Raw genomic sequence first — 72,089 nt, 5'->3', positions numbered from 1 at the left:
CCAAAAGCTTCTTAAGCTGGTAAGCAACTTCAGCAAAGTCTTGGAATACAAAATAAATGTGCAAAAAGTGCTAGCATGCCTGCACACCAAAAGCAGTCAAGCTGAGAGCCACATCACAAATAAACTCTCATTCACAATTGCCACAAAAATAATAAAATACCTAGGAATACAGCTAAAAAGGGAAGTGAAGAAATTCTACAAGGACAACTACAAAACACTGCTCAAATAAATAAAAGATGACACAAACCAATGGAAAAACATGCCATGCTCACGAATGGTAAGAATCAATATTGTGAAATGGCCATACTGCCCAAAGCAATTCATAGATTTAATGCTATTCCTGTTAAACTACCATTGACATTCTTCACAGAACTAGACAAAACTATTTTAAAATTTATATGGAACCAAAAAAGAGCCCAATAGCCAAGGAAATCCTAAGCAAAAAGAACAAAGCTAGAGGCATCATGCTACCTGACTTCAAACTATACTACAAGGCTGCCGTAAACAAAATAACATGGCACTGGTATAAGAACAGAAACATCGACCAATGGAACAGAATAGAGAACCCGACATAAGGCCACACATCTACAACTATCAGATCTTTCACAAACCTGACAAAAACAAGCAATAGGGAAAGGATTCTCTATTTAATAAATGGTACTGGGTTAACTGGCTAGCCATACGCAGAAAATTGAAACTGGACCCCTTCCTTACCTCACATACAAAAATCAACTCAAAATGGATTCAAGATCTAAATGTAAAACTCAAAACTATAAAAAATCCTGGAAGGCATCCTAGGCAATACTATTCAGGACATAGGCATAGGCAAAGATTTCATAATGAAGACACCAAAAAGCAATTGCAACAAAAGCAAAAATTGACAAATGGGATCTAATTAAATTAAAAGGCTTCTGCACAACAAAAGAAACTATGAACACAGTAATCAGACAACCTACAGATTAGGAGAAATTTTTTGCAAACTATGCATCTGACAAAGGTCTTATATCCAGCGTCTTTAAGAATCAAACATATGAAAACAAAAAAGTTCAACATCACTGATCATTAGAGAAATGCAAATAAAAATCATAGTGACATACCATATCACACCAGTCAGAATGGCAATTATTAAAGTAAAAAAATAACCTGCTGGTGATGCTGTGGAGAAAAAGGAACACATTTATACTGTTGGTGGGAGTGCAAATTATTTCAACCACTGTGGAAGACAGTGTGGTGGTTTCTCAGAGACCTGAAGACAAAAATACCATTCAACCCAGCAATCCTATTACTTGGTATATACCCAAAGGAATATAAATCATTCTATTATAAAGACACATGCACGTTTACATGCATTGAAGCACTATCCACAATAGCAAAGACATGGAATCAACCTAAATGCCCATCAATGATAGATTGGATAAAGAAAATGTGGTACATAAACCGAACGAAATACTATGCAGTTACAAAAAAGAATGAGATCGTGTCCTTTGCAGGTACACGGATGGAGCTTGAGGCCATTATCCTTAGCAGACTAACACAGGAACAGAAAACTAAATACTGCATGTTCTCACTTATAAGTGGGACCTGAATGATGATAACGTGTGGACAGTTTCGGGGCAACAACACATACTGGCCCTACCAGAGGGCCAAGAGTGGGAGGAGGGAGAGAATCAAGAATGGTAACTAATGGATACTAGGCTTAATACCTGGGTGATGAAATAATCTGTACAGCAAATTCCCATGACACATGTTTATCTATGTAACAAACCTGCACATCCTGCTCACTTACCCTTGAACTTAGAATAAATGTTAAAAAAAGGATTTGAAGAATATGGTAGTGTAGGTCATTGTAAACTCCCAAAAGGTGGATGAAATCACACAGTGAGGATATTTATGAGAAAAAGGGCCAATGGCAAAATCTTGTGATTAACAGGTAGTGAGAGGAAGGGACTCTAGCAAAAATGGTGCCCACAGCACAGAGTATGGGGTGTTCAGAAAACCTGGAATATGGAGTTTAAGGTCAGTTTCATTTTAAAAGCTCCTCTAGAGAGTCTAATATGCAGTTACATTTGAGAACCACTGGACTAAAATGGTAGAGCTCAAACTTTGGTGTTTGTGAGGATGATCCAGGGATCTGCATAAAATGCAGGTTGTGTTTCATTAGGTCTAGGAAACGCTCAAGATTCTTCACTTGGACCAAGTTCTGTAAAGCTCCTCGTTCAAGGGCCACATTTTGAAACACAAGAGTTTACTAGACAATCATGTAATGTCTTCTCCACCATACCCTTAGGTTGTGATATTTTATCTACCTTAAAGAATGTCTTCCTTGGTACCTGTCCCAGTAGATGGGTGTGACTTGTCACCAGGACCTGGCATCTCCTGATGTGGCCTCAAGACAAGGTTATGCCTTGTCCCTACATGCTGCCCTCATTTGGTCTCTAACTTAGGCATCAGGCTTCTCTGGTTCTCAGAAACACTGCCCATGAAGATGAACTTATTCTTGAGAAGCCAATGGGAGAAAAAGTTCTGGAATATCGTTTTATTTTTTCTATGATTGAGTTTCTTCCCCATTACCAGTCCTTTTGCCCTAAGTACTACAGGCATGAAGGTCATGATACAATTTTCTTCTGCAGGTAAAGCTACTTTGGTCTTCTTTCCTCTGGTTCTAGACAATAACCAAAAATGAGTTTTATCTCTGCCTTGGACAAAATGCAGAATTGAGCCCTGCTGCCAGGGGGCATCCTTGTACAGCACATCTAACTGGATCCAAGACCTCTCTTCATCTGACTCTCACCCACCTCTATCTATGGTACTATCAAAAACAAAAGAAAACAAAACAAAACAACAAAAAAATAAAAACAGAAGAAAAACCAAAACCACCTTTCCCATTAACTGTCCATGGCTTAAGTCAGGGTATAGGCACACACTGGCGAAGCCTGCCTCAAGGAGCTAAAAGCAGCAAACTTTATGCTTTCCACTTCGTTGCAGAGAGTCTGCGCTTGAACTTTGATGTACATGATATTCAGGGTAGGGAAGCTGCTGTCCTGCACTTCTGGAGTCCAAAGCAAAGACTCTGGAGGCATGCAAGTTTTAATTTTCCTGTTTTTGTTCCTAGAAAACATGTAGCATCCAGCTCACTGAGACCTTTTAGTCACACAATGCATATATACCACATGTGCCCCTTGAGGACTGGGATTCCTGAGGGTTGGCTCTGCATGGGCTGGAATTGAAGCTGTTTGGCACCTCCAGGCAGGATGGTGAAGATCCATGTAACCTGCCTTATAGACCCCCAGGGCCCCAGTTCATACTATCAATTGTTAACCAAGAGTAGGGGAGAGAAACTGTATTATTGATTACCTGTGTACTGGTTGAGATGGGTTTTAGCCAAGTTGGAACGTATCAGGATGGTGAGATTTTTGACTCACAGAATTTTCTATAGGCACTGCCTATATGCTAGTAAGGTAGTGAGTAGGCACTTAAAATTTCAGAAAGGACTCTAACTAATGCCGCCAGGAACTCAGCAATGTGGCTGTGGACCTTCTTGGAGTCACAGCCATGGGTGAGAACAGTCAGAGGTAGTCCTGGTCTGTGTGCTAAGGAGAAAAAGGGATCCGAAGTCTGTCTGAGACTTGCCCAGCTGCAGCTCTAAAGGGCCCAAGTATGAAACCTCAGGGAGTTTATCCAAGTGCCAGGGTGGACCCAAGAAAAATGAGATGGGGCATGAGCCTGCAGAAGAATGGGGGGATTTCTTGGGGTCATGGAAAGAGGTGGGGATGTACCTCCTGAGAGGTCATAGTTTGGAAACTACAGGAATCTCATGGGCTGCTGCCCATGGCCCACTTGTACAGCGACCTCACCATGCACTGGGTGCCTACTCCTGAGGCTCCATCCTGGTGCCCTCATTTCTCAGCTGTGTGGCCTCGGGAAATTCCTTTAAGCTCACTGCCCTCCAGTGTCTCATCTGGACCATGGGCTACAGGGGAGTGTTTAAGAAGTTAGGGATATGTGAAGGATGGAGCAGTGTCCAGCATAGTGATTGCTTAATAGATACTTGTTTTTATTATTGTGGGTTGTTATTCCTTACACAAGATAATAGCTATGATTGGCTAAAATAGTGAATTATTATCTCGCTTCATAAAATAAACTCCCATACCCCTCAGTGTACCAGTGGAAGTGGTACACTTCCTCCTGGCAGGAAGGGGCAGTTGGATGATAGAACTGTCCCCAACATCTCTTCCCCCTGAGCTTACCTCTTCTATCACTTAGGTCTCAGGCAGATGTAGACTGTACCATCTACCTCTGAGACAAGAGTGGATCCAAAAGTTCTCCGATCTTTCAGCAGAAACAGTAGACTCTATGAAACTTCGCCTATAGGATAACAAAGGGGAGATAGATTATGAATGTAAAAAAACCCAAATATCTTAAAAGTATATAGTTTTCTTTCTGGAACTTACGTGTCTCCATTTTGAGTGAAGTCTCCACCATGTTCAGTGAGATCTCAGAACAGAAATCTTTGCGCCTACTCCTTATGGCTGCCCTGCTTCCAATGCCTTTTTGACTGCTCATCTTTCAAAAATCCCTTTGAAGGTAACTCTAGGAAGTGCTCTACGTACAGCCTTCTCTCCTGATTTCCCCCTTTTTATTCTGAGCTATTTTTCGTGCAAGTGACCGCTACTACAATATAATGAGGGCGTTCTACGGTGCACTCCAAAATAACTGTCAGAATGCGTCTGGAATTGGTGAGTTCTTGGTCTGACTTCAAGAATGAAGCCACAGACCCTCAGACTGAGCGTTACAGCTCTTAAAGATGGTGTATCTGGAGTTTGTTCCTTCTGATTTTCGAATGTGTTCAGAGTTTCCTCCTCCTGGTGGGTTTGTGGTCTCACTGACTTCAGGAGTGAAGCTGCAGACCTTCATGGTGAGTGTTACAGCTCTTAATGAGGCACACCTGGAGTTGTCCATTCCTCTCAGTAGGTTTGTGGTCTCGCTGGCCTTAGGAGTGAAACTACAGACCTTTGTGGTGAATATTACAGCTCATAAAGGCAGCACACACCCAAAGAGTGTTCAGCAGCCAGACTTATTGCAAACAGCAAAACAACAAAGCTTCCACATTGTGGAAAGGAACTCCAGCAGATTGCCACTGCTGGCTGGGCAGCCTGCTTTTATTCCCTTATCTGACCCCACCCACATCCTGCTGATTGGCCCATTTTACAGAGAGCTGATTGGTCCATTTTACAGAGAACTGATTGGTCCGTTTTACAGAGAGCTGATTGGTCCATCTTGACAGGGTGCTGATTGTTGCATTTACAATCCCTTAGCTAGACACAGAGTGCTGATTGGTGTATTTACAATCCTCTAGCTAGACATAAAAGTTCTCCAAGTCCCCACCGGAGTCAGGAGCCCAGCTGGCTTAGCCTACTGGATCTTGCACCAAGGCCACGGGCGGAGCTGCCCACCAGTCCCGCGCCATGCAGCTGCACTCCTCAACCCTTGGGCAGTGGATGGGACTAGTTGCCCGTTGGGGAGGCTTGGGCCATGTGGGAGCCCACCACGGGGTGGGGGCTCGGGCATGGCGGGTTGCAGGTCCCAAGCCCAGCCCCAGGAGGAGGCGGCTGAGGCCCAGTGAGAATTCTAGTGTGGCGCAGCGCGGATGGGCTGGCAGTGCTGGGGGACCCGATGCCCCCACTCCACAGCTGCTGGTCTGGCTGCTAAGCCTCTCACTGCCTGGGGCCAGAGGTGCCAGCCAGCCGCTCCGAGTGCAGGGTCTGCCTAGCCTGTGCCCACCTGGAACTCATGCTGGCCCGCAAGCGCCCGTGCGCAGCCCCGGTTCCCACCCGTGCCTCTCCCTCCACACCTCCCTGCAAGCAGAGGAAGCCGGCTCTGGCCTCGGCCAGCCCAGGGAGGGGCTCCCACAGTGCAGCGGTGGGCTGAAGGGCTCCTCAAGCATGGCAAGAGTGGACGCAGAGGCAGAGGAGGTGCCGAGAGTGAGCCAGGACTGCCAGCATGTTGTCACTTCTCAAGAGCACCACAGCAAAGGCATAGTGGCTCCACAATCAGAATTGTGTATACATTATAACCAAGTTTTGTCACAGGAGCCAAATGACTTTCTTTAATTTGCTTAAATATTCACTGAGAAAATATGGTTGTAATGTATATTTTCATTGACATTTACAAGTTCAGAGTCTAGTGATGAGAATTAAATTCAGTATTCCAAAAATATGTACCATTTTAATCTAGATTTAGGCTATTGTCCAGATTCACTTTCTTCCTGGACCGTTGGCTGTGACACACAGGTGTGTGGGTGGTAGCTCATGTTCCCTGGGTGGCAGACATTGGCATGAAGGGGTTTCTTGTTGAAGTTGTGCATGTTAATACTCAATTCAGTAGTTAGAGATCATTTACTTTTTACCAGGCATTGTGTGAGAAAGTGGGTAATGGAGAGGACATCAGTCAGACCTTTGTGGCTGCCCCACATCTTTTGGAAATTGCCTGTCCATTTGATAGTCTCTCCACCTCACCCTATGGAAATCCAACCCATAATACAGAAAGTATATTATGTTCTCTTGCCTTCTTGTTAGCACACACCCCCTTTTAGACTTTCCTGGGAGAATCAGGGGCCTGCCTTCTTTACACACATGGAGTATTTCCCATTTCCTTCTTCCAGGGGTGCCGACACAAAGCCTGACAGGCCTCTTGGAACTGGGATCAGGGGACCTTTGAGCCCCTTAGGCTTCTCATACCTAAAATATCATTCTCCTGGGGTTTTGTGCTTCCACCACCAAATTCGTTCTTCTATTCTATGCAGTTTAAGTATATTTCATTTATCTTGTAATCTGTTGTAATCCTTTACATTTTCAGAAAATTAACCCTGGTTGTTCTTTAAAGACCCTATATTCTTTTTGGTTTTCTAGATTGGAAGCTCCCTGTTCACCCACACCTCATGTTGTAAGGCCTAGAGAATCCATTAGGATTATCCCACTCTGCATCTCCACTTTAAAACATTATTCTTCCTCTTCAAAGCATTCTTTTTCTTTGAAGATCAAAACCTTCCTCTTATCGTCTTTCTTGTTACAAAAACTTCCTCTGACTCGCTCTCATTCATTAAGGACTTTGGCAATAGTCTTTCAATCTTTCTCCAATGAACCAATGTGTAACTTCATTTTAACTTTACTCAATTTTAGCTTCCTGCTTTCATGGCTACATTCGGGATTTATAATGGCCCAGAACTTCGGCACAACTTTTTAGCCTAGACATTTACACTGATATGTTGCATGACCGTATTTTTTTTTCTAAATGTCAACATTTTTGGCCATCTGTCTGGGAACTATTAGTCTACAATCATTGTGCAAACTTACATGAACTAAGATAACATCTCCAAAATATAATTAGCCTCAATGTTTTATTTAAAAATAAAAGTAATATGTTTTTCATAAACAAAGTGGGCTTATTTTTACAGCTAGTTTCCAAAGAAAGTCATACTTTAAGGCTTACTGCCAATATTTATGTATCATAATTTTGCTTTCTATTCTATATACTGATATTATAGCCTGTAGTGTAGAAAATAAAACAATAACACATCTGTTTTTTTCTTTCTTTCTGCCTCTTACCTTTGGGATTAATATACATACTGAAAGATAACAGCACCTGCAGAGCATGAGAGCAATTTGAATGTGTTTGCACACGCCTACATCTTCATGCCTAACAAAAGATTCTCCCTGGAGTGCGTGTGTGTGTGTGTGTGTGTGTGCGCATGTATGCATGTGTGTAGACAGTCTTATAAAAAATATATTCTGCAGTAGAAATTACATTTTGAAGAGAACCATTCTTTTCATTACCCTGGAGGATCAGGGTTCAAAATGTATCCAGATAAAGAAGGGTGACTTCTTCCCTTGAGCCATTTGCCATCTCTATGCTAAGCTCCCTTAGTATTTGATGCTGTTTTGGGCAAATGCAGCCTTAGCCTCACTCAGCTCTGCTCTGTTGCCCCTACCTCCTGGGTAGCAGTCACCCATGATTTTGGCCTTCATCCTGGGAAGTTATACAAGAAAAGAAATGTGTCCATGTGACAGTTCTGCCATTTATTTGTCTGTCCCTAGGCCGGTGTTCAGCCTCTGTAAGAGATGAGCCTATTAAGAATATACTCTTTCAATGTCCCCCAGGAAACATGTTTCTATCTCTTTGCCATTCTCTGTTAAGTATATAAGGGTTAAACAATTCATATTTAGCCAAGCTTCTAGTTGTGTGTTCAGTGGTGTCCTTTTATTTTTCTTTAAGCCTACACACCAGCTCACGTTGGTGAAGGTGCCCTTTAGTAAGTACAGTTATTAGTGCATTACTGGAGCCTGTTGGTTTAGTGAGTGATTCACACAGGCACTTGGGTCCTTGGGCTGACTTACTTCAGGGTAAACCGAGAAAAAAAATAAATTCAAGAAACTGCAAAGCTCCCTAGTTCAGAAAATACTTGGAGGTGGAAGACATCGACTCCAGAGCCTCAAGTTAGGGCCTGGGGCTATTTATGGATTTTAATTTGCTGTTAATATTTCCTGCCTCCTTGCTGTTTTGGTGTTTAATGCCGTGGCAGAGTTCCAGGAGTTATAGGAGGTACACTGCTGTTGGAACCCCAGAAAGCCATATGCTATGAGTTTTAGCAACAGTATTACTTCAGATTTTCTGAAATGTATCGAGTGTCAAAAAATACATACCATATTAACATAATGCAAAATTGGCCACAGAAGCAGGTAGATCCTTAACATTTTCTCCTTTAGGCTAAAGTTTCAGTTTCTCAATAAATTACCCTTGTGGAAGAAAATATATTGCCAGTGTCTCCATTTTGATTCATTGTCAATAAGCTAACAGCCCGAGATAGACAAATAATTACAGGTGTACCTCTGTATCTTTATCTTTTTGCATTACTGAGAAAATATGAAACTATAACAGTTTTCTATACACATATATTGAAATAACCACAATTTTATATTTATATAAATTATATTTCTGTGGTTTTAGGCTGCAATTATACTAGCAGAAGCGTATGTGTGCAATTTTTGTAACAAGTATTACATAACAAGAGAGGGAGATTTTAATACAGTAGAAAATTAATAGAGGACTAAAAATTAAGATTATTCAGGACCAAAGTGGCTGATAGAATTAAAAAGAAACTTGCAACTTCTATTTGTGAAATGATAATTGGCCTTACAATCTCATCCTTTCTGTAAATGGAACAAAAATGTTCCAGCAAGAAATAACATCTGAATTAAAGCGTGTTTGTAAGCCCAAAGCGCTGGTATCTACTTCAGGGTTCTATTTTAGTAGAGTAGATTATTAAATTTGAAGAACTAGCCAGCAGGAAGCTACAGTATTTTCTGAAGATTTAACTGAAGAGTCAATTTTTTTTTTTTAATTTTGCACAAAATTATGAGCTATACGTCTATCTAGCATTAACTGGAGGTGAGCAAGCCTGATTGATAGGCTCGTTTAAAAGGGAGTTTCATAACCTGTTGGTGAATGGAACCAGCAGCAGGAGGCTGGGGGAAGGACTTAGGGCAGGTTTGTCTTCCAGGACTCAAAAATAATTTCCTTCCTGAATCATTTAAAAATATATTTAACTGTTAACTGAATTAAATTACCTAGATAGAGCCGGCCCTCTGTATCTTTAGTACTGGAACCTCCTGTTTCATATCTGTGGATTCCACATACTAATGAAAACAATAAAAAATAATAATACGAGAAAAAACAATACAGATTAAAAACAATACAGTATTACAACTATTTACATAGTATTTATGTTGTATTAGATATTGTGGGCTATTTAGAGATGATTACATAGGTTATATGCAGATACTACATCATTTTAGATCAGGGACTTGGATTTTACTATCATGGGGGTCCTAGAAGCTGATCCCACATGGATACCAAGGGACAGCTGTATTTAATCTTAAGGTTACTTCTCCAGTGGTATTTAGTTAAGTCCATTTACTTTCGATAGTGAATTTAGGGAGCTTTATACTAAAAAGGGCTGACTACCCAGGAGGTGTTTCAAAGCACCACCTTCCCTGGAGGATGCAACAGCTGTGAGCCATCCCCAGCACCTCTGCAAAACCATGATATATCTACAGACTTGCCTGTCATCACAATATAATTTTAGAACATTTTTATCACCTCAAAAAGACAACTGTGCTCAGCTACAGTAGGCCCTCACTGCCGTTCCCAGTCTCAGACAGTCACCAGTCTACTTTCCAATGTACATTTGACTTTCTGCTTACAATTCATATAAATCGAAGTACACAGTGCTTTATTTTTTAATATGGATGATAGATTATAATTATCGTGGATGTATATTACATGTTTTTATATGTGATACAGCTCTTAGTAAATAAATAAAAAAACCATAAAAATAAAACAGTCATGTGTTTATGAGTTGAAATTTTTAATTGTTAATTATTTTTAATAATTTTTTTCAAATTTGCTTCAATAATTCCTATTGGTAATGAATGCACTATGCACAAAGCAACTCAAAACCTCTTAGTTTTGTCTGTAAAATGGGATGCTGTGAAGATTAATAAAAATAGTGCTATGTACAAAGGACATTGCAAACAGTAAAGAATCATTATGACAAGGCCGTTGTATTGCTTCTATATTTTTTCATCAACAAGGCCAATTTTCAAACTAGAAAGTTGGAATAACATGATTAAGAGAGATGTGGAAACCAGGAACTAATCATAGAAGAGTATCCATCTCTTTTAAAAGAATTATAACTCAGGAGACTAAAAAACAAACAGGTGATCAAAGACTCCGGTCAGGCTCTACCCTACAAAACACTGTTACTCTACATTTGAATGAAGAGACACAGGAGGTATTTTACCTAATTAAATTGAGCCCTGAAACTGACATTACATTTCGGGGTCATGTTTTTATCTTTCCTTTCATGAATCTAATTAACAGAAAATAATCACTCATTTGCTGACTGTTCAAGCCTTGCTCATGGAGACCTGGGAATAAGGGTATGTAACAAATATACTTGGGACATGATGCCTAAGTCGTATTTGTAAGGTGAATTTGCTGACTGGGAAAAAAACACAAAACAGCACTCTATGAATCATTCCAAGAGTCAAAGCATTATATTGCAGTAAAAAGGAAACACAGGTATTTGTAAACTATCTCAAAGAAAATGCTGAGTCTGCTGCTTAAAACTTTTGTGTGGTTGGGAATGGTGCCTTCACTCCCTCAGCTATTTAACAAAGGTGGATACTATTGACTCTCTCTGCCAGCCTCCTCAAAGTTATGAAGGTAGATACTTGGCAAAGACACAGTGAGATCTGCATTTATTTGATTATTAAAATGACAGTTTGCTTGTGGTATAGACGTAATTGGATTGTATGTACAGCAGAAAGGTCACAGACCAGAGAATGTAACTATGTTAGATTGAGCCAGATTTGGTAGTGCCTTTGGAGTTGACAATTATTACTTGTCAGAAGAACAGAAATATAAGCTTGTTTCTGTTGCAAATGTTCTGCGGTTTTTGAGGCATCTCCAATCCTTTCCTCATTGATGGGGCCCAAGGCTGCTGCTCAGTTGAGTGAGGAGACAGGCTCCACTTGGGAGTCACTGCATAGTCTGAGGCCTGGGTATCTTGCAAAGGACTGATCATGGTTTTGCAGAGGTGCTGGGGATGGCTCACAGCTGTTGCATCCTCCAGGGAAGGTGGTGCTTTGAGAGCACCTCCTGGATAGTCAGCCCTTTTTAGTATAAAACTCCCTAAATTCACTATGGAAAGTAAATGGACTTAACTAAATACCACTGGAGAAGTAACCCTAATATTCAATACAGCTGTCCCTTGGTATCCATGGGGGATCAGATAGTAAAATCCAAGTCCCTGATCTAAAATGATGTAGTATCTGCATATAACCTATGTAATCATCTCTAAATAGCCAAAAATATATAATTAAAATAAAAATCATTGAATTGTACAATTCAATGTACAATTCAAAACAACACTCTCAGGAAGCAGAGTGGAAAGACTGGGAAAATTAGTAGTCCAACACCATGTCAGCACTGGAGAGGCTGATGATGGAAATCAGCCTCAATTAACAATTGAATGAAGGAAAATTTTGAAATTATTATAGCAAAGAAAATAATTTGAAAATGGTAACAATAAATTCTCTGAATGAGTAGCAGATTAACAAAAAGTTTTCAAGAAAGGACATTTTTAAAACTTCTAACTCACATCTCCTTGAATGGTATAATATGCTCTATTTATAAACACAATAATTGCTTATAATCCTCTTACTTAGCAATAGGTGAGATTTTTTTGTTTTTTTGAGATGGAGTCTTGCTCTGTCACCAGGCTGTAGTGCAATGGTGTGATCTTGGCTCACTGCAACCTCCGCCTCTTGGGTTCTAGGACTCTCCTGCCTCAGCCTCCTGAGTAGCTGGGATTACAGGCATGTGCCACCACGCCCGGCTAATTTTTTTTGTATTTTCAGTAGAGATGGGGTTTCACCGTGTTAGCCAGGATGGTCTCAATCTCCTGACCTCGTCATCAGCCCGCCTCGGCCTCCCAAAATGCTGGGATTACAGGCTTGAGCCACTGCGCCCAGCCTAGGTCAGAAATTTTAGCAGTCACTGTAATGAACATCCAAGTCACAATAGTTTCTCAACAGCTTTAGCCTTTGTATGCATCACAAAACTATTTAAAGAAAAAAGCTCCCCAGAAGTGTGGCTCACACTTATAATTCCAGCACTTTGGGAGGCCAAGGCCTGTGGATCGCCTGAACACAGGAGTCAAGACCAGCCTTGGCAACATAGTGGGATCATGTCTCTAATTTAAAAAAAAAAAAAAGAGAGAGAGAGCGAGAGAAAAGCTAAATTACATAGTCTTATTTTAAAACTATATTTTAATAAAATTATTTTCCTCAATTAAGCAGCTCTTTTTTTTTTCTAATGATGTAAACTAATCTGTTGGTGAAATTGTACCTGTCATTGTTTCCGAATGAATAATATTTAAACAAGCATAAATGTATATATATTAAAAGTCACTGAAGAAGGAAATACATTATAAAACCTTAATTGATAAAGTGCTTGAGGCAATGCAGGGAGTAAATGGTAAAATTAGTCATTTTGTTTGGAATGTTTTTTGTAATATGTTTTATTAAATAAAATCAGAATGTTTCCCAAAAAATAAGAACTCTTTCACAACAAATGCGGTTGGAAGTATTACTATTGCTTGATCTTTGATTTCCACCAGTACCTAATAAAGTTGTTTTTCAGATTCATAAAACTTAATAAATGATTCTCTTACAATCCCAGAAATACTCCTGCCAGCCTTAGGGGCTTTTTTGCTTGGTTAACCAAGTATGGCGTGTGTTTGTTGGAAAGTACCTGGACGTATGCTGCCAGCCTATGAACTTACTAATATCTCATTGAGGAAAGCTATCTGAGGTCCTTGAATCTCTACACATCTCAACGTTTTCTAATGACTGCGTTAATACGAGCAAAGGTACAGGGGCTGACTTCTGTTCACATTTGTCTCTGTATGATCAAGAACCAGTGGAGAAAACATGTTCAGTTTCATTTCTTCTTACTTCTAATTGGCTGAAACATCTCTAGTAAGCAACTATATTCATTTCTTCTTAGTTCCAATTGGCTGAAACATCTCTGGTAAACAACTATAAAGACAAAGGCAGGGAATCCTATGCATTGCCTCCATCTTCTTATTACATTTTTGATGCGTTTATAAGGATCACAAATTAGGACACTTCCCCTGAATTATTTGAAGGTTTCTGTACAATCTGTCTGAAATCAACAGCCTTTTACTAAGAGCGAGGGGCCAGACAAGATAAGTAACCTCCAAATAAATGATGGATGATTTCATGTGCTTATTGAGGCTGTTCCCTTGGCGAGGACGGAGGATTCATGTACAGAATATGGAATTCTATAACTGTATGGGTGAGGACAGTAGTCAGTCTTGGATAAGCAATGCCTTTTACCTGGAAAGTTAAAAGCATTCCTCTCATTTGTTTTCATCATTCTAATTTATTTTGTTAATTGTTTGGATTTTGTAACCATTTCTAAAATATTGTTTTAGAAAATGTGAGAAAGTTGTACTCTAGAACATTAGCAGAATTGACATGCCCAAGTATTGGGAAAGTAGGTTTTGACACAAATGGAAGTGGGCTTTTTTGTAGGTTTGCCACTTTCATCCTACTGATCCAGGGTACTGGATAAAGATACAGAGTTGAGGCAGACTTGAGATTACGGAATCCTTTCAACCTAAGGGAAAATAGGCAAGACAGGTTTGCAGAGAAATCCTGGTCAGATAATTTGAAAGGAATATGTGGACTGGAATATAATTGTCTCTTTGGGTAAATAGTAAAAATGCAATTGCCGGAACTTCCATTATTTTTTTTAACCAGAATTATGGAAAAGGAAGGTATAATTTGCACTCTGTATGTAAATAAAATTTTTATTTAAAGTTTATGGGAAATGCAGATTTTATTCAATAAAGTCAATATGCAGGAACTATGTTGAATAGTAGGAACTGTTTAATATTTGAGTAAGCTGACTCAAGGTGGTGTGTATCCTCGACTGGTATGCTCCAATGTGAACTGGAGGACACTTGGAAAGAGAGACTAGGCAAGAATTACTTAGGAGTCTAAACGGTCATAGCTTTAAGTGACCTCCTTCAGAGTCCCAGTGGACCTCTTCCTGGGGGTAGACTTAGAAGAGGAAAGTCCCCATCACTGAACCCAGTATTGGGGTCAAAACTAATACTCATTGTTTTCCTTCTCTGCTGTCCATTATAAATTCCCTTCATCCTCAGCTAGCAACTCTGCTGGCTTTGGTGGAAAACTTTGTGAGGTACCCAGACTCTCATCCCTGAGGGGGTCTAAGGATGGGCTGCCACGTCCTTTTCAGGCTGGTGTGTTGCATCTGCCTATGTGTTTTCACAAGTAAGCAAGCAAGTATCAAAGACATTAAAGAAATCACTTTGGTTCCAAATGTATTTATCTCTGTTCCCACTGAGTAACAGCAAACCCACCTCCTTCTGATGACCAGGGTCAGAAACCCCAGTTAGGATGGTGACTCCTCTTCCTGCCTGGGATGACTTGGATAATGGGAGCTCAAAGTGTCCAAGTGGCAGTGTGGCTATTCGTCTGATGAAACTCTTGGGAAGTAGAGTGGAAAATTTTGGAAAATTAGTAGCCCCACACCATGTCAGCACTGAAGAGGCTGATGATGGAAGTGGCTGGGATCTTGTCCACTCCATCCTTATGGTGCAGTGTGGCAGCAGCCTCTCCAGTGATGGAGGCACTCTCCTGGGATACAAGGTGTTACACCTTGGCAAAGACTCCTGAAGATGATGTACACTCACTGCTAGGACAGCTCCTAGAAACATGAAAATGTTTTGGCCCAGCTCAGTGAAGTTGAAGACACCAGAATTGTCATGTCAGACAATGAAGGAAGGGGCCAAAACACTCAGAGAAGCAGGCTTGATGGAGTGGACATGCCAAATCGTGCTGGAAGAGCACTATATGGTGTTTCATGGAAGGTTCAGAGGATCACAACTATAAAGAGTGTGCTGGTGAGAGAGTTACCAGCACCATTAAGAAATTCAGTGATGATTTCCTTTGTTTGACAAGGAGGGTGGTTGCAAGAGCCCACTAGTAAGCAGTAAGGATGATAGGACACCAAAACAGTAGAGTCCAGGTGGAGATACTCAACTATCAGAAGCCACGAGACACAATTATTGCAATAAGCAGCTGTATCAGTGGCAGTCAATGGCTGTTTCACTTGAAGAAAGGCATGGAGGTGGTTTCTGGAACACAGTGTTCCTGTGTGCTGGATGCTCCATGGATGATGGATGAGAAAAAAAAATGATCTTGCTTTGTTTATAGAGGAGAAGGAGGAAGCTGCGCTCCTCACCTCTTGAGTCTCCTTGGAAACGTAATGGGTATAGGTCCTAATTTCAACCCTTTAGTATTTAAATAAAATCTCTCTAAAATTCAGATATACTGGTGTGCCTTGGCTTTTATGACCTAGAGGTGCCTCAGATTTCTGGAACTTTATATCTCCCAAAATATAAGTGTGTAGGAAGGTAACACTCCAGTCTCCCTGATGCGCTCGAGTGTACGTTAGAGCCCTTGCTGGGCTGTGGTCATTTGACATTCTCAGGGGAATGAGATAAGCTTTATTATACTTTAAGATCAGATCAAATAACTGGCAACGTGGTTACAGAGCTAATTATCATGCTGTGTGGCATCTTAGAACACTAGGTCTCTTATAAGAACTTTTTCCAGGGAAGCTGTTTCCCCAGAGTTCTATGCAATTAGATCACATATATAAATTTCTGTAACCACCAGTAACAGTCAAGATACAGAACAGATTCATCAGAAGTTTCTCACCAGCGTTTCCCTCCAGGGTATTCTTCGTCAAGACTGTTTTAACTGTTTCGGTGCCTGTGTTCACTTGTGGGTCACTTGAACATTTTTAGAGTTATTTTTTGACTTGCTTATGGTGTTCTTGAGTACACCAATTTCTACAGTTTTCTAAGTGGTGTTCTAGGTGTTATAATATACATATACCTCATGAGTGTGATTCCAGAGCTTTGGGAGGCCAAGGCAGGAGGATGGCTTGAGCCCGGGAGTTTGAGACCTGACTGGGCAACACAGCGATTTGTCTCTACAAAAAAAAAAAAAAGTTATCCAGGCATGGTGGCACAAACCTGTGGTCACAGATACTCAGGAGGCTGAGGTAGGAGAATTGCTTGAGCCCTGGAGGTTGAGGCTACAATGAAAAGTAATGAAACCACTGCACCCCAGCATGGGCAACCGAGTGAAACCTTGTCTCAAAAAAAAAAAAAAAACCCAAAAAGCAAAACAACAAACAATATACATATGCATTTCATCAGTACACAGGTGTTGACATTTTATGACATAGAGTGAAATAGGTAGAAAACTTACCTCTATTTAGAACCCCTTACCCTCCACGTTTTAAATATGTAATTTTCTTAAGTATTCCCTCTACACATGATGGGCACTTTATTAGATGACTTACAATTTTTGCTTTAAACAATCAAATGAACAATGCTTCATTTGAGAATGTTTTTATTTCCTCATCATTAGTAAAGAATATTCTCCAGATATATAGTTCAAGGTTGACACCTATTTTTTTTTCCAGCACTTGAAACATGTAGTGTCATTTTCTTCTGGCCTCCATGCTTCCAGGTGAGAAATCAACTGCTATTTGGATTGGAGTTCCCATGAAGGTAGGGAATAGTTTATCCTGTTGGGAATTTGTTCGACTTTTGAAACTTTAGGTTTATATCTTTTGTCACATTTAGGAAAATTTCAGTTATTATTAGGTTAAAAGTAATGTGAAAAACTGCAATTACTTTTGCACCAATGTAATATTTATGTGAATACATTTTCAACTCACTCTTATTCTTCTCTCCTTCTATGCTCCAGTGATATAAGCGCCAGATCTGTTGTTATCGTCAAATGTGTCTCTGATACTCTGTTTAATCCTTTTTCTGTCCATTTTTCTCTGTTATGCAGTTTCAGTAATTTCTATTGTTCTGTCTTCAAGTTTGCTGATTCTTTTCTCTGTCATATTCATTCTGCTATTGAGCTCAACCAGTGAGTTTTTGTTTTCATTATTTTTATTTTAGTTCTATGTTGCCCATTTGGTTGTTTTAGTACCTTTTATTTCTTTGCAGGCATTTCATGTTCTCACGCTTTTTGTTTGTTTCCAGAACATTTGGGTTTGCTTGTGGGAACCATTTTAGGATGACTGCTTTAAAACCCTTGTCATACAATTTCTACATCTTACTCGTCAGCCTATTGGTCTTTGTTGATTTACCTTTTCTCGTTCAAGTTGTGATTTTCCTGGCTTTTGGTATGACTGATATTTTTTATGATATTCTGGATAATTTGAATAGTATGTTTGCAGTCTCTGAGTTTTATTTTTAAATAAATTTATATTTTAGCATGTAGTCACCTTGTTTGGGTTTAGAGTTTAGGTCCTGGCCTACTTCTATGAGCTGTGGATCCAATGGCAATTCAGTTTTTAGTTGTTGCAGCACTGTTCTGTTTGGCTATACTTAATTGGTGCAGCTGGATCTTCTGCTGCATCACTGTAAGTGCCACCTGTGCGTCTCAGGTGTGTGTTCTACACCTGGTGCTGCTAGGTGGGGGAGGAAAGCTTTTCCTTGGCTGCCCTGCGAGTGTGGCCCATGGGTAGGGTACAGTTGCACTTCCCTGGTTGCTTAGGGAAAAGAGCAGTGGTAGGGGGATGAGAGAGACTCTCATAGGGCCGATGGCCCACTCTCTGGCTCAGTTGCCTTTTTACGTGATCTCAGTGGTCATTGGTAGTTTCTTTGTTGTCTATTATGCAAAGATATTCCAGGCTCCTCCTAACATTCCTTGCCACAGACTGGAATCAGCCATTCCCTATAGGGAGTCCTGATTTTCTTTAATGGGAAATGGTATTTGGAAACAATCTGAGCAGAGATTTAATGTTTACTTATTATATGAATGGCACTTCATCATTTCACGTATTAAACAACTGAGGATGTACTTGCCCAAATGCACAGATTAGATTTGTTCCCCTTTTTAGGCACGCATACATGCCCCATACACTCCCTTTCACAACACTTTCAACCCTTAGGCTTCATTGTTCAATGTTTATTCTTCTTGTTAGATGAAATCTGCAATGCTCAGAAGTCATCTGTCAGACAAGTAAAGAAAGGGGAAGCTATGCTTTCATTTCCTGTCTAGGCATCCGATTAGTGATTATGAGTTCTTTATATCCCAGAGATACAGATTCTAAATCAATTTTTCTTAACCTCGGCTACATATTAGAATAATTTGAGAAACTTTTTGAAAAGTACTGATGCTAGTCCCTAATTCCAGAGATTCCGAGTCAATTGGTCTAAGATGGACCCAATACTTTTCAAAAGCTTCTCAGTTGTTTCTAGTGTATATCCAGGACTGAGAACCAATGATCTAGATTAAAGACTCATTCCTGAATAAAAACTTAATCTAGAATAGCTCCAAGCATGTGAAACACATTTTCTAATGCATACTATATTCCCCCTCCTAGAAACTGTGTAAAAAGCTCAACTGAGTATATAAAAAAGCAAATTAATAACTTCTCCCCAAGTCAGCTCCCCCCAGCTCTCTCATGCCTGTGAGTGGGCTCACAATATAATAGGTTTAAATCCTTGGAATCAACCTTCTGAATCTACTGGAGAATCAACTTTCGTTAATCTCTCAAGTCCATTTTGTTTTTTGGGGGGTTTTCTTGGGTCTTTGTTGCCCAGGCTAGAGTGCAGTGGCATGATCATAGCTCGCTGGGCTCACACAGTTCTTCTGTCCAAGCCTCCTGAGTAGACTGTGTTCAATAAACATTTGTTAAATAACACACAAATAAGTGGATGAAACTCATATAAAAAGTAACCCAGTTTTGGGGGGCGGTTTATGGGTCTTAGAAGGCTCAACATAGAGTAGGAGGCAGATATTTCAGAGGCTACTCGGACAGGCCAGTGATTCCAAGGGGCTGCCTACTGGGTAACTTGGAGTTGTTCAATACCTTAAGCTTTTACCAACTACCTGGACAAAGTGAAGGGTATATTTATAGTGAGACTCGATTGTCTGTTGTTAACATCACAAGATGGGCTGAATTCACAAATAGAGCATTTCTGATGGTAAGAAAATAGGACTTGGAGGGGGCAAATGCATGTTATTTTCCTTGATAAAAATATTGTGTCTCCACTTTCTATTTCCTAGAAGGAGAAAATGCATAATTCACTAGAGAAGATGGTAACATGGTATCACTAACCAGCTGGCAGTGGCAATGAGGAAGAGGATAGGACATGAGATCTTGCGGTAATTCGAATAGCTTTAGTGTAAGTAATAAATTATGTCTGATCTGACATGGAGGGGAGGTGTAGACCAACACAGGATTAAATTTCAAGTCAGAAAGAGGCCTTAAAGAGCCTTTATAGAAATTTATATCATTTATAGAACATGATTTGAGATGATGAAAGGTCAATTAAGTCATTCAAGACCAAACAGTTAGGAGGAAAGCCAGGACTGAAGGCAACATCTCCTAACACGTAGGGTCAGCAGGTGATGAAAATAAGAAAGAAGAATCTCCAAAGTAGACTCTAACAGGCCACCAATATGAATGCTGAAAACTTGCTTCTACTTCAGAGTTTGTTTAAAAAGTCTTTTATTAATTAGGATATGGAGTGAACTAAAATTACTTTTGAGGATTTTTTTTAGCCCGTCTAAATAACTGTGATATAGGAGACTGCACCAAATGTGTACAAAGTCATAATCAGGTCTTTTTATTTTATATTATGTTTTAAAATCTGCAGTTTTAAAAATTTATTTTTCTGGGACTTTGTAGTTCTCTCTGGAAAATGAAATGTGGGAAATATTTACTATGTATGTTGTTATTTAATGGAAATTTTGCTATACAAATGAAAATGTAAAAAGGAAGTTATTATAAAATAGAACACTATGTAGGTTAGTTTTTTTCTTAAGGATAAATTTGGACTTAATGTTGATGAACAGAAACCAGAATATGTGGCATTCATTGTGTATGTTCAAACACTGTGAACACAAACAAATGGGTTTGAGACAGCAATTGCTCTGCATGGGTTCAACCCAAATTGTTCCTTGCACTTAAGTCCTAGCTTACATTTTGTGCCCATGGCTATCATCTATGCCTGGGACATTTTAACCTACATAGAGTAATGTGGCCTTGCAATACTTTCTTGACCTTGATGTTTTCAAATTTCATGTTAATTTTTACTGGAACCCATTAGCACATATTTCCCACCCCCAATTCACCCTCAACATACATATTTATGAACTTTGAAGGCCAATTTTGGATGATTTACACATTAAAAAAATAATTTCGAATATTCTATCATAGTTATTACTTCTTTAAAAATTATTTCAATCATGTGGTATCTTCTAATGAAATGATCAGAAAAACACATGGCAACTAAGCTAAAGAAATTTTTCAGACTTTCCCAAGCCTGCAAAACTGCCATGGGCTTTTCTCTTTCTGTTCTTTACTCTGGGCACAAAGTACTCTTGATAAGTGGTATTGCCCAAAAATTCCAATATAAATGCTGAGGTAAACTGTACCATGGACTTAGCCACGCCTAGTTAAACCAATGGTAATGTATGGAGCACAATTTGGGTGCATGCAGCACAGCATACAATTTGTGTTGAATGAGGTCATTGAAGAGCCAAATAAAGCAAATATGACCTATAGGTCAATATATTTTAAAACCTATCCCTTTTTCTTCATCCTTATCATAGAATCCATGCTGATAACTAGTTGAATACAAGATTCAAAGTCAAAATGATTTCCCAAAAGCTAGATAAATTTTGTCACAGTTTTCCCAGTTGGAAAGACAGTTTCAGAAAAGCTTGTATGCATCATATAATGTACTAATAGCAAGTAAATACCATCTACATCTGGGAAACTGAGGCCCACAGAGGTTAAGTGACTTGGCTAAGACCATGCAACTCTTGTGGCCCTCAATCTGATGCTGAGCTGCTATTCAAAGCCATGTGTGCCTTGTTCTATAGTTCCACTCTCAACTACTGTCTACCATGCTATGCTACAATTCTCCGAAAAAGTTTCCTAATAAGGGCGTAATGAAAAATCTAGAGATATAAAAGATCTTAAAGGCTATCTAAATAAGAAACCTTACAAAGATAAAAGAGATCTAGAGAGTTTCAATAATTCTCCCAGCTCTGTCCATTTTCAGGCCCCAAAAGAGTTTGATTCCTGGCACCATCCTTCTACTGTATTATCTTCAGCTCCACGTGTGGCACTGCACTATCAGAAGCTGTTTTCAATTACTTCTTTCAGTAATACCTACTGCTCTAAATTCTATCACTGGGCTTTTAGTCTTACCTGGTTTATGCTTTTAACTGCCTCTGTATGACAAACTGATAAATCAACACAGCAGTTTGGCTCCAAAATACATAATGCAGTACCTCTTTTAAATAGATAACTGTAGTTTTCCAACCAAAAATAAAAGCAGAATCACCACATATTCTCTGACTTTAGAGAATTTAAATAAGATACAATGACTGTCTTTTACTGTTTTGGAACTTTTCTTGAGGTGACAGTATAAAAATTGTAGAAACAATAATTATCATTATCCCATAGCTTCCTGGATCTCTCTCAAGAATGTCTGTTCTAGGAGAATGTTAATGATCAAATTTAAGCTCTCTAGATACAATGGTTAAAATGAAGATAATGTCCATGGGCCCTAATATTATATTCTGATACAGTCTCTTTTCTGGCTGTTAATAATTCCCCCCACACTATAGATTTGTGATAAAGCAAAAATGTATAATCTCCAGAAGTGTGTCCACAAGACGACAACAAGATGTGACGTTGCCCTGGCATACCTACTTATTCTTTCCTTCATTCGTCCCTACACTCATTATAGGCCCTTCTGCCCCATATACATCCAAAGGCACTAATGCTTATTATAATTAAGGCATGAAAGGCCAAAGTTCTTCTGAGAATGTATATAACTACATGTCTAAAGACATCTTAGGAGAGTAAGAGGAGAGATACAGAGCACATAGTTGGAGCACAATGACAGCCACTTGTCACTTAGAGATTGACTTCATACAACAACTGTTGGTCAGCTGTTTGGTTTGGAAAATGCAGATCTTCTTTATGTGATTGGAATGAATATAATTGGAATCGCCTGGCTGACTCAGTCAGTAAGCATGAGACTCTTAATGGATATTATTCTATTGATTTCTTTGATTTATAAAAGACCTGTGTACAATGGTAGAATGTCTTTTCCAAGAAAAACAATTTACATTTGTTTTTGAGCTATGACATATATTGCTCCAAGACTTACGTGAGGTGCAGCGTTTCCACTTGGCATTTGCCTGTCCTCCAGTAATGAGATGGTTTATTTTGATTTCATTGCATAATTGTCTTGAAGCACCATATACATTTAGTTTAAGAGAGGGCCCCCAAAAGCCAAATTTAGACAATGATACCCTAAATTGACCAGCACAATTTAATACATTGCCATTACACTTAAAGCACTTACACAGTTGCAAATATACTTATTTTAAGCATAATTTTATATAATAATTTGACAGATAAAAATATATGTTCTAGAACCATTATATGCATCTGTCTGTGAAGTAGCAAACTTACAATAAATTATACATCATACCAGTGTAAATTTACATGAAGGCTAAAACAGAAAAAGAAATCATAATTTATGTTTAAAGTATAATGTTAATTTATTATTTCCAAGTAAAAAGAGGAATAGCCATTTTATTAGATTCACTTATTTTAAGTTTATATTCATTTCATATTCACATAAAATTCATTACTTGTGAGTGTAGCAATGAAGTTGTATTTTGATGCTGAGTGTTTGAAACAACTTGTTGTTGATATTGCAGTCCAGCTACAAGCTTGCTGATTTGAATATGTGTGGGAAAACAAAGCATTTAAATTACTCAATAAATATGTTACAATCATATCAAAAGTATGAAAATAAAATATATGTTTTCTTCTAATGTTTTATCCACAGGTATTGCCTTCCAAGGTTAATATAGCCATTGTCTAAATGTTTCATTTATTTTATTTTCATTTGAGGGCAGGTTTTGAAAATCAGGTCTACTGATTGAAGCTGGAAGAACACGTAAATGTCTGCATTACTCATTATGTCAAAACAGAGCACATGATGGGTACAAAATATACTCTTGCACATTTCACAGCTTTGTGATACAACTGTCTTGGAAATTGGGTGGAAATTTATGCACAAATGTGCATAAGTAAAGACCTTGTGACCGTTGTTTCCTTCCTTGCAATCTTAAACTTTTTTGTACTTAAAAATCATCTTGCTAACATTTAGCACATTTGTGGATTAATAACAAACTAGTCTTTTATATACCTACTTTGAGGGTGGGTGAGGAATAATGGGTTAAATACAATATAATATTATTTCTTGGCTTAAATTATTTAAGTTATCTAGTTTTAGTACTTTGAACAGGGCAAACATTTTCCCCGTTTCCGTCTATTGTGAGACATTGAATTACATGGAAGAAATTTTTACTGTTAACCTTCTTTTCCGCACTGGATTTAAGTGTGGTTGTTGGGACAACTGTTGCCCAACAGAATGGTACAATGTAAAGAGACCTGTAGAGAGACTATGCCTCCCTGTTGCATTATATGGCAGTATGAGTGAGGTGTTTCCTGATGCACATGGTGGAAGTCTGTGCCTCAGCAGGTTGAGACAGATGCTCAGGGTGACAGGATGGATAAAAACCACCATTCAGGTAGCATGCTGGGAGCATGGTGCATCTGGGATAATGGTGTTTGCCAGGAATTGTAGTCTCCAGCAATTAATTACTTTTATGTGTCAAATGTTTTAGTATCTGCAGTTTTTCTTTAATGAATTTCTTGCCCCTTTCTTTTTTCAGTCAATACCTGAGAATCGTGGACTCCCATACTTACTGGCTCCAAAAATATACTCCTTCCATGTACTCCATAGGGTACTGAATAGATTCTGAGAAAATAGATGAATAAAAGTAATTCTCTTTTCATTTAGATATATATGATATTCAGTGAAGATTTTGAATGCAATGTAATATTCACCATCAAATTTTGATAAAGCACTGAAAATATGAGACATGTAAAATTATTTAATTTCCTCTTTTAAAAATTATCCTAAACATTAAATTCATGTTTAATGATAAAGATGTATTATTTGATGCTTTGAGACAATTACAATTAAATCTTACAAAAGGAATTCTAGAGTCAAGATACAACTTTTATTCTTAATGCTAGACACTAAGTTAACTTCATTTTGTTCATGAGTTGCAGAAAAGAAGTGTTTTTGAAAAAGAAGTAATTTAGTTTCAACAATTCAGACTGACTTTCTTTATGGGATCAGATTCCCTGATTGCTTTTCAGCTCATCACTTCACTTTGCTTTTGTAGACATGGCTCCAGTTATTTCTATAATGTGTGACTGGTGTGAAAACACTTGAAATGGACACAAATCATTACACATACACACAGACACACACGCGTGTAGGAGTGTGTATGTGTAATACCAGAAAAGGAGCAAAATAGTATTTAATGACCAATCTCATGAATGTTACCTAGACATCAAATGTTAAAATTGATGGCTTCTTCACTTTAGGACGTATTTTATTTTCTGCTTTCTTCTACATTTTAAAATTCACTATGTACTTTTTGTAGTAGTTATTTGTCTAGTCTCTAAGACTGGCTTATGTGAAAAAGTGCCAAAGAGGAGATCCTGTAACACTAAATCTTCCTATTAATGAATAACTAAAAATTAGTAGAGTTTGTTTTTTTCTCATTTTACTACTATCAGGAGGTGTTGTGGGGGCTTCCCATAATAAGTATTCAATGAAATATATGTAAATTTAGCAGTGTGCCTCTCATTAACCATAAAAGATGCTGTGTAGCTACCTCTCCTTACATAAGGCCCAATTTCACTTCCAATACTAACTTATGTATTAATTTAGATATTATTTATTTTATCATGGGGCAAAACTTTATATACTTGAGATAAAGATAAAAATGTACTGTTCTTCCTATTACTTTCTGTTTAATGAACTTATTGCTTTAAGGTTGCTTAATAATCCTTCAGGTACTCTTGTTTATGCATATAGTAGCTATGGAAACATACAAATTAGCCCAGTGCTCTTCTATAAAGATGGATTCTGTTTTCCTATCACCTTGCACATGAATAAATGCCAAAACATAATTTTTTGTGTTTTCTTTGCCCGTGCTCAGAATATTACATGCCATTAATAAAAGAATAATAAATTGCATATTCAGCAAATGTTATAGTTCAGAACATGGAAGAAGGGGTTAATCATCACACTATGAAAAAATCAGCTGGTTAATTCATTGCACCATTCAAGGGAGTGACTGAAGCTATTCTCATAGCTTCAGTGCTATAATGAAACTAGACTCATCAGTGCATTAGCAAACAAAGTTTGTATCAAAACTATCCAATTTCCTTTTTCTTAAGCTCTTTCACATCTACTTCCTTTTATCATAACAAATATAAAACCTCTATTTGGCCCTTTGTTCTCTAAGTGGAACTTTATTTATTTTTTATACCTAGCAAAACTATCTAGCATCAAAATCAATACTACTATAGATGAGAAACAAAGTTGTTGCTTTCATAGGTGCTTCCTTCTAGCTTGGCTTGTATTTGTGCAATTGCACTTTATATGAATTTTTACCCTCCTGAACATTGTTTATATTTTTAATATATTTTTGTATGCTGCATACCATCTCTCCAGAACTACCCTATTATAGTGTTCTGTTTGCAAAAGCAGTATTTTATTTAGATGGGGTCACTGTAAGTTATCTTCAGTCCCAGACCCTTCTGGACTGGAATCAACATCAAGGAAGGCCTCTTTATTGGTGAAAGTTGAGCTGAGGGTCATGCTCTGTCGTGGCTTCACAAGTGCAAGTTCATCTAATTTAATATTTTCATTTTTGACAAGAATTGTCTTATCCATGTTTTCTTCACTGTGTCTTGCAACAACAGCATCAAATACATCTAATTTAGGTGGCAAGGTTCCACTTTCAAATAGATATTTGGCTAGATAGGAGATGCAAATGTTGGTTAAGAATGACATAACCATGGCAAGTGTTTTAAATGGAAATTTCTGATTATATATACCATTATCATCAGGGTAATAGCCAGGGTAGAAGATCAAGGGCTGAAGATACAGATATGGCTCCCCTCCAGTTATTCTCAGGAAGAGGCCAGAAACATAACCTGCCACGGCCCCATAGGTGTTGGTTCCCTTAACAAAGAGTACACAAAGCAGCTGGGGGAAGATAACGATGTAAACAAGGTCAGAACTGAGGTACCAGAGCCCATACACAGTCTTCGTCAGCAAGGCCATGGCTGTTGCAGATGCTCCAAACACAAACACTGTGATTCGCATAACCCAAACGATTTCTTTGTCCGAAGCCTGTAAGAAATTGCCACAGTGTCAGCTTTTTGCACAGTGTCTTGGCTCATTTAGGCAAAGAATGAGACACATTTTTTGCTTCAAAACTGCTCTAAAGAATTCTCCTGGTTCAAATGGCTCAATCTATGGGAAAAACCAACTACAGCTACAGCACCCAAAGCAAACAATCAGGGTGACTTCCTGGGTGGACCTTTGGGAGGGGTTTCTATATACCAGATGCATGACACACAGGCCACCTGAGCCTTTTCCTGAATGCATAGGGGGAAAGGCAGGATGAGCTAACATGGTGTCAGGGAGGTATAATAAAGCAAGGGAGGATTTCCTCACTTTACATATTAGGGAACAGTTCTTATGTGTCATTGACAGAGCACAGGCCATCCCTAGTTTATCTCTTTGTAGAAGTGCTACCATCTTTAAAGCTAACCACCTTCTGGTGCTCTTGAAAAGACACATGCACAAGTATGTTTATTGCAGCACTATTTACAATAGCAAAGTCATGGAACCAACCCAAATGCCCATCAGTGATAGACTGGATAAAGAAAATGTGGCACATGTACACCATGGAATACTATGTGGCCATAAAAAGGAATAAGATCATTCCTTTGCAGAGACATGGATGAAGGTGGAAGCCACCATCCTCAGCAAACCAGCACAGGAACAGAAAACCAAACACCGCATGTTCTCACTCATAAGTGGGAGTTGAACAATGAGAACACATGGACACAGGGAGGGAACAACACATACCGGGACCTGTTGGGGGGTGGGGGCGGTGCAAGGAAGGAACTTAGAGGACGGGTCAATAGGTACAGCCAACCACCATGGCACACGCATACTTATGTAACAAACCTGCACATTCTGCACAAGTATCCCACAACTTAAAGTAAAATTAAAAACAAAACAGAAATGCCTTGTCCAAGGAGTTCCTTTGGTTAATTAAAAAAAATCAAATAAAATCAAAACAAAACAAAGCAAAAGCAAAAACACTGGGATTGTTTTGTTAACTAAAACCTAGAGAGAGGCAAAGCTTTAATCAAGCAAGAAGCATGCTGTTTTGCAGCCACTTTGATTCAATAAAGAAAATCAAATTGAGAGGATATCTTCCTGCAAAAGGGACTTGGGAGTGCAAGTATTAAACAGTTCAGAAGTTACAAAAATACGTGTGGAACAACTTACTATGCCCTGCTTCCACCAAGATTCTCCAGTGTCATAGAGAATTTAATTATACTAAAAGTCTTGCTGGATAGTTTAGGTTTCATTACTCTTTCATCAGAAAGACAAAAAGGTTAAATGATAGCCCTGTGACTGTACCTCTTGGGAAATAATTATATTGATTTGTTCCCTTTAGTATTGACATGAATAAGAACATATATTGATAGCATCCATTCAGCATAGGTATAATTTGTTATTTAATCTCATACGCTTAAAGTACAGTCAGATTTAATGTAGAATATTAATAAATATATAATACTGTATATACAACAAATACAACATCAGCAGCAGCAAGAGCAATGCTAGTAAGTGACAGGTTGAAAGAAACTTCTTACATTTTGTCTGAAGGAAAGCTGGTAGATGTTCCGTGCAAACATGGAACTTGCTGACAAGATGGAAGAATCTGCTGATGACATAACAGCAGCAGAAACGGCACCAAGACCAAAGAAAGAAATGTACACAGGGCAGAGATACTGCAGAACAATTGGTAAAATCATGTCTGCCTCTTCTGTAGTCTTGGGATCTGGAAGCCCATATGCAGTCTGGTTCCAGTCTGTTGAACAGAATCAACAACCATTACAACCACCAAAGAACCAAATGTTCTTTATCCATCTGGGGTCATCCTACTTACTAGGTTGTTTTGAAATAAACTCAGAATCATATACATTAGTCTGGTGTGAAGTCCGTGTGCTGGTCAAGTGGAAATGTCTTATATCTCCTGGCTTCTAAAAGGTATTGGTTATAATTAGTGTTATTCACAATGCCTGAACAGACACTGGTGGTAAGATATATATTTCCTTTCTGCAATGACAGTGTCACATTGCCTAGAATCATAGAAAACAAACTCTCATAAACAGAATTCTAGAGTATTCCTTCGACCACTTGGAAATGTGGTGGGACACTCACTGTTTCTTCTTTAAGGCTCAGTTATTCATGTGTAAATGAAGAAAGACAATAGTAGGGCTATTCTCAACCATCATCTCTTTGTACATAAACTTGGTTTTGAAGCTGCCTCAGCATTACTTTTCTCCTATTTCCACATTGCATAGAATTTCACTAGATTAAGAACAGTCCCTTCTTATTGAATAAAAAGTAAAGTCATGTGGCTGAAATTTTCAGGAAGTTTTGGTTGTGGGTAGGGTAAGAAGACTTGAAACACAGATTTATCTTTGAATACATAGCTTCTGTACTGGTTAGTTGTAGCATGTGTTGAAGAACTATGGAATCCTTAAATGTTCATTAGCATAGTTGGCTTTTTATTTGCTGAACTTTTTTAATATCATGATCATTGGACCAAATAGGAATTGTTCTCTTTGGATCCCACCATTTTTTCTTCTCTGATTTTCTATTACAATTGTCATCAAAGCCTGCTTACATGCAGGCAACTTTGTGGCCTTAACTGAGATGTTATGATAACAGAAATAACAAGCAAGAGTGTGTATCTAATCCAAGAAAAAATAGACTTAATGCTGTTTCTGTTAGCCTGTGTTCTTACAATAAACACACACACACACACACACACAGAGACAAACACACACACACACACACAGAGACACACACACACACAAACACACACATGTCCATATATGTTTTCTGCTTGTGAAAGAAATACCATCCTTTTTTTTCAAAGACAAACACTACATACCACCTTTGTCAGTCATCTTTACATCTTTTGAAGTGTTTGTCTCCTGGAAGAACAACTGGAATGGAGAGTGTACACTATGAACCAGGACTGCTCTCCTAAAAGTTAAACAATCCAATAAAAGACTCTACTAATTGAAAGTCAAAGTTGCTATAGGAACATCACCCTGGACCACCTTTACAAAATACAACAGGGCAAAAGGTGAACTTTAATCATTTTATTACCTCTACCCAGAAGATGCTTTCGAATTTGGATTAACATGATGTATTTTCATTGAGTGCTCTTAAAAGTTACAGCACAGGAACATAATGGTCAGGAGTAATTAATACATTTAATTAAATTAAAGATGAGCTTCTGAACATGTTCTACATAGAGTCTAACAGGGAGATAAACATTTCATAATGCTCTTTTTTCAAAACCATTTTTTAATAAGTTATTCTCTAAGTGACTTTGTTTCTTAGTTTGTCTTGACCTAAACACTTATTCATCGCTTTCTTCAAGAAAGAAAACTCCTAATTAAAAACTACTAAAGATGTAAAGCAGAAATCTCAAGTTCAAAGTGATCTTTAGGGAGGTCATGAGGATGACAGTAAGCTTCTCTGACTGTGACTCTCTGGCTCTCAACTCACCTAGGGGTTTTAAAAGAACACTAGTGCCCATCTCTATCTTCAGTTATTAAAATAAAATTCCTGTGAAGTAGGCCAGATATCCGTATTTTTCAAAGATCCCCCCACCATTCCCCAGCTGATGTCAGCATGCACCTTGGTTGAGATCCACTGCTGACAGGAGTGCATATAAAAGATGGATAAATATACCAAAACTGGGAGGAGGATGTGCTCATCAATATTTCATAGTGGAGTGAGCAATCAAAAAAATTGGAGACTGGGCACAGTAGCTCACACCTATAATCCCAGCACTTTGGGAGACCGAGGCAGGTGGATCACCTGAGGTCAGGAGTTTGAGACCAGCCTGATCAACATGATGAAACCCCGTCTATACTAAAAAAAAAAAAAAATACAATTTACTGAATGCTGTAACAAATATATAGACATGAATGTGATGAGAAAGAATTCACTATGTGGAGGTAAGAGGGAAGTGGGACAGAAGGGTGTCTGGGTGGGGATTGGTAAACTAACTGGCACATGTGGTGAAGCTGCAAGAGACTTACCTGTTGATGCTCCAATGGCCCCAATGAGTATGGCTGGGACAGCCATCACCAGGCACCCGAAAGCTGCCAGGAAGGACAGCACTTGAGCATAAGTGGCTGAGGATGAAGAGAGAACCCTCTGGAAGTACGCTTGCCATGGGATTCCACCCAGCATCTGTGTGGGAAACACAAGGATGGAGAGTGAACTAGAGGCAAACAACTATTTTATTTTTTTAAAGAGTATTATTGCAATCACATTTAGAATCATAAGTACAACTTAGAAGTATTAAAAAAGTGGCATGTAGCCACAAATATCAATTAGTATCATTATGTTTGCTATGATCTGGTGTTTATGTTCCCCCTAAATTCATGCATTGAAATTTTGATCCCCAAGGTGATGGTATTAGGTATCAAGTTGGCAACTTTGGGAGATGATTAGCCCATGAGGGTGGATTCCTTATAAAAGGAAGTCAAAGGAGTTTTTTTCCTTCCACCATATGAGGAGGCAGCAAGAAGGTGCCTTCTATGAGGATGCGAATCCTCACCAGGCAGTGAATCTGCCAGCACCATGATCTTCCCAGCCATGTGGAAAACTGTGAAAAATAAATCTGTGTTGTTTATAAGCCATTCTGTTTATGATGCTTTGTTACCCAACTGAACTAAGACAATGTATCATCAACTTTCAATTATGCAGAATTTCCTGAAGTTCTTTTTGTCTATAATTACATACAGCAATTATTTCTTTTCATTAATTTACCTATTTTGAACTGCATTTAAACTACCCTAGAGGCCTTCAATTTGTTATCATCTGGTGGTTCTAGCCATCATAAAATATTCTCAAAAAATAATTAAGATTTTGAAAGTATGATATTTAACCTGAATCAATGCCAACCCAAAATATTTATACACTCCAATCATGTGTCAGGCAATGTAATGGCTGCAAGAGCACAAACATGCATAGGCATGGTTCTTTCCCTGGAACTTACTTTCTACTGGGAGAGTCAATGTATGTGGTGTTTTCCACTGTGAGCATTGCAGAGTGCTCAATGCAATACAGCTGGTATCAAATAAAATACTAGAACTTCTATGTATGTTCATTTTACTTTCTACCTAAATATTGTATGGTTGCTTTTATTAAATGATTTACATCATACATTAGTACAGAATATATAAGCAAATGATAGATATACATACCTATATTGGAATGTGCTTAAATTTCTTACTGAGCATATACAATCAAAAATGTTTAAACTATAATGCAATTTGTTGCATGATATAAAGAGGTCTGCATGGGAATTAAAATGATAAACCATTAATTATTTGCGATGAGAAAGAGGGGGTAAGAAGAGAGAAAGGGTAGCTGCATGTTAACAGGAAAACCTTCAGAAATGAAGTGCAGATTGTCCATAGGCTTTGAGAGCATTTCCACAGGTGGAGATGGAGGGAGAAGAGAGTACCTGAGAGAGAAACTAATAGGAAAAAAGCAAATAATGACAGTGACCAGGCAGCTGAGACCACTGGGTATTTGGTATGACGAGAGGTCAGTGAGTGAGGCAGTGGTTGGAGGAGAAGCTGGAAACATACTTTTGGTTAGATTACTGCTACTTCTCTTCCTGGCATAAAGTCAATATTCAATAAATATTGGTCACATGAACGAATGAACGAATTGATAAATGAGCTTGCCATAGCACAATGTATTGAGGTTTCATTAACTGCCTGTCTCTGTCATTGGGCTCTGGGTTCTGGGGACATCTGTCTTATCATGGTCTCACCTGGGCTAAGCAGAGTGTCTGTTACATAGATACCATAACAATCTCCTTCTTATAAAAGTCATATATGTTCAAAAGTAATTAAAGGAAAAAATTCTAAAATTCATAACCCCATTCCTCAAGTCTATATTCTTCCAAAATATTTTCCTTGCATTTTGTGACCTGTTTTATCAATATATCATTAACATCTTGCGTGTCAATGACTTGAATGGATTGATACATCATAAATTACATACTCATCACCTTGGACATTTAGGTCATCAGAAGTTTTTAAGTAGGGTAAAGTCTGACTTCATCTACAAACAGAAGCTCTCATGATATAATGGACTGAATATTTGTCCTAAAATTCTTATGTTGAAACTCTAATCCCAACATGATAATATTCAGAGGTGGGGCCTTTGGAAAATAATCAGGTCATGAAGGTGGAGCCCTCATTATGGGATTAGGGCCCTTTTAAGAAGAGGTCAGAGACCTCTCTCACCCTCTTTCCACCATGTGAGGGCACAACTAGACGTGTACAGTCTGCAACCCGGAATACTGCCATTTTTAGAACCTAATCATGCTGGTATCCTGGTCTCAGATTTCCAGCCTCCAGAATTATAAAAATTATATTCTGCTGTTTATACATCACCCAGTCTATGGTAAATTGTAACAACAGCCCAAACTGACTAAAGTAGGTACTAATATGGAAAGTGGTCATGGGGGAGTAAGAGGTGGGCAGGCTGCCATCAGGGAGATGAGTGGGGGTTATCATAGTAGACCAGGTAAGGAATACAGTCTACCTAATAGAGAGCAAACATGGGGACAGTGGGCAGGTTCCAAGTGTGACCGGGAGATACACTGACAGTATCATTAGCAGGACTTGACAAGTCATCTTCATGTAGGGGATGTAGGAGAGACAACTGGAAGATCAAGACCATTGATGCAACATTTCAAGGCTGATTTCTATAGTTCATTCATTTATTCAACATGTACTATTTCATTTTAACTTGTCTTATAATTTGAATCATGATATGACTAAGTCATATGATTTTTTAGAGCTGGAAGAAATTTAGCCATCACTTTATATGTCTTATTTTAAAGATGAATAGTCTGAAGACTAAAGTGTGGTGTAGGGGAAAGGACTTTGAGGTCTTAATATTCTATATCAATCTCTAACTCAGACAATGATGTGATTATTGACAAATTGCTTAATTGTTCTAAGTCTCATCCTCTCTATGATGTAACCATAAGCACATCTACTCTGCAGGTATAGTTACAGATACATATTTACTCTTATTCCTCCAGTTCATGAGTTTAAGCCATTCCAGGAAAAAGCCAACAGATTTCTCAACAATCCTTAGGCAAAGAAGCCCTCCAGTCCAGTACTGGAAACATATTTTTGCCATATTTTCCCGCCCTTTACTAGAAAATTTTTTACTGGAAAAGACATATTCACTTTGAGTGTTGAGGTAATGCTAAAATTCAGCCATGTGCCATGATCACAAAGTCATACAATATTGCCAACCTGCTACAGAGAAAACAAAAATAACCAATTTCCCTTTAAGCTTAATAGAAAAAGTAATCATTTCTTTTTTTGAGAAGATTTTTTTTTTTGGTAGAAATAGGGTCCTGCTATGTTGTCCAGGCTGTTCTCAAACTCCTGGCCTCAAAGTGAGGTTTCCACCTCAGACTCCCAAAGAGCGGAGATTACCGGGGTGAGCCACCACACTCCGCCATAATCGATTTCTTACATTGAAATCAAATACAGTGTGTTATTTTCAGGCCTAACTCCTCTAATTAGCACAGTCATAAAATCTGGTCAGTTCTTCTGGTTGTTCCCTCTTGCCTCAATGGGATCGGCCATTATCTCTTCTGTGTCTTCCTCAAAGTGCCTGCACCTTTGCCCCGAAGTTCTGCCTGTTTTCAAGCTTCCTCTGGCTCCTGAGGGCCTCTCTCTTGGCATCTTTCCTGAGTGACACGTGCCTTTCCAACCCGCCTCACTTAGGGCCTCTAGCACTACTAATTCACTTACTCTGTAATTCAAGAGTGAATGAGAGACTTATTTCATAAGTTAGGTTTCATGCCTTAATTCAAAACACAAAATGAAGCTTTTACAAGGTTTTGCCTTCAGGTTGGGGAAAGTCCTGGGGGTAGGGCATGTTATTCCTTGACTTACATCACAACGGAAATGAGGACACACCACACAGGACACCTCATGCTGTCCCCTTAGGGCCTCATTTGTTCTCCACCCTGACACTGCCAGCCACGATAGTCCGGCCCTGGCTCCACCCTCCCAATAGAAAGTCCTCAATTCAGAAATGGCCATGAGCCCACAAGCACATTTTTTACTATGAATATGAAAATCGTGAAAATAAATTTGATTTTAGGAACAATTAGATCACATTCCTCAGGTAAGAGCATTACTTACCAACAACAGAAAACTATCAAGCCAAGAGTAGACTTCAGATGAGTCAACAGTTCCCAGCCACGGCTTTTGGTATTTGGTATGCACAGCAGTGAACCCGATGTCTGCGACTGCAGGATGTGACAATGCAAAGGGGACGCTGATCCACTGCAACAAAAAGTGACACTGGAGCCCTAGGCGATGGTTTTCAACTGTCTGATATATGCAAGATTTATACACCTCACACACTGCACAGCTCAGTAATTCCTCTAGTTCAGACAGAGAAGGACCAGAAATCATGTTCTCTGTTTTTTGTTGGGCACCATAAAATACTGATTTAGATAAATTAAAATAACACATTGACTATTTCTATGCTTGATTATACCATGTCATACAAACTACAGCAGCAGCAACATAAAATCTCCAGGAAGAAAATATTATATTTGAAATATCTGTCAATCTATCTATGTATCTATCTGCCTACCTATCTATCATCTATCTATCTCTGTCTATCTACACACACACACATACGTAAATAGATAGGTAGCTATTGAGATATATATCCCCTTGTGTGTGGGTGGGGGGAGGAGGGGAGGGATGTAGATTGTTTTTGTTTTCCTCTTCTGTTAAATGTTGGGTAACACAAACTTGAGTTCTAATAATGAATTGTATTTCTCAGCTGCTTGGGAGGCTGAGGCAGGAGAATTGCTTGAACCTTGGAGGCAGAGGTTGCAGTGAGCCGAGATTGGACATTGCACTCCAGCCTGGGCAACAGAGCAAGACTCCATCTCAAAAAAAAAAAAAAAAAAAAAGAATTGTATTTTAAAAAAAAATAAATAAATGGGTGCCGAGCACTATGGCTCAGGCCTGTAATCCCAGCACTTTGGGAGGCCTAACTGGGTGGATTTCTTGAGCTCAGGAGTTCTGGACCAGACTGGGCAACTTGGGCAAAATCAGCCGGATGTGGTGACATACACCTGTAGTCCCAGCTACTCAGGAGGCTGAGACGGGAGGATTGCTTGAACCTGAGAGGCAGAGGCAGCAGTAAGTGGTAATTGAGCGACTGCACTCCAGCCTGGGTGACACAGCCAGATCCTGTCTCAAAAGAAAAAAAAAATTGCCAGGCACAGTGGCTCATGCCTATAATCCTAGCACTTTGGGTAGACAATGTTAGAGGATTGCTTGAGTCCAGGAATTCAAGACCAGCCTGGGAAATACAGTGAGACCTGGTCTCTACAAATAATAATAATAAACAAAATAAAATAGAAATTTTTTAAAAATTATATTTGAAATGTATATCCATATAAAAGTGTGTGTAGACACACACACACACTTTTATGTTTTCTGTGAATTAGGGAAAGATATCCATTCCTTAACGAAAAGATATCCATTCATTAAAGTAATAAGAAAATATGTGATTAAGAAATATATGGGTGACATATAAGCCTTCAAAGATGGGCCCAATACTAACAGGTGGAAGAATAAAGAAGGAAGAGATGTTTAGATGGAGCAAGTCAAAGAGTAGAAGAATATATGGGGTGTGTCTGTGTGTGTACACTCGCACCCACATCTGTTGGTGACAGGCTTTGCTGACATGGAGTAGCTTGGGGAAATGGGAGAGATAAAGATGGATGTGTGAAGAAAACTCAAATTGCAAGCTAAAGGAATTGTATTTTGTTTTTGCAGGCAACTGGAAGCTAGAAAAAATTCTGTTAAGTCTTAAAAAGTTTTCAGTGGAATTTATTCTGAAATTTAATAACATAGACATGAATAGTGAGTTTAGCGAAAAGGAAGAGTCAGGGAAAGTGGTAGGTGATTTCAATTCCACCTAGATGAAGGCCCGAAGTAAAGCAGTGACATTGGGAATGAAAAAATATCGGTACTAAAAAGGATTATGAAGAGCAAGTCAACAACCCTTACAAGAAGGAGAGAGAGGTCAGAGAGAGGGAAAATGAAAAGAAAAACCTCAAGTTTACAGTTTTGGAGCTCTAGGGGTGATGATAAAATCAATAACATTAGAGAATTTGAAAAAAGAAGATGGTCTAAGGGGTAAGTTGATTAATTATGTATGCTCATACAGCAATTAAAGTTTGGAAAACAACATTATTTATTCTTTTATTCAGCCAATTTAATAGGGCCTTATCTAGTAACCAACAGAACTTCATTCCTTATCAATTTGGCTAAATTTTGTGGCAGAAAAAATATTCTAACATATTTGCACTGTCATCTCTACACTTGTATACTTGATTTATGCACCCGTGGGTTTTAAGTTCTAGTTTCATACAAAGCAATGAGAAATCACATACATCATCAATAATAGGTTCATTCCCTGGGGTTGTGTTTCTTGGAATACCTAGTGCATCAGTTATGAGAGCAGTCATTGCCAAACCAACCTGGCTCCTGACATTCTGAAGAGTGATTTATTTCTATGTTCCCTATTTTATTTCTGGAAGTTTATGTTGATGCTAAGGAAAAATCAGAATTTCAGCATGGTCCACTTAATTTTGGTAATTTAAATACAAAATAGTGGGAGTCCTTGAGCAAACTAAATATTCTCATATTCAGTTACAATATGAATGGATGAAATCCCATGAAATGCAAATAAAATGTCTAAGGAGAAAAAGAGAAAATACTATAATCTTTGCTAGCATATGTAAATTTATAGTTAAACTGCACATCTAATTGTAGTCTGTTTTTTAAAATTTTTCCTCTAAGATATTATTAGAGATGCTGGAAAGTTTATAAAAAGGAGAGAAGGGCATGAGATTACTTCTTCATTTTTAATTTCTAAGTGTCTAGTGTCAAAAGTAAAATGTAATGAAATGCTTTATATTGTAAGATAAATAAATAAAGATGAGGAGAATCAAGAGTACTTAACCATCCTTGGGAAAATGAATCATGATCTCTAGTGTTAGGTTGCTCTCTCCGTGGCCTTCGCAGGAGGGCATTGCCCCTACAGAATCTACAACTGGGATAATATGTGTGTATGATGAGATAATGTACGTGAACCTATGATAACCCTAGCCCAGCATGGACACTCGAGTTTTTATTCTTCTTTTGATACATCTTAGGTATTGAATACTATATGCATAACTATACTCTTTACATTTCTTCAACATTGACTAAAATACGTTCAGACACACAAAAGTGCTTTTAATATAGTGCTAATAATACTAATAATACTGTCTCATAATTATAATAAAAACAACAGATAATAAATCTTTCTGGTGCCTTATATAATTAAGAATTTTTTTTGTTTTTAGACCACAAATAGTGATGATTAATATTTGAAATCCACAGTTTTCCAATGGGATCATTTCTATGTCTTATGAGCATTCTTAGGATTCACCAACTAACATAAAGGGAGACTTATACAGGTTGCCACTAAGGTTTGAATTTTGTTATCTCTGCCGAGGAAAATGGATTGCCTTAAATACTAAAAGGAGATCATGCATAAGTTTCCATCAAATCTAGGCATTAAGGAAAGGAAGACCTAGACCTTTCTAACAACCCAATGGAGAGCACACCTTTCTGTCAAATTTTATCAAAATGATGAGTTTTTCATCTAATTAATTTATGGAGAAATTTGAAATTTCATATAATATGTGACATTTCTACTCATTTTTAATGAGTTGGTATAAAATACATTACCTTTTACAGAAAAAAAAGAGGAGAATCTTGGGTGCTCCCACTTACCAGCCCCACAAAAATGCAAAAGAGCTGAACGACATCAGTGTAGGCCACAGAATAGAGCCCTCCCACCAGTGTGTACAGAGTGGCAATGAGCGCAGAGATGATGACAGAAATGTGCACATCCACATCGATGATCACGCTGATGGTGGCTCCTGAAACAAACAAGAGAGTGCTGTGGTCAAGGTGCCCAGACAGGTTCTGGGCACCTTGTATAAGGACATAGTGAAAGTTCAGTGATAAACAACATTTTTCTCTCTGTCATATGAAATGCAGTGGATGATAACACCTAAAGTTAATTTTTATATTGAAATTTGTATATCTTAATAAATTCAGTGAGATACATACTTTTGCTTTCTGAAATTACTGGTTTGCTAACTTATTTATTTGGAGGACACACAGATCCATGGTATGGTTATGGAAGACCCTGAATTACTGAGAAATTTAATTACATTACAAGAACTCAAAATAATTTCACTATCTGGAACTCTGACTCAATCAAATACAGCCATGTGTTGCTTAACAATAGGGATGTGCTCTGAGAAATGTGTTGTTAGGTGATTTCACTGTTGTGCAACTTCACAGTATGTACTCACTCACAAATCTTGATGGTGTAACCTGCTACACACCTAGGCTACATGGTATGGCCTATTGCTCCTGGGCTACAAACTCGTGCAGATTGTTACTGTACTGAACACTGTAGGCAAGTGTAACATGATGGTAACTATTTGAATATCTAAACATCATATCTAAACAGAGAAAGTAACAGTAAAAATATGCTATTATAATCTTATGGGACCACTGTCATATATGCAGTCCATCATTGACCAAAACGTCATTACATGGCACATAACTGTATATGAAATACATTAGTCACATCTATGAAAAACACAAGGCTTTCTGAGAAACATGATCACCCATTTCCACATTTTACAATTAACATTCATTTGCCACTTTGCATTTACTCTGCCCCCTACTGGCCTTTGATAGCTAACAAATGGTTAAGGCAGCAAAGAATTGAGAAAAATTTGTAGGAACAAATTATCAAATTGATAAATGTTATTAATCAATCTCTCCCTCTTTAATTTGCGACAGATCACTCTTCTTTTATTTAATTGGTAGAACATACCAGTCCTGCTCCTAGGATACCAGTATACTGAAGAGCCTAAGATTTGAATATCATATTTTTAAATAATTTTCATCATCAACATTTTAAACTTCTCTTAGAAATCAAATTTATGTTTCTCTTTATAACATTATTTATTGTGTTTATTGGTCCCTATATTTCCACTGAACATATTGAAGTATGACCAGTTTGGGCCGCTGTGGTTCTTGGACTGACAGTTCATAATTCACTTGTTGCTTTAGTAGCCTTTTCCCTATTGTTCTCAAAACTATACAGTTTACATGTCACATTATTAAATGCATACATGTAATGGATTGGTGAATTTATGTATCATCAGTTGCAGCCAACTGAGTTGTCTTACACCCTACCCCCATTCCTCAATTGGCATGCTAGTAGTATATGCAACCCACTGGAGATGAAACTACATTATCTCAATATAAGATGTGTTTATCCAAAATACCAGTAAGAAATAGTTTTCAGTGCTTTTGCTATGGTGATAAAATAAAATTATTTTCCGGAGTAAAGATCCATTAAAAAGAAAAATCTAGTAAGAAGGTGGAGAATGAAGACAAGGATGAGAGATAATTATAGATGAGTGACTTTAGATAACTAACTGAGATATTGTTTTATAGATATTTGAAAAGTTAGTTTTTCCTGAGATCATTTACTTCTAATTGAAACTTTACTTGCAACTCTTTGTGGTTCTTTTTTGTGTGTGTAGTTCTCCACTTTAATAACACTTCTAAGCTATATACCATGAATTATGAAAAGTTCAATTATAAAATAAAGATTAGCTGACTAAAATCTCAAAGATTTGGGGTCCTAGTAGATGCTGTCACTTAACTGTAACTCAGAGATATTAGAGACGTCAATCGCCTCTCCAATACCACTATTAAAATTGAGATAAAATTTTCTCTAAAAGATTTTCTGAAAAATTAAATCAATTGTAAGTAAAACAAAGTGATACTTTGAGGTATACTAGGAAATATTAGTCAACTCATGAAGCTATAAAATAAGTATACTGCAAAGCTATGAAAATCCACTGAACTTGAGCTGTTAGAAGTATAAATACACATTTCTTCAAAAAGTTGTAAGATGTCAATTTCTACCAAGAAGATAGTTTAAGATTCTCCTATGTTTCAATGGTGAACTATACACATTCACAGTAAGGTGGTAATAGATCTTATATATTCTTGAATATACCAAATTATTTGTAATAAACCTAAATTTTAATTAAGTCCAACTATTACTTTTTATTTGTGTAAATTTAAAGATTACAGGTACAATGATGTTACCTGGGTATACTGCATAGTGGTGAAGTTTAGACTTTTAGTGCTTTCATTACCCAAAGAATGTACATAGTACCCAGTAAGTAACTTCACACACACACACACACACACACACGCACTCTCTCTCTCTCTCTCCCAAAGAGTTCAAGCAATAGCAGCAATGTTTTTATATATGTTGTTTGATACATGTGAGTGTTTAGAAAGATACAGACAATAACATATTTTACATATGTAGTCATGGATTAGGTAATAATGTTACCATCAATGATGAACCACAAATACATACATTCTCATAAAATCATAATGAAGCTGAAAAAGTCCTATTGCTTAGTGACATTATAGCTATTGTATTACAATTGCCTATAGTATTCAGTGCAGTAACATGTTGCACAGGTTTGTAGTCTAAGAGCAATAGACTATACTATATAGCCTGTGTGTGTAGTAGGCGCTACCAACTCGGTTTGTGTAAGGACACTCTGTGTTCACACAACATCAAAATTGCCTGCTGATGCATCTCTCAGAATGCATCTACATCCTTAAGCTGACTGTATATTGTAATACAGGCACAAACACAGACACACATATATACAAAACTAATTATAACAAAGTTCACAGTTTCGTTACTATATTTTATATTTCCAAAATACTTTAGAAGCATTTGCTTATTAATTATATTCTTTCTTCAGGGCTCTGTTACATAAGTTGATCTTTATTCAATGAGTGAACATTTTGTATTTTGTTATATACTCAGCCCACTCCTTTTTTGATACCTCAGCAGGTAATTTGTTCTTAAAATTAACATTTTTTGGTGTTGAACACAATGCCAAACAAGCCCCCAGTGCAACTCAGCTAATGAGAGTCAGGTGGAAAGGGAGGTGTAGTTTTACACGTAATATCATTAGAACATAAGAGCAGCAGTGGGTGTGGAGTATTATTATCCAGCACCAGAGAAGTGCAGCATTTTCCACCTAGTTGTTTCTTTTTTTTTTTTTTTTTTTTTTTTTTTTTTGAGACAGAGTCTCGCTCTGTAGCCCAGGCTGGAGTGCAGTGGCGCGATCTCAGCTCACTGCAAGCTCCGCCTCCCGGGTTCACGCCATTCTCCTGCCTCAGCTTCCTGATTAGCTGCTGGGACTACAGGCGCCCGCCACCACGCCTGGCTAATTTTTTGTATTTTTAGTAGAGACGGGGTTTAACTATGTTGGCCAGGATGGTCTCGATCTCATGACCTCGTGATCCGCCCGTCTTGGCCTCCCAAAGTGCTGGGATTACAGGCTTGAGCCACCGCGCCCAGCCCCCACCTAGTTCTTGCTGTATTTTATAACGATCAAATACTCTTGTTTCTGCAACAGTCACTCTGTTTTATAGTTGGGAATCAAAAAAATCCTGACTAACCTGCGGGATGAAATTGGATGTGCTGAAGGCGGGGCAGTGCACACCTTTATGGGGAGCTTCTGTCTCCCAGCTGCCTCAACAGCCTCAGTCAGGTCCAACATTCTCAACTGGTCCCATGTGGTACACATCTAAGCCTGTGTCTCTAAGGGTAGATTGGAGCTGAGGAGACGCTAAGGCATGGGCAAGCTTTCTCATGTAAGTTATTGAGAAGACATTTAAACTGAAGGGGAAATTCTTGTTACATTCTACCGTACTTCAATTTTTCCACTACTAAACCATAACATTGAACTTTATAATATCAATTTATGGAAATATTTCAAGTTTGTAGTTTTGCTGTGTGACTTACATTATTTACCTATTCTGTCAGCAGAGGGTTGGTGATATCTCACTTCTCTAGGAATGTTATTTACTGCTGGAACTGACTCTGTTTTATATATGTTTTTAATTAGACATTTTATTTAAAAAGTCAACATCTCTAAAAATATTAGTGCTTTTAGAATAACATGCAACACTGTTGTCTCAGGAGTTTAGATAGTTTTATATTTGTGTTTATGCCAATTAACATGGCAGTTATTAGAGGGAAAACAATGGGAGGTAAAAAGTTCTCAGTTTGCAGGAAGAACACTTATTGGAAGAAATTAAGATATAAATCATTTATTTAAATTTATTCAACACCAAAAATATATATTAGTATTCTCACTAACCCCTGGTTCATGAATCCTTGTTTTAAACATTTATGTTAAGTAAACTGCACTTTTTAGCTATGCTTAATTCATTATTCTTTGTTCAAAATCATATATGACTCATAAAAGCAAATTGGTCATTATAATTCATAGTTATTGGTCTAATGAGGCAATTCAAGTATGGAAAGTGTAGTTGAGGTTTTATTTAACCTCTGCCACCATATTGCAAGTAAACGTAGAATTTCCATTAAGCTTTTATGCATATAAATATGGTTCAGTATATGGTTTTAATAAAAATGTCCTCAGAAGCCAAGGCTGAAGAAAGTAAGGTTGTGTATCTGATGTTTAGTTAACTACAAAGATGCAGCTAGAACAATTTAGCTGCTCCTTACCCAAAGCAGAGAAAATTGCTGCAGCCCAGAACATTTCTCCCATCAGTGCAGGGATAAACAGGAGTCCGCCCATGCGTTTTCCATAGATTTGCTGAAACGGGTCTAACATGGTCACATACCCCTTTGAACGCATAGGTTTTGCAAAGAACAGGCCACCTAAAAATGAAGCAACTGTTTAGGAGAAAATAAAAAAAATGTAATATAATAGTCTTTTACTATGCTGCCATTTATCAAGGAAAATGCATTTTCCAGAACACCTGTATGGATTGAGGAACAAGTCTGCACACAGTACCAACCTACTATAAATATTAGGTTTAGCAATCTAATGTAATTTATTTAGTACACTTACCATTGTATGTGTCCAAAGGACAAGTGGGATCATATTGAGGTATGTGAATTGAAAAACATGAACCAGCACATTGCTCACTTAAATGCCTCAATGCATTTCTATCACTCAATATAGCATTTAGAGGTTTTGAATAAGCACAGATTCAATAAAAGCCTTTTGAGTGCCCAAAAAATGAGGTACCTTCTGTTATATAATACTTTTGACCTCTTATTCATTTGACTTGCTAAAAGAAATACAGGTACATTTCAAGTTGATTCATTTTTAATGATATATCCATACTTATTTTGAAAGAAATAAAACATGATTATGTCAACAAATTCACTGTGCTGATAGCCACAGGTCCAAAGGATTTTTAAAATATATTCCTAACCAAGAGATCAAATAATCTAAGCATTAGTGTTCTGCTACTTACCAGTTTCTGGTAATGACTCCTTAAAGATCTCTGGGAACATTTTTTTTACAATGGTTATTCAGAGTGTTTGACTTGTTATTCCACTTGTTATTTATACTCTTGTTCTGTATACTTTACCGAGTGAGTCACTGAGATTTGCACTTTCACTTACCTAAAATCAGACTAAGAGAATATCCAATTGGTGCCTGAGCCCAAGCTAGGCCATAACCTGGTACATAAACTGCTTCAGCTGTGCCATTGATATACCCTCCTCCGACCCAGGTAGCTGAAACAGAATGAAAAGTGAGGGAGTGATGCTGTCTTACCTGTTATACCCACATCTGCCTGCCAAACCAGTGGCTACTAGAAGTTACTGAGCACCTGAAATGTGACTAGCCTAGATTGAGTTGTTTTAGGAATATAAAATAAACACCAGATTTCAAATGTTTTTTCTTTCATTAATCACATGTTGAAATGAAAACATGTTGAATGAATTGAGTTACATAAATTATATTATTAACATTAATTTACCTATTTCTTTTTGTTTTTAGAGGTTTGTAGAAAATTTAACGTTATGTTTGTGGTTCATATTATATTTCTATTGGATGGTGCTGCCCTAGATGTTTTCTAAATGCATGGAGTCAGCAACATTTTCATGATATTATATGTAATATAGTCTGAGGTCATGGGGTAAAATTTCTTTATTTCAAGGCCCTTCCATTTTAATTGTATTAATGTTTTTATACTGTCCTCACGGAGTGGTGTGCATGTGTACGTGCATGTGTGGGGTGAGTTTGTGGAAATGTGCTTTTCACTAATACAGTCTTTTCTTGAACACTCTGGGGATATCAGAGCTTGCAAATCTTATCTCCATCACCACTAAGTTGTACTTACTACCTTAAATTATTAGGAGTGAAGAGAGGATCGAGATGACACTTCTACTACAAGGTGTCCAAAGTGAGTTTAAATGTTACCTTAAGGCCTAGACTACCTAGCATTCAGAAGAAGGTAAAATGTGAACTGCATACATACTTGCAATTCTATATTTTAATATGGATTTTTAGTAAGATATTTACTATTTGACAAGAAGTAATGAAAAATGTCTTATTCAGATAAATAAAATTTATGTAGCACAGTAGCTGAGGGAAGGAGGTCAAAGAACCAAAGAAAATAAGTTTTGACTTAACAGGTTTGAGCCAAGAATGATCTACAGATTAATATTTTTCTCTGAATAGACAATGTAATACTAGCACCATTTTCTCTGAGGAAACAGTATAATATTGAATCCTTGCTGAAAAACTAATGTTGAAGAGAACACTAAATCTTTGCAGTTTACACCTTTTTGAGGTTACAGTACAGTCAAAATGTTCTAAACAATCCTTATACAGAATTTGTGTAAAGTTATGATGGTCACAGGTCGGTAATAAAAATTTATCAGATATGAGGCTGAATTCTAGATTGCATCATCCCATTAGGAACAAAATTTAACTCTGATGAATTTTCCAAAATCTCACAGTTAGAAGTAAATGAAATAATATCTATACAAAACTACCTAGGATGTGTTTCTATTGTGTTTATGCCAAAATTTATCTGGCTTTTAATCTAATACAAAGCAAAGAAGAGGGAATCTTAGGGTTGACATAAAAAGATCTTCCTACATAGGAATTTTAAGTACATTTAAATGAAAAGTTTATATACAAAATCCTGGAAACAAATACATATTTAGCAATCACTCCCACCTTTGCAGTAGCTTTTATACCCAGTGTTAACACAAATAACAAATGACATTTGTTTTCTTATTCTAAGCCCTGCTGAAATTTTAAAAATGATTTTTTTTTCACTATATGTGTAACCATGACCTGAAGAAATGAATTCTTACAGGCAGAAAACTTGAGACTTTATCTTTCTACTAGGCAACTGGAATTGCTAACACATCAATGTTTCACTGCATAAAGTAAATGGTCTGATGGTCTTACAAGCACAAAGATCATGAGTGATCATTTGTCATTGTGTAAGTCTACTGTCCCTTGTCCAAAAAGAAAATTGGTGCCTGAAGCATTGCAACTATTGTGATATAGAAGTGAGGGCTTGGCTACTTACTAAGATTTAAAAGTCCCCTTTATAAATGAATTTAGTCTCTTCTATAACAGCATTTACTCTCCTTGTTTGTATATTTTGTGTCAGATCCATGAGTGAGAACACAACCTCTTAAACTATATACATTTTTAAAAGAATCAACATTTTTTTAATCTCTATTCTTTGTAGAATATATCCAAGTCAATCAATCTGGCAAGGTTAGGCAGTATGGTTCAGATTTTAAATGAATTATGATATTGACCAAGGTTATTTTGAGTTCTGAGAAAGAAAAAAAAGTTTTACAAACTGAGGAAGATCATGGCCCTTTATAAAAAATAGCATCATTCAAATATTTTCCGTTCCTTTTAATAGCTTGTTAAGTTGAAAAAAAACATTCTAAATGGTAAAAACAAAATATAAAATATTATTTTTATGACCACATTAAACAGAATATTAAATGAGAATAATAGAGAGCTATAATTATTTTCAATAAACAACATATTTTGGTATACAGCAACTTTCTTATTCTTTCTACAGTGTTTACAAACTGTGCACCTTTTGAAAGAAATAAAGTGAAACTAGTTACAGGGCTGCATGTGGCACAGCATGGGGTGGTCACCAGCATGACCACCGGAGACCTGTGTTTGGTTCTGGCTCCAGCCCTAGTCCTTGCTAACCTTGTAACCCGGGATCTCCACTTAACCCCAGATGCTCATCATAATGCTGTTATAAAGACCAAATGAATCCACGTACAGTGGGTGAAGAGTTAAACAAAGATAAAATGTCAATGTCTGAAAGGTAAAACTGATGGCTCACATAGAACACTGTAAGTTTCAGATTGCCAAAGTCAAGGGGTTCAGAACATGAATGACCTCTCCCCAGACTGGTTTGGTAAACTATCTGATATACACGGTGAATCATTTTAAAATTGCCCTTCGGGATTGAAATTGGGCATCACTTGATATAATTTCCCATGGGATATTTTTCCAATGAACACTCAGAGTTCTTGCTATGTTGCAAATGTTTAAAAGCTCTACTAAGACTCTATAATGAAATATGTGTTGTTAGTGCAACTGTATTAAATATTAAACATATAATTTTAAGTTGATGTTTTTCAGAATTATTTTCAACGACCAAGAAGAATATAAAAAAGAAACAAATCACCCTTTAAACAGAACCACCGTAGTGCAAAGTAAGATAGAATATCAGCTCCTGCTAACATAAAGAAGGTTTGAATGAGAGATGACTACAGATGGTGGCCTGGGGATTCCTATGAGGACACGCCCTAGCTTTTCCCTTTTATAACAAGGTTCATGAAATCTCTTTATTAGTGCTGTGGAGTCATAACATGTGATTGTCTTCCTGTGAGGAATTAGTTATTAAATGAAAGAATTAGGTTTCAAAACAGGGAATCACTCAATTGGGAATATTATCACCCCAAAATTTATTTATGCAGATTAAAAACTATCACTAGATGGTATTCATTGGCACTTATTTAAATCTCAAAGTCACAACTTTATTCATGTATTACTGAACACATTGAGATGCTGCCTATCACATTAATTAGCAGATACATAGCTTGTAATACTAGGACAGCTTCCCATTCCCCCACCTCTTTGTTTTTACTCTGTTTCCATCTGCTCAACAGCCCAGAGAGCCAAGATTTGTTTCATGGCTGTTCAGTCCAGTGATTTATTATAAAATCATTTTTGTTCAAGTACTACTGAGTTGAAACCAATTTATTTTTAGGTTTTAAATGAATAGAAAATTATTTTAAAATATATATAACTAGTGAACATGAAGAATCCCCAAAGGACAAAGACCAACATTTGCTTTGTCACTCTGAAGCCACACGCTGCACACTCACAGATGCCAAGGAAGGGAGGACTGCATGGAGCCGGCGGCGGCGTCTGAACGTACCTGTCATGGTAAATCCACCAACCAATAAACCAATATCTCGGCCACCAACTATGATGGCTTCACTGCGCTCTTCTGCGCTGCCACTGTTTTTGGTTCTCCAGGCAGCCCATATTCCAACCAGCAAAATTAGAAGGTAGAACACGATGATAGCTATCAGTCCTTCCACATGGAAAGCCATTTTTATCTAATGATCCAGATTCTTCTGCAGCTGGCTACTTCATTAAGACTTCTGAAGAAAATACAGGGATGCATTATAAATCAGTCAAGCACACTATGCACATGTAGGCAGCCAGGAATAAACCAGCTGGCTCATACGAGATCCTGTGCCACTCACAGAAAGAGTACAACCCTGAAACCACACGTGAAACAGGCAGTTACCAATAAGTGTCCACTACATTATCCTACTTCTGTTTAACAATTTAACATTATTTTGAGTTTGCCAGAAACAGAAAAAAATAGAAATGTAGTTTAACAAATGGAATCATAATCCTTGTGTGTTTCATACATGCTTTAAATTTAAAATTAACCTGTCGTGTATATCTTAAGTCAGTAACTGTCAAATCATTTACAAACAGTAGGGCTGTATTTGCGTTTTGAATTAAGTTACTCTTCTAGAATTATTTATTCTAGAAGTGTTAAGTGTTTCATAAATGACCATTCTGAAAATTTTAAAATATCCATTAATTTATTCATTCTTTTATCTGTCCTTTCAAACAACTTCAGAGAATGGCTTCAGTGGTAATCTGATAAAAATCTGAAAAAATCTTTAGAAAAATCCAATTCAAAAACACATCAAACTCCACATTTTCAACAAGTTTCTGTAGTTCAAGTTACTATAACAACTAAGTATGTTTTTTGTTGTTTAAAGTGTCCATTCTCTTGATCTTCTTCGCCCAATATCCTTCATTCAATTCATCACCCCCATTAATGGTACATACAGGAAAAGGTTTTGTTGTTGTTGTTGCTGTTGTTTTAAACACAATTGCCTAAAAGCACAACAGAAGCGTCAAAGATATTAAAATCAAGACTCTTAGAAGACAGATGTCAAGTTCGAAAGCATTCACCTTTTGAAATTCTTGTTCCCTTTTATTTTTATTTTTTTACCTTTGTGACCACGGCTGTTCCATGAACCCAAACTCTCAAGCACAAGTTTCTGGGGGAAACTCTGATATTTGTGCATGCAGGTGGGTGAAGAGACTGGGGAAAAGAATCAGCCTCTCTGGAATTTAAAGGAGGCAAAATAAGCGCCCGCGGGCTGGGTCTTCTCTGCCTTTGTGAACAACCAAGCAGGCAAGTTCCTCTCCGCAGCAGCCCGATGCTCTCCCGGCCCCCTGCGGCCCTTCCTCGGCCCCCTCTACCCATCTCCTGCGCCCAGACTTTGCAGCCTCTTGCACCCTGACAGCAACGGTACCAGACAGCAAACCCGCCCTTGCATCCCACCGAGAGGGAAAAACGCCGCGTCCCTCCCCTCTAAAACCGCCCGGGCTCGGTGCCCAAGGCGTTTCCGAGGGTGCGGGCCTCTAGGCGCAGGAATGCCCGCTGCGCTCCTACCTGGAGTGGTAGCTGCACGCGAAAGCGCTCCGCCCGGGGCCGCCGCCCCCTGGAACCGCGAGGGGTGTGGGTGCGAGGGTGCAGAAAGGGAGGGTGCGGGGTGGGTCGGGGGTGCAGTGCGGACGGGGGCCGGTCGGTCAGGGCGGCTCCTCACTCGGCGTCTCCAAGAACCTGGGAGCGCGCAGAGTTGACAGGTGTTGGCGCCGGCGGAGGGCGCGCGGCGCAGGGCGAGGTGGCAATCGATCGAGTATTGGGAAAAGTCCCCTTTATAAGGGCGGCCGGCGGGGGCGATCGTCAGAGCTCGGGAGGCGGACGTCAGAGGAGAGTGGTGCTGGGGCGTGTGCTGGGGACGCTGCCCTCGCGAGGAGGGTGGGTGTGCGGGATGCGAAGGAAACGGGGCCCATGGAGCTGGGGGGCAGGCTGGGCTCTGGTCCGCGCTGCCAGCCGTAGTATCCCCATCCCTAGGCAAGTACCTGCCCCTCCCATCTCCTCCTCCAGAAAACTGGGCAGAGATCCCTTAGGGTCATTCCCAATCTAACTTCTCATCCCTCTGGTTGGAAGCTGAGAGTGGGGAGGGTCTCAGAGGATTATATTTTCAGAAGCAGCAGCTGGAAGCCTGGTGGAGAGAAGTGTCCTGTTCTTTTCTTCCCAGGTCAGAGTCTGGAATTGTTTTCTGAGGAGTCTCTCTGAGAGGGAAGGGGTCCTCTCCCGCGGCCTCTCCTGGGCCCTGTTGGAAGCTGTTCCTGGCGTCCCTGGTGATGGGCTCCCTGAAGGAGACATTTCAGGAAGGTTTAGAAAGTCCTTTTTACATTCATACCCCTGCCACTTAAAAGTAGGGCTACCATGAAGGACACTAGGCGTGGTTCAGTTTAACAATGAGGTTATCACAGAAGCCAGACAAGATGGCTTTCCTGGTAGAGCCCTTTGGGCAGCTGGCCTGCTGAATATCCTATTCCAGCTTACAAAAATTTGCTGTGTTAGTTTACAATATACCCATATACCTACCTATTTTTATAGATTATTTATATAGTACATATATAAATATGTATCTATAGATGTATTTCTACATCTACGTATATATGGATAGATGCAGATACCTGTGTGAATGTGAATGGAGGAAGAGAGAAGGGTGGGAGAGAATAAGATAGAAGAGCCACAAGCCACAAAGCCACAAGCACTCTGGCCACTTTCTCACTTCTTTCCGCATTCCACCATGAGAGTGTATTTAACAGTGAAATACACAAGTCTAATAAGGGATAGAATAAATAAGAGTACCTCTGAACTACTGTTCACCTCTCTAGGCCAATCAGACCATCTCCCCTTTTCTTACACTGGATTTTGAAATTAACTTTCAAATTTATATTACTACCTCTTTTCTTTCTTCCCTGTATAAACAATAACTGCATCCAACTACCTCTTTTGAGTTGAGAAAGCCTAGGGAGTTCAAACAGAAATTAAGACGGGCCAAAAGGCCTGCAAAGATAGTTATTTCCCCCGGGTTATATGACTAGTTCATTGATTTTCTGGAAAAGACTTAGGTTGCCTTTTAATATAACCCCGTTTTTACATACAAATTTTATTAATTTAAGCAGTTTTAAGGAACTGACAGAGTGAAACAGAGATGGGATTTCATATAATTACCCATGTGTTTTAAAAGAGATTCATTCATTCATTCATCCATCCATTCATTCATTGTTTTTGTCTTCTATAACTCATTTTCTGATTCTGGGCCTTAGCCTCAGGTTAACTGATGTATTTCCTGCCAGAATATACGAATGATGATGATGACACACAGCTTATTGCTGTAGCAGGGCAGGCATGGGCAATTGCAGTGTCTGAAATAGTGCACAGGCCTAAGGTCAGGGAGCTTGACTCAGATCCAAAGAGAGACTGAAGAGGCAGCCGTCCTCAGAGAACATCACCAGCCTTTCGGTATGAGAATTGGGAGTGCAGCCAAAGCACACCTCCCAGAGCCCACCTAATCCACTTTGACAAGCCAGGCTTGCCAGACTCTGGACTCAGTGCCAGATCTGAGAATGGACAATGACCTTGACAGTGGCCAAACAAATTCTGGCCTGGCAGAGCAGCTGTCCTCCATGACAAGAAACACCAGTTGAAAATGACAACTGCTGATGTATTGAGTCTAGTTCTGGGGAGACATTTCCTCATTTGCTGAGTCCTTTGCACTCCGTGTCTGATCTAAGGAGGAAGCTGCATGTGAATTTCTGTACCAAGGTGTAATTTCCCAGACACCCATTTCTCTTTTGTCTTTAATATTGGTACTTTAATATGTACCTCTTCCTCCACTCTCCTGAGAATATGTGATCATGCGTGGACTTAGGGAACTACATGTCAGTGGGAGATCAATTCCTGCTTTTGGGGAGAAAAAGCAGGTTTTGCATATATAAATCATTTATTTTTTAAAAACACATTTTCTAAGTGCCTTTTACATTCTGGACAGTGTCCTCAGTACTGAGAATACATGTAAAAATTATACAAACCTTGCCCTCAAGTAACTTATCCATGAAAAGAAAGAAGGAACAAACAAGCAAAAGCTGCACTTCTATATACTATTGTAAGTGCTGAGAAGGAGGTAGCGTATCTGTACACACAGATTCTAGGGAAAGTTCAAACAAAAGGTCTTAATCAGATGGAGGAATTCTTCTTGGAGCAGCGGGGAGAGTCATTTATTCAATAAATATATAAAAACACCTGGCCGGGCATGGTGGCTCACGCCTGTAATCCCAGCACTTTGGGAGGCCGAGGCGGGTGGTTTACCTGAGGTCAGGAGTTCGAGACCAGCCTGGCCAATATGGTGAAACCCCATCTCTACTAAAAATACAAAAATTAGCCTGGCGTGGTGGCACATGTCTGTAATCCCAGCTACTCAGGAGGCTGAGGCAGGAGAATCGCTTGAGCCCGGGAGGCAGAGGTTGCAGTGAGCCGAGATCGTGCCGCTGCACTCCAGCCTGGCTGACAGAGCAAGACTCTGTCTCAAAGAACAACAACAACAAAACACCTGCTGCTTTGTGCTAGGTATACACTCAATTGATTGAAATGAAAAGATCCCTGTCTTTAATAGGTTAACAGTCTCTGACCTTGCCATTCAAAGTACACTTCACGGAACAGCAGCGTCAGCATTACATTTTTTTTTTTTAATAACAGCTTTGGTAATTCGAGAATGTCATCGCGTGGTCTATACATTTTGAACATGTTTCAAATATGATCCAAATGCATATTGAGACTGTGGGGGCCCATTTTGCTGAAGTTATTATCCTTCCTAATGCTCCAGTTTCCCCATACAATGTTAACTCAAATCTTTCATACTTTTTAATGGATTACATTTAGCTTAAATTAAAATTGGCCAGTCATTTCCAAACCAGAGTGACTATCAGAATTGTAGAGTTCTTTAAAAATTGCAGATACTAAGGCCCCACAGCATGAATTCTGACTTTGTAAATCTTGGGCAAGGGTTCGAGAACCTAGTTTTCTTTCAACCCCTCCCCAGTGATCTTGATGACAAGGTGGGACTGGAAGACTATGTTGAGTTTCAGAGTGGAAATAACTTTGAAAGTCAAAACAGACAACTTTAGCTCAGGTTTACTAATTATGGAATCTTTGTCAAATTAAGTTATCTTCACTGTGTTTTAAAGTGGAAATTAAAAAAGGTCATTTCAATCTCATAGGAGTGTGAGGATTCATTGAAATGGCATACAGTGAGCCCTTTGCACCCATGGGTTCTGCATCCATGGATTCAACCAATTGGGGATTGAAAATATTTGGAACAAAAACATGTCTGTACTAAACTCATACAGACTTTTTTTTCCTCATCAGTTTCCAAATAATATAGTGTAAGAACTATTTATATAGCATTTACATTGTATTAAGAATTATAAGTATTCTAGAGGTGATTTAAAGTATACGTAAGGATGTACATAGGTTATATGCAAATACTACGCCATTTTGTAACAAAGAATGACCATCTGCAAGACTTTGGAATTGGAGGGTGATCCTAGGTATGGAGGAATGACTGTATTTTGAAACGTTGAGTGCAATGCATATTTTCCCTTTGGTACTCAATATATGGTAAGCAATTGCTGCTGCTGTAGTTTCTGTTACTGTTGCTTTGATTCATTATTGAAGCCTGCTGATGTTCTGGCCTCTGGTGGCAGTCAGTTATTAATACATTGCTGGTGCTGTGGACAAATGCATCTGACCTTTCTTTACCTAATCATTGTATTCTGTTTCTCGATTAGTCTGTGAACTCTGTAAAGGGGACTACCCTATTCCATTTACCTTTACCTACAGAGCACTTAGTACTGTGCCTGGAATACTACTAGACAAAAACTTAAACTGTATTTGTTTTACAGAAGGAAAATAAGAGACTCAAAATAAGTAAATATCTGAGAAATCATTTACTTGAAATCTAAAGTAGAAAACTGAGATTTGGAAAAGGCAACATGACCATTTTAGTTATTAAGTACATGTATGTCATCATGGGTTTAAATTGCATTGATGTGTATAAGGTCACACAACCAGTTAGTGGCAGATATAAGACGGAGTTCTCATGCCTTCCAAATGAATGATTTTTAACCTTGGGTAAATAGTGCTTTTACACTCAATTTGATATTACACTATCCCAAAATTGTACATAGTCTTTATTTAAAAATTTATATCTATATTTATTTTTGCAATTACTATAATTTAAAAATGCAGTCATAAGAATGGTGGAGAAAAAATAGCGTAGGGATTCGAGCTGGTAGGGGGAAGACTGACATTTTTGGTAAAAATTCTATTACACCAATCTGATCATGTTAGAAGAGACCTCTATGTCCTCACTATAACAATAACACTGGAATTAATCACTTGAGTACACGTCAATTTAATTGAAATGCAATTGCCCAACAAATGCCAAGTTATTTTCTTGTGTCCTTATGATAAATGACATATGGTGACTAAAGCTTCATACTTTTAAAACAAGCAGTTATATAGGAATTATACAGTTGTATACCTTCATCGTTATAAAAATGTATGATGGTGATAAAGTGTATTTCAGAGTCAATAATTTCTCTCCATTGGTAGTATTAGAGTCACTCTGTGCAACATTCCTATAGTTCTTCATATCAGGATAACATATTTTTCCTTCTGGTTATTATTTCAGTATTTTATTATGAAAATATTCAAACAAATATCAAGGTTAAAACATATATCAAAGTTAATAGTCACCACCTAAATTCTACCATTAACATTTCTTTATCAGTCTGTCTATCTTTTTAACCATTCATCAATTCATCTCATTTATTTGATGCATTTCAAAGTAAATGGCACAGGTACAATTCCCCTAAATACTTCAGCAAGTGTATTATTAACCAGACATTAATAATTTTATATATATATATAGTTGTTGAGGTAAAATTTATATAGAATGAAGTACAGGACTCTTGAGGGTATGAAATGAGTTTTGATATATTAAATAAGTTTTGATAAATGCAAGTGTCACTGTAAATCAAACCCCCCTGATCAAGATATAAAGCATTATTTTTGCCCCAGAAATTCTTTTATATATTTTCTGAGTCCCTGCCATTGCACCTAAGAGACAAAGAATGTTATGATTTTTCTTCCACTATAGATTAATTTTGTCTATTTTAGAACTTTATATAAAGTGAATCATACAATGCATATCTGTACTTCGCATATTTTTGAGACTCATTTATAGTGTCGAGTGGAAAATTATTTATTTTTTCCTGTCATATTCTATTGCAGGATTACACCACAGTTAATTATCTATGTTCTAATTGATACGCACCTGGGGTGTGTCCAGTTTTTCATGATTATATATAAAGCTGCTCTGAACAAGTATTTCTGTGAACACAGATTTTTATATCTTCATATCCTTGACAGCACTCGGTGTTATCAGTCTTGTTTTAAAATATTTTTATGTATTTTCTTTTAATTTTCATCATTCTGGTGGTTATGTAGAGATATGTCATTGTGAACTTAATTTGCATTTTCCTTATGCCTAATAATGTTAAGCACGTTTTATGTGTTTAATGATTAATTCTAGGCCTTCTTTTGTGAGGAATATATTCAAAAATTTTTCCCATTTGTGATGAGTTGCTTGTCTCTATTATTGAATTGCAAACATCATTTATACATCAGGGATATCTGCATCCTACGTATGTTTTGTGAATATTTTCTTCTAGTCTGTGGCTTGCCTGTCCATTTTCTTAATGAGACTCAGAATTTTTAAATTTTGAATAATTCTAATTATTTTCTTTAGTTTCAGTGTCCTCTCTGTAAACCTTTGCTTATCTCAAGTCAAAAAATGTTTTTTAATGCTTTTTTTAAAAACATATAATTTTAGGGTTAACATTTTGTTCTATGATCGATCTCAAATTAATATTTGTGTATGGTAGAAGGAAATATTACATCATTATTTTTCCAAATATTTTCTGTCTCATTCTCTTTCTCCTCCACTTCTATGTCTTTGAGCATATACATATAAGACTCTATGAAATTGTCTACAGAATCTTAATGTTATTTTATTTAATCTTTTAAAAATGTTTTTCTGATTGGATAATTTTTATTGATATATCTTTAAATTCATTGACACTTTTTTGTGATCTCCGTTATGCTGTTACCTCCTCCAATTCTTTTCAAAATTTATGGTTTTTTAAAATTATTTTTTAAAATAATTTTTAAAAATTTAAAAATTTTTTTGTTTTTAAAAAATTTTAAATAATTTTTTAAATTTAAATAATTTTTTAAAATTATTATACTTTAAGTTCTGGGTTACATGTGCAGAACGTGCAGTTTTGTCACATAGGTATATATGTGTCATGGTGGTTTGCTGCATCTATCAACCCGTCACCTACATTTGGTATTTCTCCCAATGCTATCCCTCCCCCAGCCCTCCAGCCCCCACAGGCCCTGGCGTGTGATGTTCCCCTCCCTGTGTCCATGTGTTCCCAACATTCATCTCCCATTTATGAGTGAGAATATGCGGCGCTTGGTTCTCTGATCTTGTGATAGTTTGCTGAGAATGATGGTTTCCAGCTTCATTCATGTCCCTACAAAGAACATGAACTCATCCTTTTTTATGGTTGCATAGTATTCTATGGTGTATATGTGCCACATTTTCTTAATCCAGTCTATCATTGATGGACATTTGGGTTGGTTCCAAGTCTTTGCTATTGTGAATAGTGTCACAGTAAACATACGTGTGCATGTGTCCTTATTGTTGAATGATTTATAATCTTTTGGGTATATGCCTAGTAATGGGATTGCTGGGCCAAATGGTATTTCTAGTTCTAGATCCTTGAGGAATCTCCACACTGTCTTCTACAATGGTTGAACTAATTTACACTCCCACCAACAGTGTAAAAGCCTTCCAATTTTTTCACAACCTCTCCAGCGTCTGTTGTTTCCTGACTTTTTAATGATCACCATTCTAACTGGTGTGAGATGGTATCCCATTGTGGTTTCGATTTGCATTTCTCTAATGACCAGTGATGATGAGGTTTTTTTCATATGCTTGTTGGCTGCATAAACGTCTTCTTTTGAGAAGTGTTTGTTCATATCCTTTGCCCATTATTTGATGGGGTTGTTTGCTTTTTTCTTGTAAATTTGTGTAAGTTCTTTGTAGATTCTGGATATTAGCCCTTTGTCAGGTGGATAGATTGCAAAAATTTTCTCCCGCTCTGTAGGTTGCCTGTTCTCTCTGATGATAGTTTCTTTTGCTGTGTAGAAGCTCTTTAGTTTAGTTAGATCCCATTTGTCAATTTTGGCTTTTTTTTTTTGCCATTGCTTTTGGTGTTTTAGACATGAAGTTTTTGCCCATGCTTATGTACTGAATGATATTGCCCAGGTTTTTTCCCAGGATTTTTATGGTGCTAGGTCTTACATTTAAGTCTTTGATCTATCTTGAGCTAATTTTTGTATAAGGTGTAAGGAAGGGGTCCAGTTTGAGTTTTCTGCATATGGCTAGCCAGTTTTCCCATTTATTAAATAAGGAATCTTTTCCCCATTGCTTGTGTGTGTCAGATTTGTCAAGGATCAGATAGCGGTAGATGTGTGGTGTTATTTCTGAGGCCTCCATTCTGTTCCATTGGCCTGTATATCTGCGTTGGTACCAGTACCATGCTGTTTTGGTTACTGTAAGCTTGTAGTATAGTTTGAAGTCAGGTATATTTTTTGTTCTGAAATTTCTACTTGTTGCTTTGGAATTGTTATTTTTGCCGAATTTCCTATCATCTCATTCAGTATGACATATTTTCCTTACGTAGTCAAGCATAGTTAAAATAAATGCCAAGTCTGCTTATGGCAACATCTGTGCCATCTAGGGTTTGTCCCTGTTATTATCTTTTCTAACAGGATTTGGTCACATTTTTTCTGTTACTTCCATGTAGAGTGATTTAGCTCATATACTGGATAATATGAATCATAAATTTTGGATCCCAGCATATTCTTCTAACCACTTTTGCTTTATTTACCATTTTATTTTCATCTAAATACTGGTTTTGTCTCATTTTTAAAAGTAATTTATTGAGGTAAAGTTTACATAACATAATTTCAACATTTTAAAGTGAACAATTCAGGGGGTATTTAATGCATTCACAGTGTTGTGCAACCATCACCTGTATCTGCTTCAAAAACACTCCAAAGTAAAAACTCTTACTCATTGAGCAGTTTGTCATCACTTCCTGACTCCTTTCAGCCCCTGGCAAAACCAATCTGCACTCCGTCTCTATAGATTTATTTACTTTGACTATTTCATACAAGTGGACTCAAACAAACTGTGATACTTTGTGCCTGGCTTCTTTCACATGGCAAAATATTTTGGAAGTTCATCTATACTGTAGCATGTGTCAGTAGTTCATTTTACTGCAAAATGACAGTTCATTGTATGTGTATATTACAGTTTGTTTATCCACTCATCATCTCATTTTCTTGTTGTACTCTTTGCATGAAATATCTGCTTTATTCATTTCCCTTGGGTCTAAAGGGAGTCTCTTGTACACAGAAGACAGAGAAAAAAATTTAAAAAAAAATTTATTCTTGCAATCTCTGCAATTTTTTGGATAGTCTAATCCAATTATCTTTAAAGTAACCATTAATAAGAAAAGATTTATTTTGGACATTTTGCTATTTGTTTCCTGTAGATTTTATAACTTTTTTATACCTTATTTCCTCCATTACTTTCTTCTTTTCTTTAATATTTGTGTTGTGTGTGTGTGTATGTGTGTGTGGCTTTATCTCCTTCTATTATGGTCTGAATTTTGTCTCCCCCAAATTCATATATTAAAGATCCAACATTTGATGTGGCTGTATTTGGATAGAGAGCCTTTAATGGGCTAATTAAAATTAAATGAAGGCATAAGGGTCAGGACTTATTCTGATAAGATTCTCCTTACTGGTTATAGTATAATTCAAGAGAAGAAAAGTAAATTGAAGGAAATATTAAGCAAAACGTAATTCAAACATGAATTTTATCCACTTGTTTGTAGTGTGAAAATAAGAAAGTATGTTCTGGAGAGAACACCAAGGGTATAGCTGAAATACCATTCTTTAGAGTGATTATCCATGTATTTAATCAGCTGTCTTAGCTGAATCTAGAAATAGAGATCAGATTATAGCAGCAGAAATATATTGTCAGCTGGCATTAAAGAGTTGATAGAGACACAGGACATAATAAAAGAAGGCTACCTAATTTCTGAAATTCTACAGGATGGGACAATAGGGCTAGTGGCATTCATCCGTTCATTTCTAACTTTTGTAATTTAAACTTTCCCTTTTTTTAAATTTAGGCATATACAACTATAAATTTCTCTTTAAGAAGTGATTGTGCAGTTATCCTACAGCTTATGGCATTTTTTAAATTTTCATTCATCTTAAAGTATCCTTTATTCTGTAGCCCTTTGGAATTTTATTAGTGTGATGTTGAATTTTCACATATTTATGAATTTTGCAGTTTTTTTCTAATATTGATTATTAGTTTCATTCCATTGTGATTGCAAATGATACTATATATGATTTAAATTTTTAAAATCTATTAATAGTTGTTTTGTGCTTAACATATGACCTATGCCAGAAAATGTTGCATGTACACTTGAGAAAAATGTGTATTCTGCTGTTGTTGAATGCAGTGTTCTGTACGTATCTGTAAGGTATGATTGGTTTATAGTGTCATTCAAGTCCTCTCTTTGTTGTTTTTTTTCCTGGTTATTCTATCCATTAATGAAAGTGAGGTATTGTTTTATTATGATTGTTCATATAACTATTATTTTAGTGCTAATTTCCCCTTAATTATGCACATTTGCTCCATATAGTTTGGGGCTTCCTGTTTGGTGCATATATATTTATAGTTGTTATATTTTCTTGGTGAATTAACCCTTAAAGTCATGTAAGGTCCTTCTTTGACTCTTCTAACAGCTTATTATAAGTCTATTTTGTCTGATATTAGCATATACACATGTTGGTTCAAATGTTTGATGGTGTCTCCCATGTCCCTTAGGCTCTATTTAATTTTCTTAATTTTTTTTCTATATTTATTCCTTAGACTTAATAGGTTCAGTTTCTCATCTTCAAGTTTACTGATTTGTCTTCTGCTTGTTTTAAACTGTTGTTGAACCCCTGTAGTAAATTTTTTGTTTCACTTATTGCAATTTATAGATCTATAATTCTTTTTTAGTTTCTTTTTACAATTTTGGTATCTATTGATATTCTCATTCTGTCATATATACAGAAATATGACTGTATATAGTCATATATATGTGTGTATATATAGTCATATATATGTGTATATATATAGTCATATATATGTGTGTGTATATATATATATAAAGTTTCTTTTAGTTTATTGTCCATATTGCCCCTAAACCCTTTGTGTATATTTAAAACAATTGTTCTAAAGCCTTTATCTAGTAAGTCCAATGTTTTCACTTCTTCAAGGACAATTTCTATTTATTTTGCTCCTTTGAATGAACCATGATATCTTGTTTCTTTGCATGCCTTGTGACTTTTGGTTGAAAATTAGGCATTTTATGATTAGAATGCGATAACTCCAGAAATTAAATTTTCCCCCTCCACCCAAGGTTTGCTGCTTATTTTGATTATTAAAATTTGTAGTAGCCAAATTTCTAAGGCTTTTCCAAATTATTTTGCAAAGATTATTTCTTATTGCCTTGTAATCACTGAAGTCTCCATGCCTTTAGCTCATCAGCCAGTACTTTGACAGAGGTTTATTTGAGTGACAAAATAACAGCGAGGTAGGGAATATTCACCAGATTGTCTCTGTGCTGGTGTACTCCTTCACCACTTAGCTTTACCTTCTCTGAGCCTGGCAATTATCCCTAAGTGAAAGTGTAAGGCCTTTGCAGGACATTTATAAAAACGTGACTGTTTTTGTCTTTGATGTTTCTGTGGGGAAATATGAACTTAGTGATTGCTAGTTCACAATTTTGCTAATGTCACTCGTCAGTGTCTCATCAGTTATGGGACTCTGTGATTTTATCTTTGTCTCTAAATATTTTATAATTTACCTCGTGATTTCTTCTTTGACACGTTTACTTATAAGTGTGTTTAATTTTCACATATTTGGGTTTTTAAAAAGTTTTGTTTTGTTATTGATTTCTAGTTTTATTTCATTGTGATTAAAATATACTTTGTGTGATTTCAATATTTAAAAGTTTAAGACTTATTTTGGGTAATGTTCCACGTGCACTTGAGAACTATGTCTATTCTGCTTTTGTTGGATGAAAGTTCTGTATATGTCCATTTGGTTTAATTGTTGAATAGTGGTGTTGGAGTCCTGTTTCCTAGTTAGTCTGCCTACTATATTTATTACTAAAGTGACTTATTGAAGTCTCCAATTATTATTTAGAACTGTCTGTTTCTCCTTTTAATATTTTCAGTGTTTGCTTCCTTTATATATTTTGGGGCTTTGTTGTTTGGCACATGTAGGCTTACAACTGCTGTATATCCTTGGAGAATTGAGTCTTTAAGTATATAATAATCTTTTTTGACTCTTATAGCAGTTACTGACTTGAAGTCTATTTTGTCTGATACTATAGACTCTCCATCTCTCTTTTGGTTACAATTTGTTGATATATCTTCCATCATTTCTGATTTATTTGTGTCTTTGTATCTAAATTGAGTCTGTTGTAAATAGCATACTGTCAGCTCATGTTTAAATTTACCAATCTCTTTATTTTATATGGTTTAATCTCTTTATATTTAAACTAACCAGTAATAAAGAATACTTACCTTTGCTGTTTTGCTATTTGTTTCCCATTTGTTTAAGTCTTGTCTATTCCTCATTGTTTCCATTCCTCCCTTCATTTTGTTTATTTTTTCTTATTTCCCTTTATGTACCTATTTTTAGTTTTCTTCTTAGTAGCTACACTGGGAATTACAATTAACATTCTAAATTTCTAATTATTTAGCTCAGGGGTGTCCAAGGGAGAGAATACAGTCACGGGATCTTAGTTTCTGTTTCTGGTTGGGCCAGTAAAGCGCCTTCCTCATTTCTCTTATCTGCTTATCACTAGAGACAGAAAGTAAAAATCATGGCTTTAGGCTGTTAAACGCCTAAAACAAAAAACAACAACAAAATAAGACAGGTTGAACAAGTTTGATCTAGTTCAAATTGATAAAATTTAGCTTTAATAACATGCAAAGACTCTGTTCCAATATAGTGCTTTCCCTGCCCCATATATTGTCATTGTCACAAATTTCACCTTCACACATTGTAACATGGATGTGTAATCATTTTTATGAATTTGTGTTTTAAATCCTATAGAAAATAAAAGATGGAGTTACAAACAAATCAAAGTTACTTTGTCTTGACACAACATCCACCTGTTTGCTATAAAACTTTGTTTTATAGACTTCTGGTAGTTTTTTCTATTTCTGCTTGCTTTTGAAATTTTTTTTGGAGTGACAGGATTTTGGAGCTGTCTACTACACCATTTTGCTGATGCCACAAGCAGACAATTAATGTGGATGAATTCACACTGCAATCTCTGTCTTCCCTGTGGAGGGAGGCAACTCTAAACTTAGCTTAGTTCTTTTAGCTTTTGATGGTCTTTTTGGAGTCTGCCTTATGCATGTGTGGTTCAGAAGTAATCATCTACAGATGTTGATAGAGTTTGTACACAAAACGTAAGGCTCCCCATTTCCTCTTTTCCAGGATTTTCTGTCTCACTTTCCAGCAGGTGTGGTTGTCTGAACTTTGTGTTCTGATTTTTTAAAAGCAGAAATAAAGATGGTAGGTTTTTCTACTGTAGTATTTACTGCCTTGAATAGTATAGAATGGAACCTACCTTCAATCTTAAAGCCATAATAAATGAAACACTTGTCCTGTGCCATTTTTTCCTTTTAATTATTAACTTTTCTTCATACCTGCCTAGGTTTGATTTTTCTTCAGTACCTTCATTTACTTTTTTTTTTTTTTGCCCAGAATTTATAGTTATCTGTGGGAGGATGTGTCTGATCCGAGTTTACTTGGTTAAAACACAGGAAGAACCTGAGAAGTATTTTGGACACCATCCTGATACCTTCTGCCATACACGTGGTCTTTCCACCACTTGCATGTTCTTATTTTCACTTTTCCACCGTGGGTCAAGAAGAGGATGCCAAGTTCTGGCTCTTTCTTCCCCCAGAATATAACATAGTCACCTTGCAAATGGTGAAATCTAAGTGAGGCTTCATTCTACAAGAAACCTTTAGCATTATGGTGTGACTGTCCAATATGTTTGTGGGAGCTCTGAGCAGAAGCAAAACCTACCGTATTTCCTGAGTTATATTCCAACTCCCTAGGCTTTGACACATACCAAAGAGACACGATGCGTTTTGAATGGTCTGATCTGAAATTTGAGTTATATTATCATGAGCCACCACGTGAGGAATTACTCAGTAATAAATGTCTGGCCAAAGTTCTTAGAAAAGTCAAGAATGATCCAAAAAAAATAAAATATAAATGCCAAATCTAAGGGAAGGACTAAAAAACAGGATAAAGTTTATCTCTCACGTGAGGAACAAGGTGAAATAAAACTGAAATGTATTTTGGTCAGATCAGAAATGTTAAAAAGGCATGATCTGGGTAGCTAAACAATGGGTGACCCTGACTTAAAGATGCAGGAAGTGCCCTAAAATGTCTAATTTCAATGTCCTAGAAGTTTCTTTGTATTTTTTTGTTGAGAATAGATGAGATATTAGACATGGGTAACCTGATCAACATAGAAATGTATGCTTAATAGGAAAATAGAAGCCAAATCACACATTTCTCCTCTCTTTGCTCCATTATTAACATCAATACTATATACTCAGTTGCTTTTTGTATAAAGGATGAATGTTAGTAAACTATATTTAAAAAGAAATAATACATTAATTACATAGGATTATGCATCATACAGACCTTTTGTTTTCAAATCATTTTAACACTATTTGAGATTTAGTTTGAGTCATGAAAATAGCTATTATATTTTGTTGTGACATTTTGCATTTCTATCAAATTTCTTACAGAATTTTATGTGGTAAGGAGACTTTTCTGTGAGCTTATTTTCAAGCAAGAAATTAAAATTTACTCCCAGTTTCATGTTTGTTTTCCTTTAGGAAATATTGACTACAATATTTTCCAAGAGAAAGCTGCCAAATGAAAGTGTATATGAGAGAGTGGGTTTTTTATAGAAGCAGAAGTTTAGGTTACTGTTAATCCCAGAAATCAATGTTGTCAATCTTTTATATCTCTTCCATTTTGATGACTACTTATTGAGCTTCCAATTATAATAATGCCAAAATGTAATTTTAGACCTTTTTTGATCTCTCCCCCTATATATCCATGAGAAGTATATTACAATTAATGTATACCTTTTATTTTCTGGTCAATAGATGCATTGTAAAAGCTCATCACTTTTTTTTATATATTTTGCCATTGGAAATGAATGTTAAATTACTTATGGATATAGATAAACCTAAGTAAACAAAATTCAAAAAGAATACAATAGTCTCATATGCAATTCATCATAAAACAGTGGAAATTTATCTGCCATTAGTTATTCTTGAAAGCATCTGGGTTTATTACTGTATAAACTGGGCAGCAATATAGATAAGGCTCATTCAGTGGGCATACTAAAGCTCCAGTTGACACCCTTAGAATTATATAAGAAAATCTATTGAGAATGTTTAATAATCCCAGACAGATTGTTGTGATAAAATAGATTGCAAGAAAATCTGTTTTAATTCCATTAGAGAATCATTTTCAAAGCACATACCATAGAACATTCACTCCAAGTAATGTTATTTAATATTTTCCAAAATATCTGGATGCTGAGGGATGCTAAGTCCAATAAGATTTTGTTTTGTTTTATTTTGATACTGAGGATTCACAGATCATTTAAAAAACCAACATACACATCACCAAAACAGGGATGATATGTACTGTTTTCCAAACTTTTAAAATCACTCAATTCTTTTATATGGTGGAGCATCTTGTGAAAATGTTGTGTCTCAGATTTTGACATGTGCTATATACTTGTTGTCTTCTTGTCATGTGGGGGATAATATATCTTCATAACTAGACAGAAGAAATAAGTTATAGTCTTCTTTACCACTGTTGGATGACTATAGTTAGTAGTAAAGTATTACATTACGTTACATTTCAAAGAGTTAGAAGGGGGATATTGAACACTTTTAGCACAAAGAAATGATAAGTGTTTGAGATGATAGATTTGCTAATTACCCTGATCTGATTCTATGCACTATATATATTGAAGCAATACCATGTATCCCATGAATATGTACAATTGTTATTTGTCAATTAAGAAAAGAGATATGGAAAAGGATAGCAAAAACATGAAAATACATTCATATGCATAATATTATGTCTGCCTTTAACTCATGCTGAATTACTTTTTGAATCTACCCATAAAATTAGAGTGAATCCATAAGCTCTATATACCCTGAGCTGATTAAAAAAAAACCGATTGTGTATCACAGAGCAATAAATTTTGAAACATAATTTTGAAACATGAGATTTAAAAAACTGTGACTTTTGGCTTTTTACATGTTTGCCAGAATACAATATATGTTAAGAAGCCATCATAGATTTGGTGGACAGAATTGAAGCACAGAATATTAATAATTATCAGTAATTTAATTAGAAACATTATAAAATACCATGTTTACATAAAAATTGTATATGTGTACTGAAATCAAAGAAACCACTCATGTCATGTAAGCCAAGACAAATGCTACAGTGCTGACTTAGAACAATGTTTAAGATTGTTTACTTTTAAAAAAAGGAAAAACCTATAACAGTGGTATGGAGCAACCAACCAACGTTTTCTTTGACTCTTGGCTGCTGACATGATCACAAAATTATTTGTGAAGTCAGAAAAAGTTTCCCTTTACACAAGGCATTATTTGTTATCATGATTTAATTTATGATCAGAGATCTAAATTTCTTTTACAAATTGACATTTAGGAAGTCCAGCTTAAACATAAAAATAAGGATAATATTAAAAACATGGAGCAGAGACATTATAGCCACATACTATGGGGAAACAGACTCTACCTTCTTAGTTCATCCAAGCCATTAAACAACCATAAAGAAAAATAGCAGCAACCGCCATGACTGGGGATATCAGCAGAGTTGCTCAAATAACATTATCTTAAAATATCCAGTTGTCAACAAAAATTTATGAGATGTGCAAAGACATCTAGTATAACCTAGATGTAGGAAACCACAGGAATCAATTGAGTCCGTGTCAGAGGGAACCTACATGTTAGACTTATCAGACAGAATTCGAAACACGTACTCCAAACGTGTTCAAAGAACTGAGAAAATCATGTTTCAATAGTGAAATGGACATAAGATGAGTGACTAACCAAAAAGAGAAAATCAATAAAGAGAAAATACAAGAAAGAGCTTTCTGGAAATGTTCCAGTTGAAAGGTATAGTACCTGAAATGAAAAATTCAGCAGAGGTGTTCAAAGCAAATTTGAGCAGACAGAAAAAGGAATCAGTGAATTTCAAGGTAAGTCAATGGAGCAACATAATCTGAAAAATAGGAAAGAATGAAGAAAAATGAAAACAGCCCCTGAAACTTGTAGGACCCTACTAAGATACCAACACGTAAAGGGACTTCAAGAAGGAGAGGGGAGGAGGAAAATGAAAGAAAAAAAATAATATGTAATGACCAAAATTTCTTCAAATTAGATTGAAAACTTTAATTTACACACGCATGAAGTGTAACGAAGTCCAAATAGGATAAATACAAAAAGTTTAACACCTAGAAACGTTTTTATCAGGCTGTTGAAAAACAGTAACAAAAAATATCTCGAGAGTAGCGGGAAGAAAAATGATTCATTTTGTGCAATGGAACCACAGTAAGATTCATAGTTAACCCTCATGGTAAACAGTGAATTTCAAAAGAGAATAAGATGATATATTCCAAGTGCAGAGCGAGAAAAAAATCTTTTACTTAGGAATTCTATATGGAGCAAAACTTTTCTTCAAAAATAGAGACAAAATAAATGCCATTTCAAGATAAACACTAACACAATTTATTCATTGTCAGCTTGCCTTAAAAGAAACACTAAATGAATTTCCTCAGGCCGAAAGGAAGGGACAGCATTCTGTAATTCAAATTGTCATGAAGAAGCTAACAGCAGTAGTAAAGAACATTATATAGGTAATTCTAAATGCAATGATAACTATATTTTTGTTTATTGTAGTGATAACTAATTTAAATGACAACTGTACAAAAAGTTGTAAAATTGAATTTTTGAACTTTCAACAGATAAGGAAATAATATATGAATATATTCTCATAAAGGTCAGTAGAAGAAATGCATCTTGGAGTAAGAGATGATACCAGATAGTAACTTGAATCCACAGTATAAAAAAAAACGGGTACCAAAAATTACAAGTATGTAGATGAATGTAAAAGATCCTATGAATATATTTTTCTCCTTGCTTTTTTTTTTTTTTCTTTGAGACAGTCTCGCTCTGTCGCCCAGGCTGTAGTGCAGTGGCGCTGATATTGACTCACTGCAACTTCTGCCTCCTGGGTTCAAGTGATTCTCCTGCCTCAGCCTCCAGAGTAGCTGGGACTACAGGCGCCTGCCACCATGCCCGTCTAATTTTTTGTATTTTCAGTAGAGACAGGGTTTCACCGTGTTAGCCAGGATGGTCTCGATCTCCTGATGTCGTGATCCGCCCGCCTCAGCCTCCTTCTCCTTGCTTTTATTATTTAAAATATGTTGGATTTATTTAACTTTTAAATTCAGGGGTACAAGTGCAGGTTTGTTACATAATTACTTAGGACTTCCATATAGATAAAAACTGTTCTTCAACTGCAGGTTTGTTAATACCTGGGTGATGAAATAATCTGTACAACAAACCCGCATGACACAAGTTTACCCAGGTATTAAGCTTAGTACCCATGAGTTATTTTTACTCTTTCTCTCCTTCCTCCCACCTTCTACCCTCTGAAAGGCCCCAGTGTGTATTGTTCCCCTCCATGTGTCCATGTGTTCTCATCATTTAGCTTCCACTTATAAGTGAGAACATGTGGTATTTGGTTTTCCATTCCTGTGTTAGTTTTCTAAGGATAATGTCCTCCAGCTCTATCCGTGTCCCTAAAAGGACATGATCTCATTCTTTTTTATGGCTGCCTAGTATTCCAGGGTGTATATGTACCACATTTTCTTTATCCAGTCTATCACTGATGGACATTTATGTTGATTCCATATTTTTGCTATTGTGAATAGTGCTGCAATGAGCATAATGCATGTATGTGTTATTATAACAGAATGATTTGTATTCTTTTGGGCATATATCCAGAAATGGGATTGCTAGGTCAAATGGTATTTCCGTCTTTAGGTCTTTGAGACCTAAATGAATTTCAGTCTTTAAGTCTTTGAGGAATCATTACTCTGTCTTCCACAATGGCTGAACTAATTTCCACCTTCACCAACAGTGTGTAAGTGTTCATTTTTCTCCACAACCTCTCTAGCACCTGTTATCTTTTTGACTTTTTTTACATTTAATAATATTTTATTATTTAATTTATGTGTTTTAAAAGACCCAAAGAGTTAGTATAGTATCTCCCCAAATTTAATATATTTTTATTATTTTTTAAATTATACTTTAACTTCTGGGGTACACATGCAGAATGAGCAGTTTTGTTACATATCTATACACGTGTCATGGTGGTTTGCTGCACCCATCAACCCATCATCTACATTAGGTATTTCTCCTAATGCTATCCCTCCCCGAGCCCTCCACCTCCTGACAGGCCCCTATGTGTGATATTCCCCTCCCTGTGTCCATGTGTTCTCATTGTACAACTCCCACTTATGAGTGAGAACATGTGGCGTTTTGTTTTCTGTTCTTGTGTTAGTTTGCTGAGAATGAGGGTTTCAGGCTTCATCCACGTCCCTGCAAAGGACATGAACTCATCCTTTTTTATGGCTGCATAGTTCTCCATAGTATATATGTGCCACATTTTCTTTATGCAGTCTATCATTGATGGGCATTTGGGTTGGTTCCAAGTCTTTCCTATTGTGAACAGTGCAATAAACATATGTATGCATATGTTTTTATAGTAGAATAATTTACATTCCTTTGGGTATATACCCAGTAATTGGATTGCTGGGTCAAATGGTGTTTCTGGTTCTAGATCTTTGAGGAATCACCACACTGTCTTCCACAATGGTTGAACTAATTTACACTCCCATCAACAGTGTAAAAGCATTTCTATTTCTCCACATCCTCTACAGCATCTGTTGTTTCCTGACTGTTTAATGATCGTCATTCTAACTGGAGTGAGATGGTATCTCATTGTGGTTTTGATTTGCATTTCTCTAATGACCAGTGATGATGAGGTTTTTTTCATATGTTTGTTGGCTGCATAAATGTCTTCTTTTGAGAAGTGTCTGTTCATATTCTTTGGCCACTTTTTGACAGGGTTTTTTTTTTCTTGTAAATTTGTTTAAGTTCTTTGTAGATTCTGGATATTAGCCCTTTGCCAGATGGATAGATTGCAAAAATTTTCTCCCACTCTGTAGGTTGCCTGGTCAATCTCATGATAGTTTCTTTTGCTGTGCAGAAGCTCTTTAGTTTAATTAGATCCCATTTGTCAATTTTGGCTTCTGTTGCCACTGCTTTTGGTGTTTTAGTCATGAAGTCTTTGCCCATGCCTATGTCCTGAATGGTATTGCCCAGGTTTTCCTCTAGGGTTTTTATGGTTTTTAGATCTTACACTTGTCTTTAATCCATCTTGAGTTAATTTTTGTATAAGGTGTAAGGAAGTGGTCAAGTTTCAGTTTTCTGCATATGGCTAGCCAGTTTTCCCAACACCATTTGTTAAATAGGGAATTTTTTCCCCATTGCTTGTTTTGTTCAGGTTTGTTAAAGATTGGATCATTGTAGTTGTGTGGTGTTATTTCTGAGGCCTCCGTTCTGTTCCATTGGTCTATATCTCTGTTTTGGTACCAGTACCATGCTGTTTTGGTTACTGTAGCCTTGTAGTATAGTTTGAAGTCAGGTGGTGTGATGCCTCCAGCTTTGTTATTTTTGTTTAGGATTGTCTTGGCTATGCAGGATCTTTTTGGTTCTATATGAAATTTAAAGTAGTTTTTTCCAATTCTGTAAAGAAAGTCAATGGTAGCTTGATGGGGTTAGCATTGAATCTATAAACTACTTTGAGCAATATTTTCTGACTTTTTAATAGTAGCCTTTCTGACTTTTTAATAGTAGCCATTCTGACTGGGGTGAGATGTTATCTCATTGTGGTTTTGATTTACATGTCTCTAATGATCAGTGATGCTGAGCTTTTGTATATATATATATATATATATATATATATATATATATATCTGATTGTTGTCCACATGTATATCTTCTTTTGAGAAGTATCTGTTCAAGTCCTTTGCCCACTTTTTTATGGGGTTGTATGTTTCATCAGAACTAAAGACAAAAACCACATGATTATCTCAATAGATGCAGAAAAGGCTTTTGATAAAATGCAATATCCCTTCATGTTAAAATCTCTCAATAACGTAGGTACTGAAGGAACATACCTCAAAATAATAAGATCCATATATGACAAAACCACAGCCAACATCAGACTGAATAGGCAAATGTGGGAAGCATTCTCCTTGGAAACCGGCAACTGTGAATGCACATTTGTTCATGATTTGGCTATTGGCTTGGCTGTTGTTGCTGCATAGGAATCCTAGTAATTTTTGCACATTGAGTCTGTATCCTGAGACTGCTGAAGTTGCTTCTCAGCTTAAAAAGTTTGAGCTGATACTATGGGGTTTTCTAGATATAGGATCATGTCATCTGCAACCAGGGATAGTTTGACTTCCTTTCTCTTTTTTGAATGCCCTTTATTTCTTTCTTTTTCCTGATCACCCTGACCAGAACTTCCAATACTAGGTTGATTTCATATCTTAGTCGCTGTGAATAGTGCTGCAATGAACAAGGCAGTGCAGATATGTCTTCAATATACTGATTTCCTTTCTTTGGATCTATACCCAGCAATGGTATTGCTGAATTATATGGTAACTCTATTTTTAGTTTCTTGAGAAACTTCCATACTGTTTTCTGTGGTGGCTGTATTAATTTAATTCCCACTAATGGTGTACAAAGCTCCCTCTTTCCTCACATCCACACCAATGTCTTTTATTTTTAGTGTTTTTGATAAAAGCCATTTTAACTTGGGTGAGATGATATGTCATCATGGTTTTGTTTTCCATTCTCCTGATGATTAGAGATGTTGAGCATTTTTTCATGTACCTATTGGCCATTTATCTGTCTTATTTTGAGAAATATCTATTCAGATCTTTTGCCCACTTCATAACTGGATTATTTGTTTTTTGCCATTGTGTTGTTTTAGTTCCTTATATATTCTGGTTATTAATCTTTGGTCACATAATTTGCAAGTATTTTTCCTTACTTGGTAAGGTTTCTCTTTACTTTGTTGACTGTTTCCTTTGCTTTGCATAAGCTTTTTCCTTTCCTCAAATCTCATT

At 37.1% G+C, this 72,089-nt stretch overlaps 1 protein-coding gene across 2 annotated transcripts; it reads right to left on the bottom strand.

The window, feature by feature from the left end:
* Positions 1-23,261: 23,261 nt before the first annotated feature.
* On the bottom strand, positions 23,262-50,128 carry SLC5A7 (solute carrier family 5 member 7). 2 transcript variants are annotated; one of them, XM_024242566.2, is made up of 9 exons: positions 50,047-50,128; positions 48,496-48,724; positions 44,672-44,785; positions 43,760-43,915; positions 38,884-39,032; positions 35,212-35,355; positions 31,054-31,207; positions 28,579-28,796; positions 23,262-27,034 (listed from the first exon to the last, which is right to left on the bottom strand). In XM_024242566.2, the coding sequence occupies exons 2-9, from the start codon at positions 48,671-48,673 to the stop codon at positions 26,405-26,407; spliced, it is 1,743 nt and encodes a 580-aa protein (XP_024098334.1). In that variant the 5' UTR covers positions 48,674-48,724; positions 50,047-50,128; the 3' UTR covers positions 23,262-26,404. The 2 variants fall into 2 exon arrangements, with proteins under 2 accessions (XP_024098334.1, XP_063569610.1); XM_063713540.1 differs by lacking the exon at positions 50,047-50,128 and having other exon boundaries at positions 48,496-48,918.
* Between the last annotated feature and the right edge of the window lie 21,961 nt (positions 50,129-72,089).

The sequence above is a fragment of the Pongo abelii genome, chromosome 12, assembly GCF_028885655.2.
Source record: "Pongo abelii isolate AG06213 chromosome 12, NHGRI_mPonAbe1-v2.0_pri, whole genome shotgun sequence".
Lineage (NCBI taxonomy): Eukaryota > Metazoa > Chordata > Mammalia > Primates > Hominidae > Pongo > Pongo abelii.
The sequence above is the reverse complement of the archived record's forward strand: the minus strand, read 5'-3'. Positions and strand labels throughout refer to the sequence as shown.

Coding starts and splice junctions, on each gene's coding strand:
- SLC5A7 (XM_024242566.2), bottom strand. CDS start 48,673: ATGGCTTTCCATGTGGAAGGACTGATAGCTATCATCGTGTTCTACCTT. Junction 39,033..43,759: donor AGCAATTTTCTCTGCTTTGG/GTAAGGAGCAGC, acceptor TGTTTGTTTCAG/GAGCCACCATCAGCGTGATC. Junction 28,797..31,053: donor GGCCATTGGAGCATCAACAG/GTAAGTCTCTTG, acceptor TCTGTTCAACAG/ACTGGAACCAGACTGCATAT.